Source organism: Ranitomeya imitator, chromosome 6 (genome assembly GCF_032444005.1).
Source record: "Ranitomeya imitator isolate aRanImi1 chromosome 6, aRanImi1.pri, whole genome shotgun sequence".
NCBI lineage: Eukaryota > Metazoa > Chordata > Amphibia > Anura > Dendrobatidae > Ranitomeya > Ranitomeya imitator.
Genome location: NC_091287.1, coordinates 223,019,588 through 223,091,676, shown reverse-complemented (window position 1 = coordinate 223,091,676; position 72,089 = coordinate 223,019,588).

The following is a 72,089-nucleotide window of genomic DNA, read 5'->3' as shown; positions in this document are numbered from 1 at the left end:
TCCAGCGACGAAATAAAGTTCTGGACTTTATTCAGCGACCAACGATCTCCCAGCAGGGGCTTGATCGTTGGTCGCTGTCACACATAACGATTTCATTAACGATATCGTTGCTATGTCACAAAAAGCAACGATATCGTTAACAATATCGTTATGTGTGAAGGTACCTTTAGTGTATTGCACATCCCCCCCCCAAAAAAAACTGTTGATAACAAAACCACACTGGCGCTGACCTGGCTACATTTGTGCAAAAGCCACTGGTATCCTGGCAGATGGAGTGTGCAAGTCTGCCTAGATTGCTAAGAACACATGAAAATGAAACTGGGCTGCCACGCTAATAACAAGTGTCAATAAACAAATCACAATATGACTGCTGACCTGCAGTCACTGAAAATTCCAAAGTTCTGGGAGCGGCACTTGTTTATGCCCAAGATTGTGATACTCCGGTGGTTCCAGGAGTGCAGTCTCTTGTAGTGGGTCTGAGATTGTGGAGCGTACTTCCGTTCTCAGAAATATCCCCTGTGCCCATGTCCGTATGCTCTGGCGGTCAGCCTCGGCCAAAGGTGCCGCCGTATAGTAGCTTAGCAAGCGGGGGCATGGTTAGTGGTGACGTCACCTGCCCGTGGAAGACGGACATGTACAAGGGCCAATCCCAAAGTGTTTCAAGGGAACCGTCCCTCTTTCTCAAGGTTATGGTATCTGTACTATCGCTATCCATTTATACCCACGTTCACCTCCCTGCTGTTACACCCAGATTGATTTGCGGATAGCAGTCTACTGGGCAAAGTACTTTCAAGAAACTTTCTCATACTAAATGCAGCCTTACCACTGCTCACCAGGCCCCCCTACAGGCGCTGCAGCAGTTTAACGTTCCCGCATGACAATAGTTAACCAGCCAACTGGAGGCTGGCAGCTAACTTCAGCCGCAGTGCGCCCTTTGCCATCATTTGACGTCACTGTCAGCCGCCGGCGAGTGCGCGCTTCAGCTGCATGGACTCGGGAGCTTCACCAGCCGCAGAAGCGTGGCCAGGTAAGAACACTTCGTGTTTTTTTTTTAACACGGCGATCCAGGGGGCCCGGGGCAGCTGGAGACACGGGGGAGAGGAAGAATTCTGGAAACACAGGGGATATGAGGAAGAATGCTGGAGACACGGGGGAAGGAAGAATGCTGGAGACGCTGGGGGCAGAATCCTGGAAACACTGGGGGGCAGAATCCTGGAGACATTGGGAGCAGAATGCTGGAGACACAGGAGGCAGAATGCTGGAGACACTGGGGACAGAATGCTGGAGACAATGGGGGCAGAATCCCGGAGACACTGGGAGCACAATGCTGGAGACACTGGGGGGCAGAATCCTGGAGACACTAGGAGCAGAATGCTGGAGACACTTGGGGCAGACTCCTGGAGACACTGGGGGCAGAATGCTGGAGACACTGGGGGTAGAATGCTGGAGACACTGGGGGCAGAATCCTGGAGACACTGGGGGCAGAATGCTGGAGACACTGGGGGCAGAATGCTGGAGACATTGGGGGCAGAATGCTGAAGACACTGGGGGCAGAAGGCTGGAGATGCAGGGGGTATGAGGAAGAATGCTGGAGTCACAGGGGGCATGAGGAAGAATGCTGCAGACACAGAGGGGGAGGAAGAATGCGGGAGACGCTGGGGGCTAAATCCTGGAGACACTGGGGGCAGAATACTGGAGACACTGGGGGCAGAATGCTGGAGACACAGGAGGCAGAATGCTGGAGACACATGAGGCAGAATGCTAGAGACACTGGGGGCAAAATCCTGGAGACACTCGAGGCAGAATACTGGGGGCAGAATCCTGGAGACGCTGGGGGCAGAATCCTGGAGACACTGGGGGCCTAATCCTGGAGACACTGGGGGCAGAATGCTGGAGACACTGGGGGCAGAATGCTGGAGACACTTGGGGCAGAATGCTGGGGGCAGAATGCTGGAGACACTGGGGGCAGAATGCTGGAGCCACTGGGGGCAGAATGTTGGGGGCAGAATGCTGGAGACACTGGGGCAGAATGCTGGAGACACTGGGGGTAGAATGGAGATACGGGCATGATTGGAAATATGGGGCAGAATGGAGATACGGGGCAGGATGAAAGACATGGGAGCAGGATTGGAGACAGATTATGCAGGATCATGGGGCAGGATGGATACGATGGAGACAGATGGTGCAGGATGGGGAGATCATATGGGGCAGAATGGATACTCATGAGGGCAGGATGTGAGAACATATGGCTGGAGCCAGAAATGAGACACACGGGGGCCAGTGTTGTGAATTCTGTTGTCGGGCTCCCTCCTGTGGTCATGAATGGTACTTCGGCTGGTTCTGTCCATGGACTTTCTCTGGTGGCTGTGGGTGTTTCTGAGTTTCCTTCCACAGGTGATGAGGTTAATTCGTTAGCTGGCTGCTCTATTTAACTCCACTTAGATCTTTGCTCCATGCCGCCTGTCAATGTTCCAGTATTGGTCTAGTTCACTCCTGGATCGTTCTTGTGACCTGTCTTCCCAGCAGAAGCTAAGTGACTGCTTGTTTTTCTCTGGTTTGCTATTTTTCTGTCCAGCTTGCAATTTTTGATTGTTGTCTTGCTTGCTGGAAGGGGACACAGAGGGAGCGCCTCCGCACCGTGAGTCGGTGCGGAGGGTCTTTTTTCGCCCTCTGCGTGGTCTATTTGTAGGTTTTTGTGCTGACCGCAAAGCTACCTTTCCTATCCTCAGTCTGTTCAGTAAGTCGGGCCTCACTTTGCTTAATCTATTTCATCTCTGTGTTTGTATTTTCATCTTTACTCACAGTCATTATATGTGGGGGGCTGCCTTTTCCTTTGGGGAATTTCTCTGAGGCAAGGTAGGCTTTATTTTTCTATCTTTTGGGCTAGCTAGTTTCTTAGGCTGTGCCGAGTTGCATAGGGAGCGTTAGGAGCAATCCACGGCTATTTCTAGTGTGGTTGATAGGATTAGGGATTGCGGTCAGCAGAGTTCCCACGTCCCAGAGCTCGTCCTATATTATCAGTAACTATCAGGTCATTCCGTGTGCTCTTAACCACCAGGTCCATTGTTGTCCTGACCACCAGGTCATAACAGTACAGGTGGCCCAAAGTACTAATGTATCTCAATAGAGGGATAAGAGAAGTTCTGAGACCATTTTTTTTTCTTTGCAGTTTGTTTTGTCTCTCTTTTCCTCTTTACATCTGGGTGGTTCAGAACACAGGTGTAGACATGGACATTCAAGGTCTGTCCTCTTTGATGGATAATCTCACTATAAGTGTACAAAACATTCAAGATTTTGTGGTTCAGAATCCGATGTCAGAGCCTAGGATTCCAATTCCTGATTTGTTTTTTGGTGATAGATCTAAGTTCTTGAATTTCAAAAATAATTGTAAATTGTTTCTTGCCTTGAAACCTCGCTCCTCAGGCGACCCTGTTCAACAAGTAAAGATCATTATTTCTTTGTTACGTGGTGACCCTCAAGACTGGGCATTTTCCCTTGCGCTAGGAGATCCGGCATTGCGTGATGTTGACGCGTTTTTCCTGGCGCTTGGATTGCTTTATGACGAACCTAATTCAGTGGATCAGGCAGAGAAAATCTTGCTGGCTCTGTGTCAGGGTCAGGATGAAGCGGAAATATATTGTCAGAAGTTTAGAAAGTGGTCTGTGCTCACTCAGTGGAATGAATGTGCCCTGGCAGCAATCTTCAGAAAGGGTCTCTCTGAAGCCCTTAAGAATGTCATGGTGGGATTTCCCATGCCTGCTGGTCTAAATGAGTCTATGTCTTTGGCCATTCAGATCGATCGACGCTTGCGTGAGCGTAAAACTGTGCAACATTTGGCGGTACTATCTGAGCATGGACATGAGCCTATGCAATGTGATAGGACTTTGACCAGAGCTGAACGGCAAGAACACAGACGTCGGAATGGGCTATGTTTTTACTGTGGTGATTCCACTCATGCTATCTCCGATTGTCCTAAGCGCACTAAGCGGGTCGCTAGGTCTGACACCATTGGTACGGTACAGTCTAAATTTCTTTTGTCCGTTACTCTGATTTGCTCTCTGTCGTCCTATTCTGTAATGGCATTTGTGGATTCAGGCGCTGCCCTGAATTTGATGGACTTGGAGTATGCTAGGCGCTGTGGTTTTTTCTTGGAGCCCTTGCAGTATCCTATTCCATTGAGAGGAATTGATGCTACGCCTTTGGCCAAGAATAAGCCTCAGTACTGGACCCAATTGACCATGTGCATGGCTCCTGCACATCAGGAGGATATCCGCTTTCTGGTGTTGCATAATCTGCATGATGTGGTCGTTTTGGGGTTGCCATGACTACAGGTTCATAATCCAGTATTGGACTGGAAATCTATGTCTGTGTCCAGCTGGGGTTGCCAGGGGGTACATGGTGATGTTCCATTTTTGTCTATTTCGTCTTCCACTCCTTCTGAAGTTCCAGAGTTTTTGTCGGATTATCGGGATGTATTTGATGAGCCCAAAGCCAGTGCCCTACCTCCTCATAGGGATTGCGATTGTGCAATTAATTTGATTCCTGGTAGTAAGTTTCCTAAGGGCCGACTGTTCAATTTATCTGTGCCAGAACACGCCGCTATGCAGAGTTATATAAAGGAATCTTTGGAGAAAGGCCATATTCACCCGTCGTCATCACCGTTAGGAGCAGGGTTCTTTTTTGTGGCCAAGAAGGATGGTTCTTTGAGACCTTGTATTGATTACCGCCTTCTCAATAAAATTACAGTCAAATTTCAGTATCCTTTGCCGTTGCTGTCTGATTTGTTTGCTCGTATTAAAGGGGCTAGTTGGTTCACCAAGATAGATCTTCGAGGGGCGTATAATCTTGTGCGTATTAAACAAGGCGATAAATGGAAAACAGCATTCAATACGCCCGAGGGCCATTTTGAGTACATGGTTATGCCATTCGGGCTTTCCAATGCTCCATCAGTATTTCAGTCCTTTATGCATGACATCTTCCGCGAGTACATGGATAAATTCCTGATTGTGTATTTGGATGATATTTTGGTCTTTTCGGATGATTGGGAGTCTCATGTGAAGCAGGTCAGAATGGTGTTCCAGGTCCTTCGTGCGAATTCCTTGTTTGTGAAGGGGTCAAAGTGTCTCTTTGGAGTTCAGAAGGTTTCATTTTTGGGGTTCATTTTTTCCCCTTCTACTATCGAGATGGACCCTGTTAAAGTCCAAGCCATTTACGATTGTCCTCAGCCGACATCTGTGAAGAGCCTGCAAAAGTTCCTGGGCTTTGCTAATTTTTATCGGCGCTTCATCGCTAATTTTTCTAGTGTTGCTAAACCGTTGACTGATTTGACCAATAAGCGTGCTGATGTGGTCAATTGGTCTTCTGCAGCTGTAGAGGCTTTTCAGGAGTTGAAGCGTTGTTTTTCTTCTGCCCCTGTGTTGTGCCAGCCAGATGTTTCGCTCCCGTTTCAGGTTGAGGTTGATGCTTCTGAGATTGGAGCTGGGGCTGTTTTGTCGCAAAGAAGTTCTGATGGCTCGGTGATGAAGCCATGTGCTTTCTTTTCTATAAAGTTTTCGCCTGCTGAGCGCAATTATGATGTTGGTAATCGAGAGTTGTTGGCCATGAAGTGGGCATTCGAGGAGTGGCGTCATTGGCTTGAAGGAGCCAAGCATCGCATGGTGGTCTTGACAGATCACAAGAATTTGACTTATCTTGAGTCTGCCAAACGGTTGAATCCGAGACAGGCTCGATGGTCGTTATTTTTCTCCCGTTTTGATTTTGTGATTTCGTACCTTCCGGGCTCTAAGAATGTGAAGGCTGATGCCCTGTCAAGGCGTTTTGTGCCTGACTCTCCGGGTGTTCCTGAGCCGGCGGGTATTCTCAAAAAGGGGGTAATTTTGGCTGCCATCTCCCCTGATTTGCGGCAGGTGCTGCAAAGATTTCAGGCTGATAGACCTGACCGTTGCCCAGCAGAGAAACTGTTTGTCCCTGATAGATGGACTAGTAGAGTTATCTCTGAGATTCATTGTTCAGTGTTGGCTGGGCATCCTGGAATCTTTGGTACCAGAGATTTGGTGGCTAGATCCTTTTGGTGGCCGTCTTTGTCACGGGATGTGCGTTCTTTTGTGCAGTCCTGTGGGACTTGTGCTCGGGCTAAGCCCTGCTTTTCTCGTGCCAGTGGGTTGCTTTTGCCCTTGCCGGTCCCGAAGAGGCCCTGGACGCATATTTCTATGGATTTTATTTCGGATCTCGCCGTCTCTCAAAAGATGTCGGTCATTTGTGGTGGTTTGTGATCGCTTTTCTAAGATGGTCCATTTGGTACCTTTGTCTAAATTGCCTTCCTCCTCTGATTTGGTGCCATTATTTTTCCAGCATGTGGTTCATTTACATGGTATCCCGGAGAACATCGTTTCTGACAGAGGTTCCCAGTTTGTTTCGAGGTTTTGTCGATCTTTTTGTGCTAGGATGGGCATTGATTTGTCTTTTTCCTCGGCTTTCCATCCTCAGACAAATGGCCAAACCGAACGAACTAATCAGACTTTGGAAACATATCTGAGATGCTTTGTTTCTGCTGATCAGGATGATTGGGTGTCCTTTTTGCCGTTGGCTGAGTTCGCCCTTAATAATCGGGCCAGCTCGACTACTTTGGTTTCGCCGTTTTTCTGCAATTCTGGTTTCCATCCGCGTTTCTCTTCAGGGCAGGTTGAGTCTTCGGACTGTCCTGGTGTAGATACTGTGGTGGATAGGTTGCAGCAGATTTGGACTCATGTGGTGGACAATTTGACATTGTCCCAGGAGAAGGCTCAACGTTTCGCTAACTGCCGGCGTTGTGTGGGTCCCCGACTTCGTGTTGGGGATTTGGTTTGGTTGTCGTCTCGTTATGTTCCTATGAAGGTTTCCTCTCCTAAGTTTAAGCCTCGTTTCATTGGTCCGTATAAGATTTCTGAGGTTATCAATCCTGTGTCATTTCGTTTGGCCCTTCCTGCTTCTTTTGCCATCCATATTGTGTTCCAACGGGTCGTTGTTGTGGAGATACGTGGCACCTGTGGTTCCATCCGTTGATCCTCCTGCCCCGGTGTTGGTTGAGGGGGAGTTGGAGTATGTGGTGGAGAAGATTTTGGATTCTCGTATTTCGAGACGGAAACTCCAGTACCTGATCAAGTGGAAGGGTTATGGTCAGGAAGATAATTCCTGGGTTTTTGCCTCTGATGTTCATGCTGCCGATCTGGTTCGTGCCTTTCATTTGGCTCGTCCTGGTCGGCCTGGGGGCTCTGGTGAGGGTTTGGTGACCCCTCCTCAAGGGGGGGTACTGTTGTGAATTCTGTTGTCGGGCTCCCTCCTGTGGTCATGAATGGTACTTCGGCTGGTTCTGTCCATGGACTTTCTCTGGTGGCTGTGGGTGTTTCTGAGTTTCCTTCCACAGGTGACGAAGTTAATTCGTTAGCTGGCTGCTCTATTTAACTCCACTTAGATCTTTGCTCCATGCCACCTGTCAATGTTCCAGTATTGGTCTAGTTCACTCCTGGATCGTTCTTGTGACCTGTCTACCCAGCAGAAGCTAAGTGACTGCTTGTTTTTCTCTGGTTTGCTTTTTTTCTGTCCAGCTTGCTATTTTTGATTGTTGTCTTGCTTGCTGGAAGCTCTGGGACGCAGAGGGAGCGCCTCCGCACCGTGAGTCGGTGCGGAGCGTCTCTTTGCGCCCTCTGCGTGGTCTTTTTTGTAGGTTTTTGTGCTGACCGCAAAGCTACCTTTCCTATCCTCAGTCTGTTCAGTAAGTCGGGCCTCACTTTGCTTAATCTATTTCATCTCTGTGTTTGTATTTTCATCTTTACTCACAGTCATTATATGTGGGGGGCTGCCTTTTCCTTTGGGGAATTTCTCTGAGGCAAGGTAGGCTTTATTTTTCTATCTTTAGGGCTAGCTAGTTTCTTAGGCTGTGCCGAGTTGCATAGGGAGCGTTAGGAGCAATCCACGGCTATTTCTAGTGTGGTTGATAGGATTAGGGATTGCGGTCAGCAGAGTTCCCATGTCCCAGAGCTCGTCCTATATTATCAGTAACTATCAGGTCATTCCGTGTGCTCTTAACCACCAGGTCCATTGTTGTCCTGACCACCAGGTCATAACAGGCCAGGATGGGGAATATTGTTACCATAGGGGCTAATTAAAGGGATATTATTTCTGCAGGGATATATTTCTTTTATTTTTTGAGGATACTGCTTTAAATGGGGGGGCGGTCCTGTTTCTGTGTACAGTGATACTATGTCGCCTTTTTTCTTCATGTGGTGTAATGTAGAAGTTGGGACAAATTAAGTAATGTGTTCTGCAAGCGGAGCTCGAGATAACTGTGTTATTTCCTGCAGAGACGAGCCCTGGCTGGAAGAAGTGACGGTGGTCTGTGCTGGATGAAAGTTGAAAGATGAAGGACTTCACCTAGAGACATCACTGGTGAGTCAGTGTGTTACCTATACACTGACACTATACACTGTATACTATATACAGAGGTCCTATGTATAATGTCACCAGTGATCACTGTATTACCTATACATTATATACAGAGCTCCTGTGTATAATACCACCAGTGATCACTATTACCTGTACACAGACACTGCATACTAAGTACAGATCTCCTGTGTATAATGGCACTTATGGTGATAGTATTGTGTTTTTTTTTATTACTGATCAGTATTGTATTATTCAGTCACTATGTGGTAGTAATATGTAGTCTGGACATGGTGTTGCGGTATTTGTCCCTTGTATGTGCTATTTTGTCACTTTTCTGGTGGTAATATGTGGTCTGGTCATGGTGTAGCGGTATTTGTTCTTTGTATGTGATATTATTCGGTCACTGGTGGTAATATGTGGTCTGGACATGGTGTAGTGGTATTTGTTCCTTGTATGTGAGATTATTGGTCATTTTAAAAATTGAAAAATAAATAAAAATATACCTAAATTGTATTGCATATTTTAACAAATATTTAATTACATTTAGGTTACAGCGGAGTAGGGCCCGGCCAAAAGTGTCTACCGTGTTTTGGTGGCGGCTTAAAAAAAATCTTTTGGCCAAAACAAAAGCTGCCGGCTATATGTGTGATCTGGTGATGGGAACTGTTAATGTGCGATAGATGAGAAGTGGAGTTTTTCCAAGAGAGAGCGGTGGGACTGTGGACAGTTCATGGGGTGGAGCCTGGGCAGAGTCTCAAGGGGGCCCCAAAAAAATTGCCAGTATGGGGCCCCGAAATTTCTAGTGGCAGCCCTGCACGACTTTATCACTAACTAAACAAGCAAACATCACATATCTTCAAGGGAGGTTGTGGACTACACTTCCACTTCCCTGGAGTGTGCTATTACCAGTCTGGAATAATAAAATAGGCATGTAAAAAGAAAAACGTGTGTAACTGAGATTTTAATCGTGTAACCTTAATTAAAATAGCTTTTCCTAAAATACTAGAGTGCTACATTAGTGTGTGCATATATATATATATATTATATATACAGTATATATCCAGAAGAGATCAAAAGTTTGGACACACCTTTTCATTTAAAGATTTTTCTGTATTTTCATGACTATGAAAATTGTAAATTCACACTGGAGTCATCAAAACTATAAATTAACACATGTGGAATTATATACTTAACAAAAAAGTGGGAAACAAATGAAAATATGTCTTATATTCTAGATTCTTCAAAGTAGCCACCTTCTGCTTTGATGACTGCTTTGCACACTCTTGGTGGATGCTTTCCTGAAACGGAAAGTACTTGCAAGCAGCATAATACAAAGAATAGCAGGTTTACCCAGAATCCCTTGCAGTAGGTGGAGCTATGCAAATCATCTCTTTCCACCCCAGTCTAATCCACAGCGCTTGGAACTGCCAAGCGTGCAATGCTGCGGATTAGTTTCTAAATTTACACAGCCAACCAATTCCTACCTGTGGACACGTGTTTCGGGCTTTAGGCCCTCATCAGCACAGGGCTGGAATTGGTTGGCTGTATGGAGTGGGGCTCGGTGAGCAAGCGATACATATATGCTAGCCACCTTAGGGAGAGACCCAAGTTGGGCTAAATGTAGCGGGACGAAAGAGACCGAAAAGCCCTCTACTTAAAGGAAATACATAGTGGATGCTTTCCTGAAACGGAAAGTACTTGCAAGCAGCATAATACAAAGAATAGCAGGTTTACCCAGAATCCCTTGCAGTAGGCGGAGCTATGCAAATCATCTCTTTCCACCCCAGTCTAATCCACAGCGCTTGGAACCGCCAAGCGTGCAATGCTGCGGATTAGTTTCTAAATTTAGTTCCAAGCGCTGTGGATTAGACTGGGGTGGAAAGAGATGATTTGCATAGCTCCGCCTACTGCAAGGGATTCTGGGTAAACCTGCTATTCTTTGTATTATGCTGCTTGCAAGTACTTTCCGTTTCAGGAAAGCATCCACTATGTATTTCCTTTAAGTAGAGGGCTTTTCGGTCTCTTTCGTCCCGCTACATTTAGCCCAACTTGCACACTCTTGGCATTCTCTTGATGAGCTTCAAGAGGTAGTCACCGGAAATAGTTTTCACTTCACAGGTGTGCCCTGTCAGGTTTAATTAGTGGGATTTCTTGACTTATAAATCGGGTTGGGACCATTAGTTGTGTTGAGCAGAAGTCTGGTGGATACACAGCTGATAGTATCAATGAATAAACTGTTAGAATTTGTATTTCGGCAAGAATAAAGCAGCTAAGTAAAGACAGACGAGTGGCCATCATTACTTTAAGAAATGAAGGTTGGTCAGTTCGAAAAATTGGGAAAACTTTGAAAGTGTTCCCAAGTGCAGTTGCAAAAACCATCATGCGATACAAAGAAACAGGCTCACATGAGGACCGCCCCAGGAAAGGAAAACCAAGAGTCACCTCTGAGTCGGAGGATAAGTTTATCCGAGTCACCAGCCTCAGAAATCGCAGGTTAACAGCAGCTCAGATTAGAGAACAGGTGAATGCCACACAGAGTTCTAGCAGCAGACAGATCTCTACAACAACTGTTAAGAGGAGACTTTGTGCAGCAGGCCTTCATGGTAAAATAGCTGCTAGGAAACCACTACTAAGGACAGGCAACAAGCAGAAGAAACTTGTTTGGGCTAAAGAACACAAGGAATGGATATCAGACCAGTGGAAATCTGTGCTTTGGTCTGATGAGTCCAAATTTGAGATCTTTGGTTCCAACCACCGAGTCTTTGTGCGACACAGAAAAGGTGAACGGATGGACTCTACATGCCTGGTTCCCACCGTGAAGCATGGAGGAGGAGGTGTGATGGTGTGGGGGTGCTATGCTGGTGACACTGTTGGGGATTTATTCAAAATTGAAGGCATACTGAACCGGCATGGCTACCACAGGATCTTTCAGAGGCATGCTATTCCATCCGGTTTACATTTAGTTGGACCATCTTTTATTTTTCTACAGGACAATGACCCCAAACACACCTCCAGGCTGTGTAAGGGCTATTTGACCAAGAAGGAGAGTGATAAGGTGCTATGCCATATGACCTGGCCTCCACAGTCACCAGACCTGAACCCAATCGAGATGGTTTGGAGTGAGTTGGACTGCAGAGTGAAGGAAAAAGGGCCAACAAGTGCTAAGCATCTCTGGGAACTCCTTCAAGATTGGTGGAAGATCATTTCCGGTGACTACCTCTTGAAGCTCATCAAGAGAATGCCAAGAGTGTGCAAAGCAGTCATCAAAACGAAAGGTGGCTCCTTTGAAGAAGAACGTAGAATATAAGACATATTTTCAGTTGTTTTACACTTTTTTTGTTAAGTATATAATTCCACATGTGTTAATTCATAGTTGTGATGCCTTCAGTGTGAATTTACAATTTTCATAATCATGAAAATACAGACAAATCTCTAAATGAGAAGGTGTGTCCAATCTTTTGTTCTGCACTGTATATTAAATATTTATATTAGATTGTGCTGGTATTAGATATGCAGGCTATATTACATGCTGGCATTAGATGCGCAGGCTGTATCATGCACTGTGATTAGACATACAGACTGGATAATTAATTGGGATTAGATATGCAAATACTGATGTAAAATACTGACCAAATACTGAGCTCAGATTTTCAATCTTCTACAGCTCTAGAGTAGTATCCAAGAATCAGATTAGTAATTTTTCTATCTTTATGTGGCATACCTTACAAGCAGAAAAAGGTGGTTTTTGTCTGGCTCCCATCTTATATACTGTCTGAAAGAGCCCACTATATTGGCTGCTTTTGAATTAGACTATATGATATGATAGTGTAAGGAGTGACAGAGACTGGTATATGCCCTCACCACTTTAAGCATGTCCCTGTTGAAGCTAGTACTAAATTATTTATGTTGTTGTAGTTAAATACCATATTTAGTGCTGTTATGTACATATATTTATATGTTTTCTTTATGAATATGATGTTTATGAAGATGATTACTTAGGGAACTAGTTATTATAGGAGCGGCCAGCTGTGGTTAAGACAGGAGTCAGAAAAAGCCAGGGAGCCGAAACAGCTCAGGAGGAGCCAGAGAGCCCATACAGTCCCGGAGGGCGTTAGGCCCAGGGCAACACAGACAGTTCCGCAATGTTAAGGTGCAAGACCCAGCCATCCAGGGCCCACAGGGCCAGAAGTATAGCTGAGCAGCCATCTTACAGCAGTGTAGGAAAGAAGGCTGAAAGCAGGGTCAGGATAGTACAGGTACACAGGTGGCTCCATAATGTGGCAACTTATTGCATGGGCTGATGCCCTCAGATCCGTTGTGAAATGGCTGAGGGAATCCCAAGCGAAGTGAGTTTGGACACGGAGGATGCAATAGGACCTGGGCACATACTGAAGGCTGTAAGATAAGAAGCAGGGAAAGTGGAGGTTGCGAACTGTACGGAACCCGATGCTGTAGATGTAACTGTGAAGGATGTGCTGGGAACAGAAACAAGTAAAGTTTGTGTTTGAAGTTAAAGCAAGACTGTGTCTTAATTTGTGTGTAATCATATGAAAAGGGCCTGCAGCAGCTCAGAAGAGACCTGGAGAGTACGGATAACAGAGAGGCAAGTACCCTCATAGAAGTACATTCTTTGCATGCAACGAGAGGCCAGGGTGCCCAAAGGCCTCTAACCTCAGCCACGATTATGACCCTAGCCCTCCCTCACAATAGTTGGAAGATATTATGAGTGTCATGCCTTCAGCATTGAGTTTTCTTCATTGAGTTTTATCAGCAGTACACATACTCCAATAAAAGTGGCTGAATTTATTTACTGGCTTTTGCTTTTTATCCCTCTGTTCTTTCTATCCCTTCCTCTGTAGTGGCACATTTTCGGAAGAGAAAGCTCATTACCTCAGACTGGTGTTCACAGGACATCCACCATTTTACTCACCTTCGTGAGAGCATCGCTGGTCAGAAGGATTATGTGGCCCTTGCTTGTAGCCTCCAGATATGCAAGACTCTGTCTTGCATTAGTCAGCTGCATGTATTAGACTGAATAGCAGGATGGTGTAACACAAGTTGTTTATACATTGTTCAGCCATGTGCCTTATGCATTTTGGTGTTGCATTAATACATGTACCAATACCTTATTTCATTGCTCCTTGTTTTACCGATTGTATTTACTAAGGTTCAATAACCTGCACAGACTTCAAGATACAGTCTTCTTATAGGACTATGGTAGATCGGTTTAGCTGCCTGTCAGACTACGCACACACCTCAGGGGAACGTGTAGCAAGGATAGAACAATGGGGAAGCCAAAGCAGCCACCACCCCTGACTTCAGCAGTGTGTATGAAATTGCACCAAATCAAAGGGTGTTCAAATTTGCAAAAACTTGGGAATTTCATCAAAATTGAAGGAAATTCTATCTTTTTGGGAAGATCCTCTTAACTCTAAGGCCATGTGACCATGAAGAGTTTTTGATGAGGTTTCTAAGATGCATATTTTATCATCCTCAAAAATGCAGCATCTTACAGTTCCAGAAAAGTAGATGGGACTTATAGAAATCTCCTGTCCACTATGCTTCTTAACCTTACTCATCGTAAACTGACCTGCAGTGTGTGTTTCAAATCTGCTGCATTGCAATTTCTCTTGCTGATACGCTGAATTTTTTGCATGGGTTTTCCCATAGACTGGCATTAGATCCAGAAAATCCACAGGTTAAAAACAAACCTGCTTCTTTAGTGAATTATAAGAGGAAAATGAGTCAGTGCTAGTTGTCAAACATATGAAAACCTTTATTTTAAGTCAATTAATTACACATAAAATTTACTTAAAAGAAAGCAATTTACAGAGCAGCCGATGTATGGCCATGTAAACTATGGGTTAGGCTACTTTCACACTAGCGTTATCTGCAATCCGTCACAATGCGTCGTTTTGCAGAAAAAATGCATCCTGCAAAAGTGCTTGCAGGATGCGTTTTTTCCCCATAGACTTGTATTGATGACGCATTACGACGGATTGCCACACGTCGCATCCGTTGTGCGACGGATGCGTCGTGCTTTGGCGGACCGTCGGGAGCAAAAAACGCTACATGTAACGTTTTTTGCTCCTGACGGACCGCTTTTTCCGACCGCGCATGCATGGCCGGAACTCCGCCCCCACCTCCCCGCACCTCACAATGGGGCAGCGGATGCGCCGGAGAAATGCATCCGCTGCCTCCGTTGTGCAGTGCGTTAAACGCTAGCGTCGGAAACTCTGCCCAACGCATTGCGACGGGGAGATTCCGACGCTAGTGTGAAAGTAGCCTAAGTGACAAATAATCCAAATGAATAAGTGCCGGTCACAATACCAAGGCATAAAGGGCAAACATTAAGTCAGAATTGCTGTAGCAGACAAAGTGTCATCTTAGAGCAGTTAATAGTTAATTAAGTCAAGGGATGTTTGTGAATCCATCAGGGTCACAAACAAGTGAATACCTATATAGATGCTAATAACCACTGACATGTATACCAAAAGCAGTGATTCTAGTGAGGTGACTCTAAAAAACCATTACACTGCAGTGGTAAAAAGACAGCAATTTTACAAGCGTTAAAAGTAATTACCCGTCATGGTGCCAGGCATATGTCCCGGGACTCACTCCCCAACACATGTTTCGGTTCAAATTTTCCTTCTTCAGGGGGGAAGGCTTATGGGGTGAGGTGTCCCTCGATATATATCCAGCCTCTCTGATCACCTGATCAGAAGAGACCAGTTTTAATGCACAGGCACACAGCGAATAAGCCGCTGCACACCAATGCCACCCACCCAGACCAGATCACGTGGGATGGCCGTCACCTAGCCGTCGCCACGCAACCAGGTATATGGGAAAGCAGCAATTAGCATATAAATGCAAATAAATGCAATGCAATATATTTTGATAAATATGTTTTGAGGAATATATATACAATTCATGCTTCCTTAGTGCGTTTCTGTGGCGGAAACCCTTCAAAAGTTCATGTAATCCGCAAATGACTGTATCAATAAAGTTTTGTTAAAGGCAAGCCAATGCCAGTAAGTATCAGAAACAAAAAAGCCTTATTTTAAACAGAGGCAAAAACACAAGCATGAAAAACACAAAGCAAATGCATGTTAAACGACGCACTCAAAACTCAATGAAATAAACACAAGTAACCTAATTTACTCAATAGGTGCAGAAATGCTACACAAAATCTGCAACATCAAAAAAAAATCACAAAAAGCTCATGGTGGGAATGTAGTCTAAGGGACATTTACATGAGTGGAGCAGTGACGCTAAACAATTGGTTTTGGCTAGTGACGAGCACAAGTACCATTTAATCGAGTTTGCCTAGGGTGCTCACGTATACACTGAGTATGGGTGCACTGGGTGCTTGTATTACGCATTTGAGCCCTGCAGCCTCATGTTTTGCAGCTCTTAGACAGCCACAAAACATGTTGAGATTGCCAAACAAACATGGGCAATCCCTGTATGCTTTGTGACTGCCTAACATCCGCAAAACATGTGGCCATGGGGACTCAAACCTGTCACACGATACTTGGTGCATACCCGAGCACTTTAGGCAAACTTGAGTAATGAGCACTTGCAATCATCACAAGTTTTGGCATTATTCTTTTACCAATCGGCGGCTCCTAATTATCAATACCATATTATGTTTTGCTCAACATACTTGAAATACATTATGTGTTTGTAAATGAAGGAATTTGGGCTTCTGACATCATTCTTGGCTATCATAGTTTAGACCTTAGCCATCTACAATGCTAATATACAGTGGATACGGAAAGTATTCAGACCCCTTTAAATTTTTCACTCTTTGTTTATTGCAGCCATTTGGTTAATTAAAAAAAAAGTTCATTTTTTTCTCATTAATGTACACTCTGCACCCCATCTTGACTGAAAAAAAATTGAAATGTAGAAAGTTTCACAAATTTATTAAAAAAGAAAAACTGATATATCACATGGTCATAAGTATTCGACCCTTTACTCAGTATTGAGTAGAAGCACCCTTTTGAGCTAGTACAGCCATGAGTCTTCTTGGGAATGATGCAACAAGTTTTTCACACCTGGATTTGGGGATCCTCTGGCACTCTTCCTGGTATATCCTCACCAGTTCTGTCAGGTTGATGGTGAACGTTGGTGGACAGCCATTTTCAGGTCTCTCCAGAGATGCTCAATTGGGTTTAGATCAGGGCTCTGGCTGGGCAGTGAAGAATGGTCACACTGTTGTTCTGAAGCCACTCCTCGGTTCTTTTAGTTGTGGGCTTAGGGTCATTGTCTTGTTGGAAGGTGAACCTTAGGCCAAGTCTGAGATCCAGAGAACTCTGGAAGAGGTTTTCATCCAGGATATCTCTGTACTTGGCCTATATCATGTTTACTTCAATGGCAACCAGTCATCCTGTCTCAGCAGCTGAAAAACACCCCATAGCATGATGCTGCCACCACCATGTTTCACTGTTGGGATTGTATTGGGCAGGTGATTAGCAGTGCCTGGTTTTATCCACACATACCGCTTAGAATTGTCACCAAAAAGGTCTTTTTTCATCTCATTAGACCAGAGAATCTTATTTCTCATAGTATGAGAGTCCATGTGTTTTTTAGCGAACTCTATGTGGGCTTTCATATGTCTTGCACTGAGGAGAGGCTTCCATTAGGCCACTCTACCATAAAGGCCCGACTGGTGAAGAGCGGCAGTGATAGTTGACTTTGAGGAACTTTTTCCCATCTCCCTACTGCGTCTGAGTCGCCCACCAGGTCCGTGGGGTACTCGGTGCCAGGGTCGGTCATCATTAAAGGGGTGGTCACGGTGGCGGCGACCCTGTCCATGACTCTGGGCGCCCAAGTAAAATGGATAGTTTTTAAAGGGAGTAATAAAGCAATAAAAGTTTGTGACGCTGTTATAACCTGGTGGTCAGGACAATAATGGACCTGGTGGTTAAGAGCACACGGAATGACCTGATAGTTACTGATAATATAGGACGAGCTCTGGGACGTGGGAACTCTGCTGACCGCAATCCCTAATCCTATCAACCACACTAGAAATAGCCGTGGATTGCTCCTAACGCTCCCTATGCAACTCGGCACAGCCTAAGGAACTAGCTAGCCCTAAAGATAGAAAAATAAAGCCTACCTTGCCTCAGAGAAATTCCCCAAAGGAAAAGGCAGCCCCCCACATATAATGACTGTGAGTAAAGATGAAAATACAAACACAGAGATGAAATAGATTAAGCAAAGTGAGGCCCGACTTACTGAACAGACTGAGGATAGGAAAGGTAGCTTTGCGGTCAGCACAAAAACCTACAAAAAGACCACGCAGAGGGCGCAAAAAGACCCTCCGCACCGACTCACGGTGCGGAGGTGCTCCCTCTGCGTCCCAGAGCTTCCAGCAAGCAAGACAACAATCAAAATAGCAAGCTGGACAGAAAAATAGCAAACCAGAGAAAAACAAGCAGTCACTTAGCTTCTGCTGGAAAGACAGGTCACAAGAACAATCCAGGAGTGAACTTGACCAATACTGGAACATTGACAGGTGGCATGGAGCAAAGATCTAAGTGGAGTTAAATAGAGCAGCCAGCTAACGAATTAACCTCGTCACCTGTGGAAGGAAACTCAGAAACACCCACAGCCACCAGAGAAAGTCCATGGACAGAACTAGCCGAAGTACCATTCATGACCACAGGAGGGAGCCCGACAACAGAATTCACAACAGTACCCCCCCTTGAGGAGGGGTCACCGAACCCTCACCAGAGCCCCCAGGCCGACCAGGACGAGCCAAATGAAAGGCACGAACCAGATCGGGAGCATGAACATCAGAGGCAAAAACCCAGAAATTATCTTCCTGACCATAACCCTTCCACTTGACCAGGTACTGGAGTTTCCGTCTCGAAATACGAGAATCCAAAATCTTCTCCACCACATACTCCAACTCCCCCTCAACCAACACCGGGGCAGGAGGATCAACGGATGGAACCACAGGCGCCACGTATCTCCGCAACAACGACCTATGGAACACATTATGGATGGCAAAAGAAGCAGGAAGGGCCAAACGAAATGACACAGGATTGATAACCTCAGAAATCTTATACGGACCAATGAAACGAGGCTTAAACTTAGGAGAGGAAACCTTCATAGGAACATAACGAGACGACAACCAAACCAAATCCCCAACACGAAGTCGGGGACCCACACAACGCCGGCGGTTAGCGAAACGTTGAGCCTTCTCCTGGGACAATGTCAAATTGTCCACCACATGAGTCCAAATCTGCTGCAACCTATCCACCACAGTATCTACACCAGGACAGTCCGAAGACTCAACCTGCCCTGAATAGAAACGCGGATGGAAACCAGAATTGCAGAAATATGGCGAAACCAAAGTAGCCGAGCTGGCCCGATTATTAAGGGCGAACTCAGCCAACGGCAAAAAGGACACCCAATCATCCTGATCAGCATAAACAAAGCATCTCAGATATGTTTCCAAAGTCTGATTAGTTCGTTCGGTTTGGCCATTTGTCTGAGGATGGAAAGCCGAGGAAAAAGACAAATCAATGCCCATCCTAGCACAAAAAGATCGCCAAAACCTGGAAACAAACGAGGAACCTCTGTCAGAAACGATGTTCTCTGGAATTACGTTCAAGGTGAAAAGAGAGTGGACCCTCTGGACCGTGGAAGAGACCTACCCCTGGGCGAGCAGACCTAATGGTAACCAACCCCTATACAGGAACTGTCAGGAGCAGGCCCAGAGGTTGCTAATCCACGGTAGCAAATACCAAGAGGGACGGCTCCGGAGGACAAAGAAAAAGACACAAACTGGAGTACCGGAGCGGAGGCGGAGGGACAAATGGCAACGGAGAATGGAAGAGGACGACTGACTAGAGCTGAAGAAAGACTGGAAGAGGAGCGGAACAGAGGAAGAGAAAGCACCAAAAGAAACGGGAAAAGTGGCGAGCAAAAGGGCGAGAGCAAAGGAGTAACACTCGGAGCTGACTGAAGCACAGTAGCACAAAGCAGAAGGGCCAGAGACAGAAGCAAAATAGCAAATGATACTCAGGCACCTCCTAACAGAGGAGGTGGCCTGAAATACCCCGAGCCTACCCGGGATTGGCCGAGACAGAAGGTATCCGGAAACAGAGGATCAGCGTCAGCTGCGAATCCCTGCGCACCTGCACAGAAGCTAGACAAGGTGCCGGGAACGAGCGCGCCGCCCACCAGCAGTAGGACAGCGGGAGCGCGCACTGAAGGCGGGAGTTCGCGATGCCGAGGAGGAAGCGCGCCGGAACCCGGAAGCCGCAGCACCGGCGGAAGGAGTGGCGCGACGAGAGCCAGGGACGGAGCCGCAAAGGTGAGTAGCGGCCGTAACAGTACCCCCCTCCTTAAAATCCCCCCTTCCAAAACTGGAGAGAAATTTGTTTAGAAGGCGAGGTGCATTGATATTCTCCAGAGGCTCCCACGATCTCTCCTCAGGACCAAACCCCTTCCAATTCACCAAGAAAAATTTTCTCCCATGAACCCTCTTCGTAGCTAAAATATCCCTCACCTCAAAGATATTATCAGCACAGGCAGGCGGAGGAGAGGCGCAGGAAGAAGGGTGAAAGCGATTAAACGTAACCGGTTTGAGTAGGGACACATGGAAGGTATTGGGAACACGGAGCGAAGCAGGCAACTTCAGCTTGTAAGCGACATCGTTGACTCGACTCAGAACCTGAAAGGGACCGATGTAGCGAGGACCAAGCTTGCAGGAAGGTATCTTGAGTCTAATGTAACGTGAGGAGAGCCAGACTTTGTCGCCGGGTAGAAACGGAGAAATATCCAATCGCCTCTTGTCGGCAAATCTCTCTTCAGACGAAAAGTCCGAAGTCAAAGTATCTGCTGCCGGTACTCCAGATGTAGAGGAGATCGGGAGAGGCATATTAGGATGTTGTCCGAACACGATAAAAAATGGAGACTTAGCAGAAGACTCATTGGAATGGTTATTATAGGCAAACTCAGCCCATGGCAGAAGGTTAACCCAATCATCCTGATGGGCGTTAGAGAAATGACGAAGATAAGTAGCCACGATCTGATTTGTTCGTTCAGCTTGACCATTAGTCTGAGGGTGATAGGCAGATGAAAAATCTAAAGAAATCTTCAGGAGTTTGCATAGTGCCCTCCAAAAATGCGAAGTAAACTGAACCCCTCTGTCGGACACAATGTTTTGAGGAAAACCATGAAGTTTGAAGATATTAGAAATGAAGATCTTCGCCAATTCTGGAGCCGAAGGTAGACCAGGCAGGGGTACAAAATGAGCCATCTTGGAAAACCGATCCACTACCGTAAGGATGACTGTACAACCAGAGGAATTTGGTAAGTCGGTAATGAAGTCCATGGCGATGTGCTGCCACGGACTAGAAGGTACTGGAAGAGGAAGCAGACCTCCATGAGGTAACTGTCTTGGAACTTTGTATTTAGCACAGGAAGGACAGGAGGCGACAAAGTCTTTAATATCAAGACGCAACGAAGGCCACCAATAGTAGCGAGAGATGAGAAGGAAGGTCTTCTTGATCCCTGCATGGCCTGCTAATTTACAGTTGTGTCCCCAACGAAGAACTCTCTCTCTGTCGTTTTCAGCCACCAGTGTCTTACCAGGAGGGGGACAGGTCATCCTCAAAGGTGCCACCGTGATGATCTTGCAGGGATCCAAAATATGTGCTGGTTCTTTGTCCAAGTCTTCCGGCTGCGAAAGCCTGGACAGAGCGCCTGCTTTGACATTTTTGTCGCCGGGCCGAAAACGAAGCTCGAAATCGAAGCGAGCAAAGAACAGAGACCAACGAGCCTGCCGTGGATTTAGTCTTTACGCGGTTTGAAGGTAGGCCGAATTCTTGTGGTCAGAGAAAATTACGAATGGATGAACTGCTCCTTCGAGAAGATGCCTCCATTCCTCTAGGGCTAATTTAATAGCCAAGAGTTCTCGGTCTCCAATGGTATAACTACGTTCAGATGCAGAAAACGTCTTGGAAAAGAATCCGCAAGGAACCAGATGACCCACTGAGGACCTTTGGGAGAGAACTGCTCCAGCCCCCGTGGAGGAGGCGTCCACCTCAAGAACGAATGGCTTGTTAATCTCAGGATGGTGTAACACTGGAGCGGAGGAAAAGGACTGTTTCAAGAGCAAAAAAGCATTCTCGGCCTCCAGAGTCCAAGTCTTCGGGTTGGAACCTTTGTGGGTGAGAGCAGAAAGAGGCCGAATAGTTGAGGAGAAATGAGAAATGAACTGCCTGTAGTAGTTGGCAAATCCCACAAACCGCTGGATGGCTTTTATTCCATGGGGACGCGGCCAATTGAGAATGGCATTCACTTTCTCAGGGTCCATCTTGAGGCCGGAATCCGAAACAATATATCCAAGAAAGGGCAAAGAAGTTTGTTCAAATAGACATTTCTCATATTTAGCGTAAAGACGGTTCTCTCTTAGCCGCTGCAGGACCAGGCGAACACTTCTTCTGTGGGATGGCAAATCTGCTGAGAACACCAGGATGTCGTCTAAATATACCACAACACAGGAATAGAGAAGGTCTCTAAAAATGTCATTAACGAATTCTTGGAAGACTGCGGGAGCATTACAGAGGTCGAATGGCATGACCAAGTATTCATAATGGCCGTCTCGAGTATTAAAAGCGGTTTTCCATTCATCACCGGCGCGGATTCGGGCAAGATTATAAGCTCCACGAAGGTCTAACTTGGTGAAAATTCGCGCCCCTCTGAGACGATCAAAGAGCTCAGGGATGAGAGGTAGAGGGTACTTGTTCTTGACCGTGATGTTGTTCAACCCTCTGTAGTCGATGCAAGGTCTAAGTGAACCGTCCTTCTTTTTGACGAAGAAGAATCCCGCACCTGCGGGAGACGAAGACTTACGAATGAAACCCTTAGACAAGTTCTCTTGGATGTATTCAGACATGGCTTTGGTCTCAGCCGGAGAAAGTGAGTAAATTCTCCCCCTAGGTGGGGTGGAACCGGGGAGAAGTTCGATAGGGCAATCATAGGCACGATGTGGAGGAAGGCTCTCGGCCTCCTTTTTATCGAAAACATCTAAGAACGACCAGTATGGAGAAGGTAGATCAGAGGGAACGGAAACTGCCGGAGGTGGAGAAACAGGACGAACTGATTGCAGGCATTGTCTATGACAAGAAGAACCCCAATGAAGCACGTCATCCGAACGCCAGTCAAGAGTAGGTTCATGAGTTCGGAGCCATGGTAATCCAAGCAGAAGAGCATGGGCGAGGTTAGGGAGAACGTAGAAAGAGATCTTCTCATGATGTAGGGCTCCGATCTGAAGTTCAATTTCTTCCGTTACCAGGGTGATGGCGTCTTGCAAAGGTCTTCCATCTACGGAGGCGATCAAACGAGGAGAATCCAAAGAGAGCACTGGAACGCAAAGCCTTCGAACCGCCTCAAGGCTGATAAAGTTGCCTGCCGCACCCGAATCCACATACGCTACCTCGGAAAAACGCTTCAGTTTAAAAATAAGCAAGACGGACAGAAACAGGGGTTGAGAGGGATCAGAATCACCTAGGGATGCCTCTCTTACCTGTCCTAGGCGGAGGAGTTTTCCGGTCTCTCAGGGCAAGATCGTAGTAAATGCGAAGCACTACTGCAGTAGAAACAGAGTCCCTGGGAACGTCTCTCCTGACGACGTTGCTCAGCCAATTTGACGCGATCTACTTGCATAGGCTCTGGTACGGATGCAGTAGAAGACAACAGGGGCCGTGGGCTCCCTGACCTGCGAACGGAGGGTAAAGAGCGAACGGACCTACTCTCTCTTATGGACTCACGAGTTCGCTCTTGGAAGCGCAGGTCTATGCGTGTAGACAAGGCTATAAGATCCTCTAAAGAGGTTGGGGTATCTCTTCCTGCCAACTCATCTTTTATCCGAGAGGACAGGCCTCGCCAGAACGCACCTACCAAAGCCTCATTGTTCCACCCAAGCTCAGAGGCTAGGGTGCGAAAGCGGATGGCATACTGACCTACTGTTTGAGAGCCCTGTTGTAGGTTGAAAAGCGACTCGGTTGTGGAAGCTAAGCGTCCGGGCTCGTCAAAAACTCGGCGGAAAGTCTCAAGAAAAATAACTAACTGAGAAACTATGGGATCATCCCGCTCCCACAAGGGATTGACCCAAGCCAGAGCCTCTCCCTCTAAATGAGACACAATAAAAGCCACCTTGGCTCTATCGGTAGGATATCGGGGAGGGAGGAGTTCGAAGTGGAGACGGCACTGGTTTAGGAATCCCCTACAGAGTTTAGGATCCCCGTTATACCTGGGAGGTTTGCCTAAGCGAGGTGGCGGATGGGGTGAAACCGTGGAATTAGGATCCTGAGGGGCTACCTGAGCGGAGAGCGACTGCAAGTTAAATAAACGGTCATCAATAGAGGCCATATAAGAAAGCATGCGTGTCTGCGTATCGCGCTGCTGGGAGAGCTCTTGCTGCAGACCCGCAATTTGAGAAGCATTAGCTGGGTCGGAGGTTTGTAGAGCGGTCAGACGAGTCTCCAAGGTTTTTAAGAAAGACATGATGCGCTGCTGATTATCGCGCACATGCGCCAATTCTTTCTGAGCCGAAAACGCAGCACCTGCGGGGTCCATGGCCTGAGTATTCTATTACGTTCAAGGTGAAAAGAGAGTGGACCCTCTGGACCGTGGAAGAGACCTACCCCTGGGCGAACAGACCTAATGGTAACCAACCCCTATACAGGGACTGTCAGGAGCAGGCCCAGAGGTCGCTAATCCACGGTAGCAGATACCAAGAGGGACGGCTCCGGAGGACAAAGAAAAAGACACAAACTGGAGTACTGGAGCGGAGGCGGAGGGACAAATGGCAACGGAGAATGGAAGAGGACGACAAGATAGAGCTGAAGAAAGACTGGAACAGGAGCGGAACAGAGGAAGAGAAAGCACCAAAAGAAACGGGAAAAGTGGCGAGCAAAAGGGCGAGAGCAAAGGAGTAACACTCGGAGCTGACTGAAGCACAGTAGCACAAAGCAGAAGGGCCAGAGACAGAAGCAAAATAGCAAATGATACTCAGGCACCTCCTAACAGAGGAGGTGGCCTGAAATACCCCGAACCTACCCAGGGTTGGCCGACACAGAAGGTATCCGGAAACAGAGGATCAGCGTCAGCTGCGAATCCCTGCGCTGCTGCACAGAAGCTAGACAAGGTGCCGGGAACGAGCGCGCCGCCCACCAGCAGTAGGACAGCGGGAGCGCGCACTGAAGGCGGGAGTTCACGACGCCGAGGAGGAAGCACGCCGGAACCCGGAAGCCGCAGCACCGGCGGAAGGAGCGGCGTGACGAGAGCCAGGGACGGAGCCGCAAAGGTAAGTAGCGGCCGTAACATCCGGGATACCATGTAAACGAACCACATGCTGGAAAAATAATGGCACCAAATCAGAGGAGGAAGGCAATTTAGACAAAGGTACCAAATGGACCATCTTAGAAAAGCGATCACAAACCACCCAAATGACCGACATCTTTTGAGAGACGGGGAGATCCGAAATAAAATCCATAGAAATATGCGTCCAGGGCCTCTTCGGGACCGGCAAGGACAAAAGCAACCCACTGGCACGAGAACAGCAGGGCTTAGCCCGAGCACAAGTCCCACAGGACTGCACAAAAGAACGCACATCCCGTGACAAAGACGGCCACCAAAAGGATCTAGCCACCAAATCTCTGGTACCAAAGATTCCAGGATGCCCAGCCAACACTGAACAATGAATCTCAGAGATAACTATCAGGGACAAACAGTTTCTCTGCTGGGCAACGGTCAGGTCTATCAGCCTGAAATTTTTGCAGCACCCGCCGCAAATCAGGGGAGATGGCAGACAAAATTACCCCCTCTTTGAGAATACCCGCCGGCTCAGGAACACCCAGAGAGTCAGGCACAAAACTCCTTGACAGGGCATCAGCCTTCACATTCTTAGAGCCCGGAAGGTACGAAACCACAAAATCAAAACGGGAGAAAAATAACGACCATCGAGCCTGTCTCGGATTCAACCGTTTGGCAGACTCAAGATAAGTCAAATTCTTGTGATCTGTCAAGACCACCATGCGATGCTTGGCTCCTTCAAGCCAATGACGCCACTCCTCGAATGCCCACTTCATGGCCAACAACTCTCGATTACCAACATCATAATTGCGCTCAGCAGGCGAAAACTTTCTAGAAAAGAAAGCACATGGCTTCATCACCGAGCCATCAGAACTTCTTTGCGACAAAACAGCCCCAGCTCCAATCTCAGAAGCATCAACCTCAACCTGAAATGGGAGCGAAACATCTGGCTGGCACAACACAGGGGCAGAAGAAAAACGACGCTTCAACTCCTGAAAAGCCTCTACAGCTGCAGAAGACCTATTGACCACATCAGCACCCTTCTTGGTCAAATCAGTCAACGGTTTAACAACACTAGAAAAATTAGCGATGAAGCGCCGATAAAAATTAGCAAAGCCCAGGAACTTTTGCAGGCTCTTCACAGATGTCGGCTGAGTCCAATCGTAAATGGCTTGGACTTTAATTGGGTCCATCTCGATAGTAGAAGGGGAAAAAAATGAACCCCAAAAATGAAACCTTCTGAACTCCAAAGCGACACTTTGACCCCTTCACAAACAAGGAATTCGCACGAAGGACCTGGAACACCATTCTGACCTGCCTCACATGAGACTCCCAATCATCCGAAAAGACCAAAATATCATCCAAATACAAAATCAGGAATTTATCCAGGTACTCTCGGAAGATGTCATGCATAAAGGACTGAAATACTGATGGAGCATTGGAAAGCCCGAATGGCATAACCAGGTACTCAAAATGGCCCTCGGGCGTATTAAATGCTGTTTTCCATTCATCGCCTTGTTTAATACGCACAAGATTATACGCCCCTCGAAGATCTATCTTGGTGAACCAACTAGTCCCTTTAATACGAGCAAACAAATCAGACAGCAACGGCAAAGGATACTGAAATTTGACTGTAATTTTATTGAGAAGGCGGTAATCAATACAAGGTCTCAAAGAACCATCCTTCTTGGCCACAAAAAAGAACCCTGCTCCTAACGGTGATGACGACGGGCGAATATGGCCTTTCTCCAAGGATTCCTTTATATAACTCCGCATAGTGGCGTGTTCTGGCATAGATAAATTGAACAATCGGCCCTTAGGAAACTTACTACCAGGAATCAAATTAATTGCACAATCGCAATCCCTATGAGGAGGTAGGGCACTGGCTTTGGGCTCATCAAATACATCCCGATAATCCGACAAAAACTCTGGAACTTCAGAAGGAGTGGAAGACGAAATAGACAAAAATGGAACATCACCATGTACCCCCTGGCAACCCCAGCTGGACACAGACATAGATTTCCAGTCCAATACTGGATTATGATCCTGTAGCCATGGCAACCCCAAAACGACCACATCATGCAGATTATGCAACACCAGAAAGCGGATATCCTCCTGATGTGCAGGAGCCATGCACATGGTCAATTGGGTCCAGTACTGAGGCTTATTCTTCGCCAAAGGCGTAGCATCAATTCCTCTCAATGGAATAGGATACTGCAAAGGCTCCAAGAAAAAACCACAGCGCCTAGCATACTCCAAGTCCATCAAATTCAGGGCAGCGCCTGAATCCACAAATGCCATAACAGAATAGGACGACAGAGAGCAAATCAGAGTAACGGACAATAGAAATTTAGACTGTACCGTACCAACGGTGTCAGACCTAGCGAACCGCTTAGTGCGCTTAGGACAATCGGAGATAGCATGAGTGGAATCACCACAGTAAAAACATAGCCCATTCCGACGTCTGTGTTCTTGCCGTTCAGCTCTGGTCAAAGTCCTATCACATTGCATAGGCTCAGGCCCATGCTCAGATAGTACCGCCATATGGTGCACAGCTTTGTGCTCACGCAAGCGTCGATCGATCTGAATGGCCAAAGACATAGACTCATTCAGACCAGCAGGCATGGGAAATCCCACCATGACATCCTTAAGGGCTTTCTGAAGATTGCTGCCAGGGCACATTCATTCCACTGAGTGAGCACAGACCACTTTCTAAACTCCTGACAATATATCTCCGCTTCATCCTCACCCTGACACAGAGCCAGCAAGATTTTCTCTGCCTGATCCACTGAATTAGGTTCGTCATAAAGCAATCCAAGCGCCAGGAAAAACGCATCAACATCACGCAATGCCGGATCTCCTGGCGCAAGGGAAAATGCCCAGTCTTGAGGGTCACCACGTAACAAAGAAATAATGATCTTTACTTGTTGAACAGGGTCACCTGAGGAGCGAGGTTTCAAGGCAAGAAACAATTTACAATTATTTTTGAAATTCAAGAACTTAGATCTATCACCAAAAAACAAATCAGGAATTGGAATCCTAGGCTCTGACATCGGATTCTGAACCACAAAATCTTGAATGTTTTGTACACTTATAGTGAGATTATCCATCAAAGAGGACAGACCTTGAATGTCCATGTCTACACCTGTGTTCTGAACCACCCAGATGTAAAGGGGAAAAGATAGACAAAACACACTGCAAAGAAAAAAAATGGTCTCAGAACTTCTCTTATCCCTCTATTGAGATGCATTAGTACTTTGGGCCACCTGTACTGTTATAACCTGGTGGTCAGGACAATAATAGACATGGTGGTTAAGAGCACACGGAATGACCTGATAGTTAATGATAATATAGGACGAGCTCTGGGACGTGGGATGTTGTGAATTCTGTTGTTGGGCTCCCTCCTGTGGTCATGAATGGTACTTCGGCTGGTTCTGTCCATGGACTTCTCTGGTGGCTGTGGGTGTTTCTGAGTTTCCTTCCACAGGTGACGAGGTTAATTCGTTAGCTGGCTCCTCTATTTAATTCCACTTAGATCTTTGCTCCATGCCACCTGTCAATGTTCCAGTATTGGTCTAGTTCACTCCTGGATCGTTCTTGTGACCTGTCTTCCCAGCAGAAGCTAAGTGACAGCTTGTTTATCTCTGGTTTGCTATTTTTCTGTCCAGCTTGCTATTTGGATTGTTGTCTTGCTTTCTGGAAGCTCTGGGATGCAGAGGGAGCGCCTCCGCACCGTGAGTCGGTGCGGAGGGTCTTTTTGCGCCCTCTGCGTGGTCTTTTTGTAGGTTTTTGTGCTGACCGCAAAGTTACCTTTCCTATCCTCTGTCTGTTCAGTAAGTCGGGCCTCACTTTGCTAAATCTATTTCATCTCTGTGTTTGTATTTTCATCTTTACTCACAGTCATTATATGTGGGGGGTTGCCTATTCCTTTGGGGAATTTCTCTGAGGCAAGGTAGGCTTTATTTTTCTATCTTTAGGGCTAGCTAGTTCCTTAGGCTGTGCCGAATTGCATAGGGAGCGTTAGGAGCAATCCACGTCTATTTCTAGTGTGGTTGATAGGATTAGGGATTGCGGTCAGCAGAGTTCCCACGTCCCAGAGCTCGTCCTACAGTGGGGCAAAAAAGTATTTAGTCAGTCAGTAATAGTGCAAGTTCCACCACTTAAAAAGATGAGAGGCGTCTGTAATTTACATCATAGGTAGACCTCAACTATGGGAGACAAACTGAGAAAAAAAAATCCAGAAAATCACATTGTCTGTTTTTTTAACATTTTATTTGCATATTATGGTGGAAAATAAGTATTTGGTCAGAAACAAACAATCAAGATTTCTGGCTCTCACAGACTTGTAACTTCTTCTTTAAGAGTCTCCTCTTTCCTCCACTCATTACCTGTAGTAATGGCACCTGTTTAAACTTGTTATCAGTATAAAAAGACACCTGTGCACACCCTCAAACAGTCTGACTCCAAACTCCACTATGGTGAAGACCAAAGAGCTGTCAAAGGACACCAGAAACAAAATTGTAGCCCTGCACCAGGCTGGGAAGCCTGAATCTGCAATAGCCAACAAGCTTGGAGTGAAGAAATCAACAGTGGGAGCAATAATTAGAAAATGAAAGACATACAAGACCATTGATAATCTCCCTCGATCTGGGGCTCCACGCAAAATCCCACCCCGTGGGGTCAGAATGATCACAAGAACGGTGAGCAAAAATCCCAGAACCACGCGGGGGGACCTAGTGAATGAACTGCAGAGAGCTGGGACCAATGTAACAAGGCCTACCATAAGTAACACACTACGCCACCATGGACTCAGATCCTGCAGTGCCAGACGTGTCCCACTGCTTAAGCTGTTGTGAATTCTGTGGCTGAGTTCACTTCTGTGGTCACAAGTGGTATTGCAGTCTCTGGGCTTCTTCCCTCAGGTATTTTGGTGAGCTCGTTGGCTGCCTTGCTATTTAGCTCCACCTGAGTCTGTCTTCCTTGCTCCTTGTCAATGTTCCAGTGTTGGATCTGAGCTACTGCATCTTTCCTTGGGCCTGCTGCTCTGCTAGATAAGTGCTTCTAGTTTGTTTTCTGTTTTTTCTGTCCAGCTTGCTATTAACTTTTGCTGGAAGCTCTGAGAAGCAAAGGGGTGCACCGCCGTGCTGTTAGTTCGGCACGGTGGGTCTTTTTGCCCCTTTGCGTGGTTTTCGTTTAGGGTTTTTTGTAGACTGCATAGTTCTCTTTGCTATCCTCGCTCTGTCTAGAATATCGGGCCTCACTTTGCTGAATCTATTTCATTCCTACGTTTGTCTTTTCATCTTGCTAACAGTCATTATATGTGGGGGGCTGCCTATTCCTTTGGGGTATTTCTCTGAGGTAAGTCAGGCTTGTATTTCTATCTTCAGGCTAGTCAGCTCCTCAGGCAGTGCCGAGTTGCATAGGTAGTGATTGGCGCAATCCACTGCTGCTTATAGTTGTGTGAGGATAGATCAGGTACTGCAGTCTACAGAGATTCCACGTCTCAGAGCTCGTCCTATTGTTTTTGGTTATTGCCAGATCTCTGTATGTGCGCTGATTACTGCACGCTGTGTTGCCTGATTGCCGGCCATAACAGTACAAGGAGCCACACCAATGATTTCCAATAGAGGGAAAAAAGAAATCCTGACATCATTTTTTTTTCTTAGCTCTGTCTTCAGTCTTTTTTTTCCCCTAGACATTAGAGTGCTTCAGGACACAGCTGTGGACATGGATATTCAGGCTCTGTGCTCCTCAATGGATAATCTCGTTGTAAATGTACAAAAGATTCAAGATACTATTGATCAGAAATCGATGCTAGAACCAAGAATTCCGATTCCTGATTTGTTTTTTGGTGACAGAACTAAGTTCCTGAGCTTCAGAAATAATTGTAAGCTATTTTTGGCCTTGAAACCTCATTCTTCTGGTAATCCTATTCAACAGGTTTTGATTATTATTTCTTTTTTGCGCGGCGACCCACAGGACTGGGCGTTTTCTCTTGCACCAGGAGATTCTGCATTGAGTAATGTTGATGCATTTTTCCAGGCGCTGGGATTGCTTTACGATGAGCCTAATTCAGTGGATCAGGCTGAGAAAAATCTGCTGGCTTTATGCCAGGGTCAGGATGATGTAGAAGTATATTGTCAGAAATTTAGGAAGTGGTCAGTACTCACTCTGTGGAATGAATCTGCACTAGCGGCTTTGTTCAGAAAGGGTCTCTCTGAAGCTCTTAAGGATGTAATGGTGGGATTTCCTATGCCTGCTGGTTTGGATGAGTCTATGTCCTTGGCCATTCAGATCGGTCGTTGCTTGCGCGAGCGTAAATCTGTGCACCATCTGGCGGTATTGTCTGAGAGTAAACCTGAGCCTATGCAGTGCGACAGGACTATGACTAAAGTAGAACGGCAAGAACACAGACGTCTGAACAGACTGTGTTTCTATTGTGGTGATTCTACTCATGCTATTTCTAATTGTCCTAAACGCACTAGGCGGTTCGATAGCTCTGCCGTTATTGGTACTGTACAGTCCAAATTCCTTTTGTCCATTACCTTAATGTGCTCTTTGTCATCGTATTCTGTCATGGCGTTTGTGGATTCAGGCGCTGCCCTGAATCTGATGGATTTGGATTATGCTAAACGTTGTGGATTTTTCTTGGAGCCTTTGCGGTGTCCTATTCCGTTGAGAGGAATTGATGCTACACCTTTGGCCAAGAATAAGCCTCAGTACTGGGCCCAGCTGACCATGTGCATGGCTCCTGCACATCAGGAAGTTATTCGCTTTCTGGTACTGCATAATTTGCATGATGTGGTCGTGTTGGGGTTGCCATGGCTACAAACCCATAATCCAGTATTGGATTGGAACTCTATGTCGGTAACCAGCTGGGGTTGTCAGGGAGTACATGGTGATGTTCCATTTTTGTCTATTTCGTCATCCATTCCTTCTGACATCCCAGAGTTCTTGTCGGACTTTCAGGATGTATTTGAAGAGTCCAAGTCTGATGCCCTACCTCCGCATAGGAATTGTGATTGTGCTATCGATTTGATTCCTGGTAGTAAATTCCCTAAGGGTCGTTTATTTAATTTGTCCGTACCTGAACACACCGCTATGCGCAGTTATGTGAAGGAGTCCCTGGAGAAGGGACATATTCGCCCATCGTCGTCACCATTGGGAGCAGGGTTCTTTTTTGTAGCCAAGAAGGATGGTTCGCTAAGACCGTGTATTGATTACCGCCTTCTTAATAAGATCACTGTTAAGTTTCAGTATCCCTTGCCATTGATTTCTGACTTGTTTGCTCGGATTAAGGGGGCTAGTTGGTTTACTAAGATTGATCTTCGTGGTGCGTATAATCTGGTGAGAATCAGGCAGGGAGATGAATGGAAAACGGCATTTAATACGCCCGAGGGTCATTTTGAGTATCTGGTGATGCCGTTCGGACTTGCCAATGCTCCATCTGTTTTTCAGTCTTTTATGCATGACATTTTCCGTGAGTATCTGGATAAATTCTTGATTGTTTACTTGGATGACATTTTGATCTTCTCAGATGATTGGGAGTCTCATGTGAAGCAAGTCAGAATGGTTTTCCAGGTACTGCGTGCTAATTCCTTGTTCGTGAAGGGATCAAAGTGTCTCTTCGGTGTGCAGAAAGTTTCATTTTTGGGGTTCATCTTTTCCCCTTCTACTATCGAGATGGATCCGGTTAAGGTTCAGGCCATCCAGGATTGGACTCAGCCGACATCTCTAAAAAGTCTGCAGAAATTCCTGGGCTTTGCTAATTTTTATCGTCGCTTCATCTGTAATTTTTCTAGCATTGCCAGACCATTGACCGATTTGACCAAGAAGGGTGCTGATTTGGTTAATTGGTCTTCTGCTGCCGTGGAAGCTTTTCAGGAGTTGAAGCATCGTTTTTGCTGTGCCCCTGTGTTGTGTCAACCTGATGTTTCTCTTCCGTTCCAGGTCGAGGTTGATGCTTCTGAGATTGGTGCAGGGGCGGTTTTGTCACAGAGAGGTTCTGGTTGCTCAGTGTTCAAACCATGTGCTTTCTTTTCCAGGAAATTTTCTGCTGCTGAGCGTAATTATGATGTGGGCAACCGAGAGTTGCTGGCCATGAAGTGGGCATTCGAGGAGTGGCGTCATTGGCTTGAGGGTGCTAAGCATCGCGTGGTGGTTTTGACTGATCATAAGAACCTTACTTATCTTGAGTCTGCCAAGCGCTTGAATCCTAGACAGGCCCGTTGGTCGTTATTTTTTGCTCGTTTTGATTTTGTGATTTCATACCTTCCGGGCTCTAAAAATGTGAAGGCGGATGCTCTGTCTAGGAGTTTTGTGCCCGACTCTCCGGGGTTATCTGAGCCGGCGAGTATCCTCAAGGAAGGAGTCATTGTGTCTGCCATCTCCCCTGATTTGCGGAGAGTGTTGCAGAAATTTCAGGCTAATAAACCTGATCGTTGTCCGGCCGAGAAACTGTTCGTCCCTGATAGGTGGACTAGTAAAGTTATCTCTGAACTTCATTGTTCGGTGCTGGCCGGTCATCCAGGAATCTTTGGTACCAGGGAGTTGGTTGCTAGATCCTTCTGGTGGCCATCTCTGTCACGGGATGTGCGTGCTTTTGTGCAGTCCTGTGGAATTTGTGCTAGGGCTAAGCCCTGCTGTTCACGTGCCAGTGGGTTGCTTTTGCCCTTGCCGGTCCCGAAGAGGCCTTGGACACATATTTCGATGGATTTCATTTCTGACCTTCCCGTTTCTCAAAAAATGTCGGTCATTTGGGTGGTCTGTGATCGCTTTTCTAAAATGGTCCATCTGGTGCCCTTGGTTAAATTGCCTTCCTCCTCTGATTTGGTGCCTTTGTTCTTCCAGCATGTGGTTCGTTTACATGGCATTCCTGAGAATATTGTTTCTGACAGAGGTTCCCAGTTTGTCTCGAGGTTCTGGCGAGCCTTTTGTGGTAGGATGGGCATTGACCTATCTTTCTCCTCGGCCTTCCATCCTCAGACTAATGGCCAGACCGAACGAACCAATCAGACCTTGGAAACATATCTGAGATGTTTTGTTTCCGCTGACCAGGATGATTGGGTGTCATTTTTGCCGTTGGCTGAGTTCGCCCTTAATAATCGGGCCAGCTCGGCTACCTTGGTCTCTCCATTTTTCTGCAATTCTGGGTTCCATCCTCGTTTCTCTTCAGGACAGGTTGAGTCTTCGGACTGTCCTGGTGTGGATTCTGTGGTGGACAGGTTGCAGCAGATCTGGACTCAGGTAGTGGACAATTTGACCTTGTCCCAGGAGAAGGCTCAGCTTTTCGCTAATCGCAGACGCCGTGTGGGACCCCGACTTCGTGTTGGGGATCTGGTTTGGTTATCTTCTCGTCATATTCCTATGAAGGTTTCCTCTCCTAAATTTAAACCTCGTTTTATTGGTCCGTATAGGATTTCTGAGATTCTCAATCCGGTGTCTTTTCGTCTGACCCTCCCAGACACCTTTTCCATACATAATGTATTCCATAGGTCGTTGTTGAGGAGATACGTGGCACCTATGGTTCCATCTGTGGAGCCTCCTGCCCCTGTTTTGGTGGAGGGGGAATTGGAGTATATTGTGGAGAAGATTTTGGATTCTCGTGTCTCTAGACGGAAACTCCAGTATCTGGTCAAATGGAAGGGTTATGCTCAGGAAGATAATTCCTGGGTTTTTGCCTCTGATGTCCATGCCCCAGATCTTGTTCGTGCCTTTCATGTGGCTCATCCTGGTCGGCCTGGGGGTTCTGGTGAGGGTTCGGTGACCCCTCCTCAAGGGGGGGGTACTGTTGTGAATTCTGTGGCTGAGTTCACTTCTGTGGTCACAAGTGGTATTGCAGTCTCTGGGCTTCCTCCCTCAGGTGTTTTGGTGAGCTCGTTGGCTGCCTTGCTATTTAGCTCCACCTGAGTCTGTCTTCCTTGCTCCTTGTCAATGTTCCAGTGTTGGATCTGAGCTACTGCATCTTTCCTTGGGCCTGCTGCTCTGCTAGATAAGTGCTTCTAGTTTGTTTTCTGTTTTTTCTGTCCAGCTTGCTATTAACTTTTGCTGGAAGCTCTGAGAAGCAAAGGGGTGCACCGCCGTGCTGTTAGTTCGGCACGGTGGGTCTTTTTGCCCCTTTGCGTGGTTTTCGTTTTAGGGTTTTTTGTAGACTGCATAGTTCTCTTTGCTATCCTCGCTCTGTCTAGAATATCGGGCCTCACTTTGCTGAATCTATTTCATTCCTACGTTTGTCTTTTCATCTTGCTAACAGTCATTATATGTGGGGGGCTGCCTATTCCTTTGGGGTATTTCTCTGAGGTAAGTCAGGCTTGTATTTCTATCTTCAGGCTAGTCAGCTCCTCAGGCAGTGCCGAGTTGCATAGGTAGTGATAGGCGCAATCCACTGCTGCTTATAGTTGTGTGAGGATAGATCAGGTACTGCAGTCTACAGAGATTCCACGTCTCAGAGCTCGTCCTATTGTTTTTGGTTATTGCCAGATCTCTGTATGTGCGCTGATTACTGCTCGCTGTGTTGCCTGATTGCCGGCCATAACATTAAGCCAGTACATGTCCGGGCCCGTCTGAAGTTTGCTAGAGAGCATTTGGATGATCCAGAGGAGTTTTGGGAGAATGTCCTATGGTCTGATGAAACCAAACTGGAACTGTTTGGTAGAAACACAACTTGTCGTGTTTGGAGGAAAAAGAATACTGAGTTGCATCCATCAAACACCATACCTACTGTAAAGCATGGTGGTGGAAACATCATGCTTTGGGGCTGTTTCTCTGCAAAGGGGCCAGGACGACTGATCCGGGTACATGAAAGAATGAATGGGACCATGTATCGTGAGATTTTGAGTGCAAACCTCCTTCCATCAGCAAGGGCATTGAAGATGAAACGTGGCTGGGTCTTTCAACATGACAATGATCCAAAGCACACCACCAGGACAACGAATGAGTGGCTTCGTAAGAAGCATTTCAAGGTCCTGGAGTGGCCTAGCCAGTCTCCAGATCTCAACTCTATAGAAAACCTTTGGAGGGAGTTGAAAGTCCGTGTTGCCAAGCGAAAAGCCAAAAACATCACTGCTCTAGAGGAGATCTGCATGGAGGAATGGGCCAACATACCAACAACAGTGTGTGGCAACCTTGTGAAGACTTACAGAAAACGTTTGACCTCTGTCATTGCCAACAAAGGATATATTACAAAGTATTGAGATGAAATTTTGCTTCTGACCAAATACTTATTTTCCACCATAATATGCAAATAAAATGATAAAAAAACAGACAATGTGATTTTCTGGATTTTTTTTTCTCAGTTTGTCTCACATAGTTGAGGTCTACCTATGATGTAAATTACAGACGCCTCATCTTTTTAAGTGGTGGAACTTGCACTATTGCTGACTGACTAAATACTTTTTTGCCCCACTGTATATTATCAGTAACTATCAGGTCATTCCGTGTGCTCTTAACCTCCAGGTCCATTATTGTCCTGACCACCAGGTCATAACAGTACAGGTGGCCCAAAGTACTAATGCATCTCAATAGAGGGATAAGAGAAGTTCTGAGACCATTTTTTTTTTCTTTGCAGTGTGTTTTGTCTCTCTTTTCCCCTTTACATTTGAGTGGTTCAGAACACAGGTGTAGACATGGACATTCAAGGTCTGTCCTCTTTGATGGATAATCTCACTATAAGTGTACAAAACATTCAAGATTTTGTGGTTCAGAATCCGATGTCAGAGCCTAGGATTCCAATTCCTGATTTGTTTTTTGGTGATAGATCTAAGTTCTTGAATTTCAAAAATAATTGTAAATTGTTTCTTGCCTTGAAACCTCGCTCCTCAGGTGACCCTGTTCAACAAGTAAAGATCATTATTTCTTTGTTACGTGGTGACCCTCAAGACTGGGCATTTTCCCTTGCGCCAGGAGATCCGGCATTGCGTGATGTTGATGCGTTTTTCCTGGCGCTTGGATTGCTTTATGACGAACTTAATTCAGTGGATCAGGCAGAGAAAATCTTGCTGGCTCTGTATCAGTGTCAGGATGAAGCGGAGATATATTGTCAGAAGTTTAGAAAGTGGTCTGTGCTCACTCAGTGGAATGAATGTGCCCTGGCAGCAATCTTCAGAAAGGGTCTCTCTGAAGCCCTTAAGGATGTCATGGTGGGATTTCCCATGCCTGCTGGTCTGTCCTTGGCCATTCAGATCGATCGACGCTTGCGTGAGCGTAAAGCTGTGCACCATTTGGCGGTACTATCTGAGCATGGGCCTGAGCCTATGCAATGTGATAGGACTTTGACCAGAGCTGAACGGCAAGAACACAGACGTCGGAATGGGCTATGTCTTTACTGTGGTGGTTCCACTCATGCTATCTCCGATTGTCCTAAGCGCACTAAGCGGTTCGCTAGGTCTGACACCATTGGTACGGTACAGTCTAAATTTCTATTGTCCGTTACTCTGATTTGCTCTCTGTCGTCCTATTCTGTTATGGCATTTGTGGATTCAGGCGCTGCCCTGAATTTGATGGACTTGGAGTATGCTAGGCGCTGTGGTTTTTTCTTGGAGCCCTTGCAGTATCCTATTCCATTGAGAGGAATTGATGCTACGCCTTTGGCCAAGAATAAGCCTCAGTACTGGACCCAATTGACCATGTGCATGGCTCCTGCACATCAGGAGGATATCCGCTTTCTGGTGTTGCATAATCTGCATGATGTGGTCGTTTTGGGGTTGCCATGGCTACAGGTTCATAATCCAGTATTGGACTGGAAATCTAAGTCTGTGTCCAGCTGGGGTTGCCAGGGGGTACATGGTGATGTTCCATTTTTATCTATTTCGTCTTCCACTCCTTCTGAAGTTCCAGAGTTTTTGTCGGATTATCGGGATGTATTTGATGAGCCCAAAGCCAGTGCCCTACCTCCTCATAGGGATTGCGATTGTGCAATTAATTTGATTCCTGGTAGTAAGTTTCCTAAGGGCCGATTGTTCAATTTATCTGCGCCAGAACACGCCGCTATGCGGAGTTATATAAAGGAATCCTTGGAGAAAGTCCATATTCGCCCATCGTCATCACCATTAGGAGCAGGGTTCTTTTTTGTGGCCAAGATGGATGGTTCTTTGAGACCTTGTATTGATTACCGCCTTCTCAATAAAATTACAGTCAAATTTCAGTATCCTTTGCCGTTGCTGTCTGATTTGTTTGCTCGTATCAAAGGGGCTAGTTGGTTCACCAAGATAGATCTTCGAGGGGCGTATAATCTTGTGCGTATTAAACAAGGCGATGAATGGAAAACAGCATTTAATACGCCCGAGGGCCATTTTGAGTACCTGGTTATGCCATTCGGGCTTTCCAATGCTCCATCAGTATTTCAGTCCTTTATGCATGACATCTTCCGAGAGTACCTGGATAAATTCCTGATTGTGTATTTGGATGATATTTTGGTCTTTTCGGATGATTGGGAGTCTCATGTGAAGCAGGTCAGAATGGTGTTCCAGGTCCTTCGTGCGAATTCCTTGTTTGTGAAGGGGTCAAAGTGTCACTTTGGAGTTCAGAAGGTTTCATTTTTGGGGTTCATTTTTTCCCCTTCTACTATCGAGATGGACCCTGTTAAAGTCCAAGCCATTTACGATTGGACTCAGCCGACATCTGTGAAGAGCCTGCAAAAGTTCCTGGGCTTTGCTAATTTTTATCGGTGCTTCATCGCTAATTTTTCTAGTGTTGCTAAACCGTTGACTGATTTGACCAAGAAGGGTGCTGATGTGGTCAATTGGTCTTCTGCAGCTGTAGAGGCTTTTCAGGAGTTGAAGCGTCGTTTTTCTTCTGCCCCTGTGTTGTGCCAGCCAGATGTTTCGCTCCCGTTTCAGGTTGAGGTTGATGCTTCTGAGATTGGAGCTGGGGCTGTTTTGTCGCAAAGAAGTTCTGATGGCTCAGTGATGAAGCCATGTGCTTTCTTTTCTAGAAAGTTTTCGCCTGCTGAGCACAATTATGATGTTGGTAATTGAGAGTTGTTGGCCATGAAGTGGGCATTCGAGGAGTGGCGTCATTGGCTTGAAGGAGCCAAGCATCGCGTGGTGGTCTTGACAGATCACAAGAATTTGACTTATCTTGAGTCTGCCAAACGGTTGAATCCGAGACAGGCTCGATGGTCGTTATTTTTTTCCCATTTTGATTTTGTGGTTTCGTACCTTCCGGGCTCTAAGAATGTGAAGGCTGATGCCCTGTCAAGGAGTTTTGTGCCTGACTCTCCGGGTGTTCCTGAGCCGGCGGGTATTCTCAAAGAGGGGGTAATTTTGTCTGCCATCTCCCCTGATTTGCGGTGGGTGCTGCAAAAATTTCAGGCTGATAGAACTGACCGTTGCCCAGCAGAGAAACTGTTTGTCCCCGATAGATGGACTAGTAGAGTTATCTCTGAGATTCATTGTTCAGTGTTGGCTGGGCATCCTGGAATCTTTGGTACCAGAGATTTGGTGGCTAGATCCTTTTGGTGGCCGTCTTTGTCACGGGATGTGCATTCTTTTGTGCAGTCCTGTGGGACTTGTTCTCGGGCTAAGCCCTGCTGTTCTCATGCCAGTGGGTTGCTTTTGCCCTTGCCGGTCCCGAAGAGGCCCTGGACGCATATTTCTATGGATTTTATTTCGGATCTCCCCATCTCTCAAAAGATGTCGGTCATTTGGGTGGTTTGTGATCGCTTTTCTAAGATGGTCCATTTGGTACCTTTGTCTAAATTGCCTTCCTCCTCTGATTTGGTGCCATTATTTTTCCAGCATGTGGTTCGTTTACATGGTATCCCGGAGAACATCGTTTCTGACAGAGGTTCCCAGTTTGTTTCGAGGTTTTGGCGATCTTTTTGTGCTAGGATGGGCATTGATTTGTCTTTTTCCTCAGCTTTCCATCCTCAGACAAATGGCCAAACCGAACGAACTAATCAGACTTTGGAAGCATATCTGAGATGCTTTGTTTCTGCTGATCAGGATGATTGGGTGTCCTTTTTGCCGTTGGCTGAGTTCACCCATAATAATCGGGCCAGCTCGGCTACTTTGGTTTCGCCGTTTTTCTGCAATTCTGGTTTACATCCGCGTTTCTCTTCAGGGCAGGTTGAGTCTTCGGACTGTCCTGGTGTAGATACTGTGGTGGATAGGTTGCAGCAGATTTGGACTCATGTGGTAGACAATTTGACATTGTCCCAGGAGAAGGCTCAACGTTTCGCTAACCGCCGGCGTTGTGTGGGTCCCCGACTTCATGTTGGGGATTTGGTTTGGTTGTCGTCTCATTATGTTCCTATGAAGGTTTCCTCTCCTAAGTTTAAGCCTCGTTTCATTGGTCCGTATAAGATTTCTGAGGTTATCAATCCTGTGTCGTTTCGATTGGCCCTTCCTGCTTCTTTTGCCATCCATAATGTGTTCCATAGGTCGTTGTTGCGGAGATGTGGTTCCATCCGTTGATCCTCCTGCCCCGGTGTTGGTTGAGGGGGAGTTGGAGTATGTGGTGGAGAAGATTTTGGATTCTCGTATTTCGAGACGGAAACTCCAGTACCTGGTCAAGTGGAAGGGTTATGGTCAGGAAGATAATTCCTGGGTTTTTGCCTCTGATGTTCATGCTGCCGATCTGGTTCGTGCCTTTCATTTGGCTCGTCCTGGTCGGCCTGGGGGCTCTGGTGAGGGTTCGGTGACCCCTCCTCAACGGGGGGGTACTGTTGTGAATTCTGTTGTCGGGCTCCCTCCTGTGGTCATGAATGGTACTTCGGCTGGTTCTGTCCATGGACTTTCTCTGGTGGCTGTGGGTGTTTCTGAGTTTCCTTCCACAGGTGACGAGGTTAATTCGTTAGCTGGCTCCTCTATTTAATTCCACTTAGATCTTTGCTCCATGCCACCTGTCAATGTTCCAGTATTGGTCTAGTTCACTCCTGGATCGTTCTTGTGACCTGCGGTCAGCAGAGTTCCCACGTCCCAGAGCTCGTCCTATATTATCAGTAACTATCAGGTCATTCCGTGTGCTCTTAACCTCCAGGTCCATTATTGTCCTGACCACCAGGTCATAACAGTGGGAACTCTGCTGACCGCAATCCCTAATCCTATCAACCACACTAGAAATAGCCGTGGATTGCTCCTAACGCTCCCTATGCAACTTGGCACAGCCTAAGGAACTAGCTAGCCCTAAAGATAGAAAAATAAAGCCTACCTTGCCTCAGAGAAATTCCCCAAAGGAAAAGGCAGCCCCCCACATATAATGACTGTGAGTAAAGATGAAAATACAAACACAGAGATTAAATAGATTAAGCAAAGTGAGGCCCGACTTACTGAACAGACTGAGGATAGGAAAGGTAGCTTTGCGGTCAGCACAAAAACCTACAAAAAGACAACGCAGAGGGCGAAAAAGACCCTCCGCACCGACTCACGGTGCGGAGGCGCTCCCTCTGCGTCCCAGAGCTTCCAGCAAGCAAGACAACAATCAAAATAGCAAGCTGGACAGAAAAATAGCAAACCAGAGAAAAACAAGCAGTCACTTAGCTTCTGCTGGGAAGACAGGTCACAAGAACGATCCAGGAGTGAACTTGACCAATACTGGAACATTGACAGGTGGCATGGAGCAAAGATCTAAGTAGAGTTAAATAGAGCAGCCAGCTAACGAATTAACCTCGTCACCTGTGGAAGGAAACTCAGAAACACCCACAGCCACCAGAGAAAGTCCATGGACAGAACCAGCCGAAGTACCATTCATGACCACAGGAGGGAGCCCGACAACAGAATTCACAACAGTACCTGTGGTACTCGGTCAGGAGTGACTGATGCTGCTTAAAGGGGTCCTCTTTGGGAGATGGATGGGCAGCAAGATGGTATCGCTGCCCACAGGTGAAGCTGGGTCCCCAGGGCTCCCAGTGTGCTGGGCAGGGATGGTGTGGTGCCGGTAATAAACAGAGGACATGGGGTTGCAGTTTCTTTACCTGGTTTACTGCTATAGACAGCCTCAGTCTAGAGTAAGGGCAACAGGTGTCGATGAAGTCCAGGCATCCTGAAAACAATGGTAATCCCTCTGCCAGGTCAGTTTGGGAGCCTTCCACTATGCGATGATTACTATTCTCTTGCTGCCTTTAGCTTCCTGGTAAGGTCTTTGTTTACTCTCTGTCCTAGGACAGTCCCTGCATGGTAGGCAATGTGAGCTGTTCCCTTGGCATCTCTATACACGGCGACTCTGGGCTCTGGTTGTTGCTCTACCTCAAATTTAGTGTGAGCAAGTCACTTTCAGCTTCCTGCCCTCCGGTTCTGCAGTGGGACTTGAAGTTCCACACGGCCTCAGGCTCTGGTGGCCTGATTTCTGCGCATCTGCCTGGAAGGAGCCCAGTCACGGCTCCCTTCCAGCTCTGTAGTTCCCCTGTGCTCCTTCACTGTTCCTTTTCTGCACCAGACTGACTAACTCCTCCTCCAGGCCAGAATGTTTAAAGGGAATTTCCCCTAAAACTGGGTTCAGAGCTCCCCCTTCTGGCCTGGATTCAGAATGTGCTGAATGTACAGCTTACCTGCCAAAGGGATTCTCCTTTTTTCCTGGCATGGCATCACTCTCCCCGAGAGGAAGGCAATACCACTGTGGTACCTGAACTCCTGGGGTGCCACACATCTCTGGAGCTCAGCCACAGTGATCTTGGGGTTCTTCTTTACCTTTCTCACCAATGCTCTTCTCCCACGATTGCTCAGTTTGGCTGGACGGCCAGGTCTAGGAAGACTTCTGGTGGTCCCAAACTTCCTCCATTTAAGGATTATGGAGGCCACTGTGATCATAGGAACCTTGAATACTGCAGAAATTCTTTTATAACCTTGGCCAGATCTGTGCCTTGCCACAATTCTGTCTCTGAGCTCCCTGGCCAGTTCCTTTGACCTCATGATTCTCATTTGGTCTGACATGCACTGTGAGCTGTGAGGTCTCATAGACAGGTGTGTGCCTTTCTAAATCAAGTTCTATCAATTTATTTAAACATAGCTGGACTCCAATGAAGGACTAGAACCATCTCTAGGAGGATCACAATGAAATGGACAGCATGTGACTTAAATATGTGTGTCTGAGCAAATTGTCTGAATACTTATGACCATGTGATATTTCAGTTTTTCTTTTTTAATAAATTTGCAAAAAATTTTACATTTCTGTTTTTTCTCAGTCAAGATGGGGTGCAGAGTGTACGTTAATGAGAAGAAAAATAACTTTTTTGAATTTGCCAAATGGCAATGAAATAAAGAGTGAAAAATGTAAAGGGGTCTGAATACTTTACGTACCTACTGTATGTCTAATTGTGTTCACTACAGCTTGAGAAATACATTGTTTCTAAGTGTCGGAAGATTGTAACTAAGAACATTACATAATACTGATACAATTTCTGTAAGCATTTTTGCAGAAAAAACTAAATCCTTAGTGAAATACATCAAAGAACCCATCAACAAAGTGAATAAAAAGAGAACAAATGAAAATGCTTGTTAAAGAACTAATGACTTTTCCAAGCATATCCCTTGAAATGCATTTTGAAAATGCAGACTTTTAGTGTTCAGGCAAAGTTATTGATTCAAGTAACACAAGTTTTATTACTTTTCTACAGTAAAACCTGCTAATGAGAAATTTTTATTTTAGCAGTAGAAAATCTATTGGATGCAGATCTTATTGAAGAAAAGCTTTTGTAGTTTAATCAGCTTGAATATAATTTGACACCAAAGACGTTTCCTACAGTGCTACATTACTTCTCCAAAATACCACCCCTTGCTTTCTCATCTTTGAACAAAGTATTAATTTTTATATGCACATAGAAGCTGTTCACTGCTCCACAGATGTATTTTTATAATTAATTCCATAAACTATGAATATTAACAACTCAGTTTTCTTCTAACTATTGTAGGTTGTATGTCATTATTTCTGCACTTTACATAAACAGGACAGCAGAACAACTGTAATTAAAGGTATATGCACACATTCAATATTTGCATCAGAAAATGTTGCTGCTGATATTGATGTGTTAGCAGGAAAAGTGATGCATAAAATATGCATGTTTTTATAAAAAATTTTACTTGATTTTTCGCTTTCAATTTTCACTTGCTTTTTTCCCGTGCATTGAAATTGGAGAAAAACGCAGCAAAATACTGAAAGAATTGAAATTCTGCAAACTTTAGCTTACTACAAATTTGCAAGGAATTTATATAACTAATATGTGTGTTACTTATAGATAACTGTGGGGGTCCCATCACTGTTACCCATTTTGTCACAGATAACTTCGGAGAGATCACACAAAATGCACCGCTGCCACAAGTATGTCAAGGAATTGCAAATTTACTGCCTACAATCATCAGGAAAATTGGAAAATTATGCAACTAGCTGAGGAGTGATGGGCGAGACATTGACTGCTTTCACTACTAGGCTGGTTACTGGAGAACTAACAGTGAGCGTATGACAGGTAAACCTACAATTCCTATACATGGAATATATTTACAAGTGCTTCTCACTAAATTAGAATATCATCAAAAAGTTTCAGTAGGCTCCACAATCAGGCGGAAGGCTGCTGACTTGACAGATGTCCAGAAGGCAGTCATTGACACACTTCACAAGGAGGGTAAGCCACAAAAGGTCATTGCTAAAGAAGCTGGCTGTTCTCAGTGCTGTATCCAAGTATATCAATTGAAACTTGAGTCAAAGGAAAAAGTGTGGTAAAAAGAGGTGCACAAGCAATCGGGGTAGCCGCAGCCTTGAAAGGATTGTTCCGAAAATGCCATTCTAAAATTTGGTGGAGATTCACAAGGAGTGGACTGCTGCTGGTGTAACTGCTTCAAGAGCCACCACACAAAGATGTATTCAGGACATGGGCCATAAGTGTTGCATTCCTCGTGTCAAGCCACTCATAACCAATAGACACTGCCAATGAGAAAAAGATTTGGACTGTTGCACAGTGTTGCAAGGTGTTGTTTTCAGATGAAAGTACATTTTACATTTAATTTGGAAATCAAGGTTCCAGAGTCTGGAGGAAGAGTGGAGAGGCACACAGTCCACTTCATGCTCCCCTCTGCCGACAAACCTTTTGGAGACGCTAATTTAATTCTCCTGTAGGACTTGGCACCTGTCCACACTGCCAAAAGTACCAATATCTGGCTTAAAAACAACAGTATCACTATGCTTGATTGGCCAGCAAACACGCCTGACCTTAACCCCATCGAAAATCTATGGGGATATTATCAAGAGGAAGATGAGAGACACCAGATCCAAAAATGCAGATGAGCTGAAGGTTGCTATCAAAGCAACTTGGGCTTCCATAAAGGTACCGTCACACTTAGCGACGCTGCAGCGATACCGACAACGATCCGGATCGCTGCAGCGTCGCTGTTTGGTCGCTGGAGAGCTGTCACACAGACAGCTCTCCAGCGACCAACGATCCCGAGGTCCCCGGTAACCAGGGTAAACATCGGGTAACTAAGCGCAGGGCCGCGCTTAGTAACCCGATGTTTACCCTGGTTACCAGCGTAAAAAAACAAACAGTACATACTTACATTCAGCTGTCTGTCCCTTGCCGTCTGGTTCCTGCACTGACTGCTGGCCGCAAAGTGAAAGTGAAAGCACAGCACAGCGGTGAGTCACACAGCGGTGACTCACCGCTGTGGCTGTGCTCTGCTTTCACTTTATGGCCAGCAGTCAAGGCAGGAACCAGACGGCAAGGGACAGACAGCTGAATGTAAGTATGTACTGTTTGTTTTTTTACGCTGGTAACCAGGGTAAACAGCGGGTTACTAAGCGCGGCCCTGCGCTTAGTTACCCGATGTTTACCCTGGTTACCAGTGAAGACATCGCTGAATCGGTGTCACACACGCCGATTCAGCGATGTCTGCGGGGAGTCCAGCGACGAAATAAAGTTCTGGACTTTCTTCCCCGACCAGCGATCTCCCAGCAGGGGCCTGATCGCTGCTGCCTGTCACACTGGACGATATCGCTAGCGAGGACGCTGCAACGTCACGGATCGCTAGCGATATCGTCTAGTGTGACAGTACCTTAACACCTCAGCAGTGCCGAAGGCTGATTTCCTTCCATGCCATACCCCATTAATGCACTAATTGATGCACAAGTATCCCCGTCTAAGTATGGAGAGCATTTACTGAATTTACAATTCAGTAGGCCAACATTTTGGATTTTAAAATCATTTTTCAAGCTAATGTTATAACTAGTGATAGGCGAGCACTAAAATGCTTGGGTGCTCGTTGCTCAGGTCGAGCATATTGGAATGCTAGGGTACTCGACCCGAGCAACGAGCTCAGCATAAGTCTATGGGAAACCCGAGCATTTTTGCCGCGATCCCCCTGGGGGTCCTTTTAAGGTCTAAAAACATCTGAAATCGATGGGAACAGTGCCCAAATGACATGTGAACATAATGGGGAAGACCATTACTCCTAGGTCACAGCTGTGACCAATGTTATCAGAGTGTACGCCACTTTTACAGGCGCAAACTAAAACATACAAAAAAGAAACCAAAATGTATTTGCCGGGAAATATGTTAGGGAACATCCTTTCCAGTTTAATAATTTGTATGTAAGGCAAAATAAAGATCCCCCCCCCCCCCCCCGCCCAAAAAAAAACGTACCTCCACCACTTGGGCTATGTTCACACATTGCGTGTTTGATGCTTTTTCAACTTTAGCATTGCTTTCAACCAATACAAATGCATTCACTGGGAAATGTCATTTTAAGATTTAACAACCTTAGCTGGCCATGTGATGTGTGACACATCAGACACATCTTGTATCCTTTATGAAGGAGGGACATCACTTATCATCACAAAGCCTACTTTTATAGGGGCATCAGGCGGCATTAATATTCTTAAATGGTCATTACTAAACAATGGGTCTCCTATACTGTTATTGCCTATACAGTGAGTGGCTGGGCTGCCAAAAATTATGACGCACCCCAATACCCCTTTGACGAGACATACAGGAGGGCCTCCTGGAAAAATGTTCTTATTACAAGAAAGTGGGTCTCCCATAGTGTTTGCTTATGCATTGAATGCAAGGCCTACCCTGCCCTAAAGTTACACACACCCCAATAAGCCTTTGAACCCACAAACTGGATGGCCACATGAAAACCATGTTCACATTATTTATTTGGTACTCTCATACTGTTTGCTAATTCATTGAATGCAAGGCCTGCCCTGCACCAAAGTTAAACCCACCCCAATAAGCCTTTGAAACCACATACTGGATGGCCACATGAAAACCAAGTTCAAATTATTCATTTGGTACTGCCATACTGTTTGTCTATGCATTGAATGAAATGCCTGCCCTGCCTCAAAGTTACACACACCCCAATAAGCCTTTGAACCCACGTACTGGATGGCCACATGAAAACCAAGTTTACGATATTCTTTTGATACTCCCATACTGTTTGCTTTTGCATTTAATGCAAGGCCTGGCCTGCACCAAAGTAACATGCACACCAATAAGCCTTTGAACTGACGTCCTGGATGTCTACATTAAACCAAAGGTCCCATTATTATTCATTTTTTACTCCCAGACAGTTTGCCCATGAAGTGAATGCAGGGCCTGCTCCAAATACAGATGCACCACAATAACCTTTAACACAGACGTCCTGGATGGCCACAAGAAACCAAAGTTCCCTTATTTTTCATTTGGTACTGCCATACTGTTAGCCTATGCATTGAATGCAAGGCCTGCCCTGCCACAAAGTTAGACGACCCCCAATAACCATTGGAAGAGATGTAGAGGTGGGCCTCCTGAAAACAATGTTCCCAGTATTAGAAAGTCGGTCTCCCATAATGTTTGCCTATGCAGTGAATGCAAGGCCTGCAAAAAAGTAGTAGGCACTCCAATGCCCATTGAAAGAGATGTGGAGGATGGCCTCAAAAAAAGTTCCCATTATAACAGAGCGGGTCTCCTATACTTGGAATGCCCATTGTTATGATCTGGTGGTTTAGGAGCAACATGGGACGAGCTCTGAAGGAAGTGGTACCTGTACTGACCGCAGTCCCTAAGCTCAACACAACACTAGAAGTAGCCGTGGGATGCTCCTGACACTCCCTAGGCACCTCGTCACAGCCTGAGAACTAACTACCCCTAAAGATAGAAACAGGAAAACTATCTTGCCTCAGAGAAAATCCCCAAAGGATAGATAGCCCCCCACAAGTAATGAGTGGAGAGGGAAAAGACATACACAGAATGAAACCAGGATGAGCACAGGAGGCCAGTCTAGCTAGATAGATAGGACAGGATGGAATACTGTGTGGTCAGTATAAAACACTACAAAAAATACACACAGAGTTTACAAAAATCTCCACACCTGACTAAAGGTGTGGAGGGCAAATCTGCCTCCCAGAGCTTCCAGCTACACAGAATCAATTCATACTGACAAGCTGGACAAACATAGAAAGCACAGAACGGATAAGTCCACAACTTGTGGACAGAAAAGAGCAAGCAAGGACTTAGCTTTGCTGAACTGGTCAGGATAACAGGGAAATCCAAAGAGATGTGAATCCAACCAGGAACCATTGACAAGTGGCATTGGCTGAAGAGAGAGCCAGACATAAATAGCCGAGCAGAAAGATAATCAGTGGAAGCAGCTGCAGACTGCTAAATCCAAGGAGCAGCCATACCACTTAAAACCACCGGAGGGAGCCCAAGAGCAGAACTCACAAAAATGCCACTTACAACCACCGGAGGGAGCCCAAGAGCGGAATTCACAACAGTACCCCCCCCTTGAGGAGGGGTCACCGAACCCTCACCAGAGCCCCCAGGCCGATCAGGACGAGCCAAGTGAAAAGCACGAACCAAATCGGCGGCATGGACATCGGAGGCAACAACCCAAGAATTATCCTCCTGGCCATAACCCTTCCACTTGACAAGATACTGAAGCCTCCGCCTCGAAAAACGAGAATCCAAAATTTTCTCAACCTCATATTCCAACTCTCCCTCAACCAACACCGGGGTAGGAGGATCAACTGAGGGAACAACGGGCACCACATATCTCCGCAACAAAGATCTATGGAAAACATTATGAATGGCAAAAGAGGCTGGAAGAGCCAAACGAAAAGACACCGGATTGATAATTTCAGAAATCTTATAAGGACCAATAAACCGAGGCTTAAACTTAGGGGAAGAAACCTTCATAGGAACATGACGAGAAGACAACCAAACCAAACGAAGCCGGGGACCAACACACCGACAGCGGTTAGCAAAACGTTGAGCCCTTTCCTGAGACAACGTCAAATTGTCCACCACATGAGTCCAAATCTGCTGCAGCCTGTCCACCACAGAATCCACACCAGGACAATCAGAAGGCTCAACCTGCCCAGAAGAAAAACGAGGATGAAAACCAAAATTACAAAAGAAAGGTGAAACCAAAGTAGCCGAACTAGCCCGATTATTAAGGGCAAACTCGGCCAACGGCAAGAAAGACACCCAATCATCCTGATCAGCAGACACAAAGCATCTCAAATAAGTCTCAAAAGTCTGATTAGTTCTCTCGGTCTTGCCATTAGTCTGAGGATGAAACGCCGAAGAAAAAGACAAATCAATGCCCATCCTAGCACAAAAGGCCCGCCAAAATCTAGAGACAAACTGAGAACCTCTGTCAGACACAATATTCTCCGGAATGCCATGCAAACGAACAACATGCTGAAGAAACAATGGAACCAGATCTGAGGAGGAAGGCAACTTAGGCAAAGGTACCAAATGGACCATTTTAGAGAACCGGTCACAAACAACCCAGATAACAGACATCTTCTGGGAAACAGGAAGATCCGAAATAAAATCCATGGAAATATGCGTCCAGGGCCTCTCAGGGACCGGCAAAGGCAAAAGCAACCCACTAGCGCGGGAACAGCAAGGCTTGGCCCGGGCGCAAGTCCCACAGGACTGCACAAATGCACGCAGATCGCGCGACAAGGAAGGCCACCAAAAGGACCTAGCAACCAAATCTCTGGTACCAAAAATCCCAGGATGACCAGCCAACACTTAACAATGAACCTCAGAAATCTCCTTACTTGTCCATTCATCAGGAACAAACAGCTTCCCCACTGGACTGCGGTCAGGCCTATCAGCCTGAAATTCCCGAAGCACCCGCCGCAAATCAGGGGAAATGGCAGAAAGAATCACCCCTTCCTTAAGAATGCCAACCGGCTCAAGGACTCCAGGAGAATCAGGCGAAAAACTCCTAGAGAGGGCATCAGCCTTAACATTCTTAGATCCTGGAAGATACTAGACCACAAAATCAAAACGGGAGAAAAACAGGGACCATCGAGCCTGTCTAGGATTCAGCCGCTTGGCCGACTCGAGGTAAATCAGATTCTTATGACCAGTCAAGACCACAACGCGGTGCTTAGCTCCCTCAAGCCAATGTCGCCACTCCTCAAATGCCCACTTCATAGCCAACAATTCCCGATTGCCGACATCATAATTGCATTCCGCAGGCGAAAACTTTCTGGAAAAAAAAGCACACGGTTTCATCAAAGAACCATCAGAATCCCTCTGAGACAAAACGGCCCCTGCCCCAATCTCAGAAGTGTCAACCTCAACCTGAAAAGGAAGAGAAACATCCGGCTGACGCAACACAGGGGCAGAAGTAAATCGGCGTTTAAGCTCCTGAAAGGCCTCAACAGCTGCAGAGGACCAATTCGTAACATCAGCGCCTTTCTTCGTCAAATCAGTAAGGGGCTTAACCACACTGGAAAAGTTGGCAATGAAACGGCGATAGAAATTAGCAAAGCCCAAAAATTTTTGAAGGCTCTTCACAGATGTGGGTTGAATCCAGTCATGAATAGCTTGGACCTTAACAGGATCCATTTCCATAGACGAGGGAGAAAAAATAAAACCCAAAAAAGAGACCTTCTGAACTCCGAATAGGCACTTAGACCCCTTCACAAATAAAGCATTATCATGAAGGATCTGGAACACCATCCTGACCTGCTTCACATGAGACTCCCAATCATCGGAAAAAATCAAAATATCATCCAAATATACAACCATGAATTTTTCAAGATAATTGCGGAAAATATCATGCATGAAGGATTGGAACACAGATGGAGCATTAGAGAGCCCGAATGGCATCACAAGGTATTCAAAATGGCCTTCGGGCGTATTAAATGCAGTTTTCCATTTGTCACCCTGTTTAATACGAACAAGATTATATGCCCCTCGGAGGTCAATCTTAGTAAACCAACTAGCCCCCTTAATCTGAGCAAACAAATCAGAAAGCAAAGGCAAGGGGTATTGGAATTTGACTGTGATCTTATTAAGAAGACGATAATCTATACAGGGTCTCAAAGAGCCATCCTTCTTAGCAACAAAAAAGAAACCAGCTCCCAATGGTGACGAAGACGGCCGAATATGCCCTTTCTCCAAAGATTCCTTAACCCCTTCATGACCCAGCCTATTTTGACCTTAAAGACCTTGCCGTTTTTTGCAATTCTGACCAGTGTCCCTTTATGAGGTAATAGCTCGGGAACGCTTCAACGGATCCTAGTGGTTCTGAGACTGTTTTTTCATGACATATTGGGCTTCATGTTAGTGGTAAATTTAGGCCGATAATTTTTGAGTTTATTTCTAAAAAAATCGGAAATTTGGCGAAAATTTTGAAAATTTCGCAATTTTCTAATTTTTAATTTTTATTCTGTAAAACCAGAGATATATGTGACACAAAATAGTTAATAAATAACATTTCCCACATGTCTACTTTACATCAGCACAATTTTGGAACCAAAATTTTTTTTTGCTAGGAAGTTATAAGGGTTAAAATTTGACCAACGATTTCTCATTTTTACAACAAAATTTACAAAAACCATTTTTTTTAGGGACCACCTCACATTTGAAGTCACTTTGAGGGGTCTATATGAGAGAAAATACCCAAAAGTGACACCATTCTAAAAACTGCACCCCTCAAGGTACTCAAAACCACATTCAAGTAGTTTATTAACCCTTCAGGTGTTTCACAGCAGCAGAAGCAACATGGAAGGAAAAAAATGAACATTTAACTTTTTAGTCACAAAAATGTTCTTTTAGCAACATTTTTTTTATTTTCCCAAGGGTAAAAGGAGAAACTCAACCCTAAAAGTTGTTGTCCAATTTGTCCTGAGTACGCTGAAACCTCATATGTGGGGGGGGGGGACCACTGTTTGGGCGCACGGCAGGGCTCGGAAGGGAAGGAGCACCATTTGACTTTTTGAATGAAAAATTAGCTCCCATCTTTAGCGGACACCATGTCGCATTTGGAGAGCCCCTGTGTGCCTAAACATTGGAGCTCCCCCACATGTGACCCCATTTTGGAAACTAGACCACCCAAGGAACTTATCTAGATGCATATTGAGCACTTTGAACCCCCAGGTGCTTCACAAATTGATCCATAAATATGAAAAAGTACTTTTTTTTCACAAAAATTTTATTTTAGCTTCAATTTTTTCCATTTTCACATGGGCATCAAGATAAAATGGATGCTAAAATTTGTTGGGCAATTTCTCCTGAGTACACTGATATCTCACATGTGGGGGTAAACCACTGTTTGGGCGCACGGCAAGGATCGGAAGGGAAGGAGCGCCATTTGCCTTTTTGAATGGAAATTTAGCTCCAATCTTTAGCGGACACCATGTCGCGTTTGGAGAGCCCCTGTGTGCCTAAACATTTGAGCTCCCCCACATGTGACCACATTTTGGAAACTAGACCACGCAAGGAACATATCTAGATGCATATTGACCACTTTGAACCCCCAGGTGCTTCACAAATTGATCCATAAAAATGAAAACGTACTTTTTTTTCACAAAAATTTTATTTTAGCTTCAATTTTTTCCATTTTCACATGGGCATCAGGATAAAATGGATGCTTAAATTTGTTGGGCAATTTCTCCTGAGTACACCGATATCTCACATGTGGGGGTAAACCACTGTTTGGGCGCACGGCATGGCTCGGAAGGGAAGGAGCGCCATTTGACTTTTTGAATGAAAAATTAGCTCCAATCTTTAGCCGACACCATGTCGCGTTGGAGAGCCCCTGTGTGCCTAAACATTGGAACTCCCCCACATGTGACCCCATTTTGGAAACTAGACCACCCAAGGAACTTATCTAGATGCATATTGAGCACTTTGAACCCCCAGGTGCTTCACAAATTGATCCATAAAAATTAAAATGTCCTTTTTTTTCACAAAAATTTTATTTTAGCCTCATTTTTTTCCATTTTCACATGGGCATCAGGATAAAATGGATGCTAAAATTTGTTGAGCAATTTCTCCTGAGTACACCGATATCTCACATGTGGGGGTAAACCACTGTTTGGGCGCACGGCAAGGCTCAGAAGGGAAGGAGCGCCATTTGACTTTTTGAATGGAAAATTAGCTCCAATCTTTAGTGGACACCATGTCGCGTTTGGAGAGCCCCTGTGTGCCTAAACATTTGAGCTCCCCCACATGTGACCCCATTTTGGAAACTAGACCACCCAAGGAACTTATCTAGATGCATATTGACCACTTTGAACCCCCAGGTGCTTCACAAATTGATCCATAAATATGAAAATGTACTTTTTTTTCACAAAAATTTTATTTTAGCCTCAATTTTTTCCATTTTCACATGGGCATCAGGATAAAATGGATGCTAAAATTTGTTGGGCAATTTCTCCTGAGTACACCGATATCTCACATGTGGGGGTAAACCACTGTTTGGGCGCACGGCAAGGCTCAGAAGGGAAGGAGCGCCATTTCACTTTTTGAATGGAAAATTAGCTCCATTCATTAGCGGACACCATGTTGCGTATGGAAGGTATGTAGTGTATGTCAGGTTGGTGTGTGTGGTATAGTATTCACCACACACCACACACCAACCTGACATACACTATACCAAACTACACACCAACCTGACGTACACTACGCCATACACACCAACCTGACACTACGTCAGGTTGGAGTGTGTCGTGTAGTGTACGTCAGGTTGGGGTGTGGTGTAGTGTACGTCAGGTTGGAGTGTGTGGTGTAGTGTACGTCAGGTTGGTGTGTGTGGTGTAGTGTACACCATACACATACACCAACCTGACGTACACTATACCACACCACACACCAACCTCACGTACACTACGCCATACACACCAACCAACACTGATGAGGGGCAAAAACCCCGAAACAGCTGTCTGTAGATGGATACCATGCTTGGCATAGGTGGCTTTCCTTCATAGGATGCTGCCCTTCCCGTGGTTGTTCCTTCCCGGGGAAAGGCCGGGCTATTCACTGCTTGCGTCGAGAAACACGTGATGGTGTCTCCGCAGCTTCTTTACATGCATCTGCATATTTCCCATAAGGGATGGGGGCAGTGTTCTGGAATCACTGCGTTGAGAAACACGTGATGGTGTCTCCGCGGTGTTGGATGTTTTGGTCTCCCCGAGGCCAATCATCTGTGCCTTTATAGCCTTTTTACTAGGCACTGCTCCTAATAGCCAGATTCCTACTCCACACTGATGAGGGGCAAAACCCCGAAACAGCGGTCTGTGGATGGATACCATGCTTGGCATAGGTGGCTTTCCTTCATAGGATGCTGCCCTTCCCGTGGTTGTTCCTTCCCGGTGAAAGGCCTGGCTATTCACTGCTTGCGTCGAGAAACACGTGATGGTGTCTCCGCAGCTTCTTTACATGCATCTGCATATTTCCCATAAGGGATGGGGGCAGTGTTCTGGAATCACTCCGTTGAGAAACACGTGATGGTGTCTCCGCGGTGTTGGATGTTTTGGTCTCCCCGAGGCCAATCATCTGTGCCTTTATAGCCTTTTTACTAGGCACTGCTCCTAATAGCCAGATTCCTACTCCACACTGATGAGGGGCAAAAACCCCGAAACAGCTGTCTGTGGATGGATACCATGCTTGGCATAGGTGGCTTTCCTTCATAGGATGCTGCCCTTCCCGTGGTTGTTCCTTCCCGGGGAAAGGCCTGGCTATTCACTTCTTGCATCGAGAAACCGGTTTTTACGTACCGGTAATAGGATTTTACAGAGTCCACGACAGCACCCACAACGAGAGAGGGGATCCGCCCACCTTCCGGACAGGAACCTACAGGTTAAAAAGGGGCGGTCCCCCTCGCCCTCCAGTTTGTGTTCCAGAGTACAAGGGATACCGCCAATGAATCAGTACATGACAATATTATCTTAAACACTACTAAATACCACCACCTCTAAAGAGTGATCTTTAAGGCACACCTTCCAACAGAGTGCAGGAATAAGAACTAAATACGGGGGGGAATGTATGGGTGCTGTCGTGGACTCTGTAAAATCCTATTACCGGTACGTAAAAACCGGTTTTCCTATCGCCACGACAGCACCCACAACGAGAGACTTTCAAAGACTATTTAACTGGGAGGGACCACAGCACTAAGTACTGAACGGCCAAATTGTAAGCTGGAATTAGCCGATAGATCAAGGCGATAGTGCTTATAAAAGGTGGAACGTGATGACCAAGTTGCCGCCTTACATATCATTTCAATGGGGACATCTGCCTTCTCCGCCCAGGATGATGCCATGGCCCGAGTGGAGTGCGCCCTGATGCCTTCTGGTGGTGTTACTCCCCTGGCAGAATAGGCAAGACATATCGCTTCTCTAATCCATCTAGCGATAGAGTTCTTTGTGACCCCAGAACCTTTTTTCTGATTCTGGAAAGAGACAAACAGAGCCCTACTCTGTCTCCAGCTTTGTGTCCTATCCAGGTATTCTAATATCGCCCTCTTTACATCTAGGGTATGATATTTTTTCTCCTCTTCTGAACCTGGATTTTCATAGAAAGATGGTAAATAAATCTCCTGACTTCTATGAAATTTGGTTGCTACTTTCGGCAAGTATGCGGGATCAGGTTTTAAGACAATTTTATCCTGGAGAATTATTAGATAGGGAGGATCTACTGATAACGCATGTATATCACTGACCCTCCTGGCAGATGTTAATGCTAAAAGTAGAGCTGTCTTTAAAGTTAAAGTTTTTATCGAAATAGAGTCTAATGGCTCAAAAGGAGGTTCAGTCAACGCCTCAAGCACCAAATTTAGATCCCAAGGGGGGATTCTTACAATATGGATTGGGTTAGAACGCTGACATGCCTTAATAAACCTAGCAACCCATCTATTACCAGCTATATCACTGTTATATAGAGCTCCTAAGGCTGAAACATGAACTCTCAGAGTGTTGACTGCTAAACCCAATTCCCAGTCTTTCTGAAGGAATTCTAGAATAGCTGAAATCGGAGCCCTATCCCCTAATGGTTGCTGATGAAACATAAGGAATTTTTTCCAAATTTTTGTATAGATCTTTGTAGTAATCTCCTTTCTGCTTTTCAATAAGGTAGTAATTAAAGCATTGGAGAACCCCCTCTCCTTCAGAAGCTCCCTCTCAAGTTCCAAGCCGTTAAGTGAAGAGTCTCCAAATTTGGATGACGAAACGGACCTTGAGAAAGGAGCTCCGGAACCACTGGCAACACCCAGGGATCCGTCACTGACATTGTTCTGAGGAGAGAGAACCAAGGCCTCCTGGGCCAGAAGGGGGTGATTAGGATCACTCTGGCTCCTTCTTCCCGGATCTTCCTGAGAACTATCGGAATCAGACACATAGGAGGAAAGGCATATGCCAGCTGGAAGTCCCAACGGACACGAAGGGAATCCACTATGAATGGTTGGTCTGCCATGTGTAAGGATGCGAACCTCCTGACCTTCCTGTTCTTTCTCGTAGCAAATAGGTCTATTATCGGCAAACCCCACAGATTGACTATTTGATCGAATACCTGTTGGTCTAGGGACCACTCTCCCTGACGAAGGGAATGGCGACTGAGATAGTCCGCCTCTATATTGAGTTCTCCTTTTATATGAACTGCCGACAGGGACTGTAAGTGATTCTCGGCCAGAGACAATATCTGTGCTGTAGTGGTCATTAGGGATCGAGATCTTGTCCCCCCCTGATGATTGATGTAGGCTACCACAGTCATATTGTCTGTTTGTATCTGTACATGTGCATTCCTCAGGGAAGGTAGTAAGCAAAGAAGAGCCTGTTTGACTGCCACAAGCTCTCTTAGATTTGAGGAATACTGGGATTCTTGAATCGACCATTGCCCTTGGGTCAGAATGTCCTCCATATGGGCTCCCCAACCAAACGGACTGGCATCTGTTGTAATTACATTGTTCAGAGTGATGGTCCAGAGAACCCCTTTTGACAGATGTGCCAGATCGAGCCACCATTTTAGATCGTGAAGAGTGGCGGGTGATAGATCGAATTTTCTGCTCAGAGCACCATGAAGGTCTTTCTCCGCTTGAAGAACCTCGTATTGAAGCATTCGAGTGTGAACCTGAGCCCATCTCACTGCCGATATACACGCAGTTAAAGATCCTAGTAGAGACATTGCGTCTCTTAAACTTAAGTTTGGAGTTTTCCTTACAGCCCTGATTCTTTGAATAATCTTCTGCTTCTTCTCTTCTGGTAGGAAGGATGACTGGTCTTCTGAGTCTAGCAGAACTCCTAGAAAGATCTGACGTCTTGTGGGTTCTAGTTTTGATTTTTCCCAGTTGACTATCCACCCGAGTTCCTGTAGGGATGATATTATGGCATTTACCCTACATGTACACTAATCAATTGAATTTCCAATTATCAAAAAATCATCTAAATAGGGCACTACAAGGGTTTCCTTTTCCCTAATATGGGCCATTACTTCCGAGATAACTTTAGTAAAAATTCTAGGTGCCATGGATAGGCCAAAGGGCATTGCCAAATATTGGAAATGTTTAATCTGATGGTTTACCCATACTGCCATCCTGAGGAATTGCTGGTGATTTCTGTGAAATGGAAGATGGTAGTACGCATCTTTTAGATCCAAGACCGACATGTAGCACCTAGGAAACAAAAGCTTAGTTGTTGACTTAATGGATTCCATCTTAAAAGCGTGGTACTGAAGATATCTATTCAATTTACGTAAATTTATGATAGTCCTAAAGGACCCATCAGGTTTAGAGATTAAGAATAGCGGAGAATAAAAGCCCGTCTTCTCCTGATGTTTTGGTACTTCTTCAATAACTCGCTTTGTAAGCAATTGTTGAATCTCTAATTCTAAGGCCTGTTGTTGGGCCGGAGTGTCCAGTGATGTTATCACAAAATGATTTGGTGGAGTTCTCAAAAATTCTAATTTTAATCCTGACTCAACCACCCCCATTATCCAGGCACTAGAAGTAATCTTTTCCCATTTTTCTGAGAAGAACTTTAGTCTTCCCCCTACTGGTAGATCAGTTTTATCTGTAGTTACGTCTACGTCTTGAGAAAGATGGAGGGTTCTTATAGTATCCACCTTTCTTCTTTTGATCCGATGTTTCCCAGTCGCGATTAATTCCCTGCTGGTCTGACTGGAATCTTCTGAAGGGCATGCGTCTCCGGAAGGCATTCCTAAAAGTGGGATTAAATGTTTTAGGAAATCCCTTCTTTCTGTCTTCTGCCTTTGCCAGGATGTCATCCAGCACCGGGCCGAATAGGTACTCACCCCTACATGGAATGGAGCACAATTTGGCTTTTGCCTGAGCATCCCCCTTCCAGGTCTTCAGCCAAAGTTCCCGTCGGGCTGCGTTTGAGAGACCCGCCGATCTTGCAGCCAATTTCAGGGAATCAATCGATGCATCCGCTAGATAAGCCGCTCCTTCCCTGACCTGAGACAGGGAGTTTAACAATTTATCCCTGGGTACTTTTGCTTTAAGCTGCTCCTCCAGCTGAGTCACCCAGACCATAACTGATCTTGCCGTACAGGTGCCTGCGATTGCGGGCTTAAAGGCTCCAGATGACGCTTCCCACACCTTCTTAAGGAGCATGTCAGCCTTTCTGTCTGAAGGATCTTTAAGGAGTCCTACATCATCTAATGGTAGCGATCCTGTTTTCGAGGTAGAGGCTACTGCCGCATCTATTTTTGGGATCTTCATCCATTGGGATAAGGTGTCATCCTCAAAGGGGTACCTTCTTTTTGCGTCCGAAGGTAAGAACCCTTTATCCAGCTTGTCCCACTCCCGTTTGACCAGATCTTTAATGGTCTCTACTACCGGGAAAGCTTTGCGACTTCTCTGGCTCAGCCCTGCGAACATGATTTCCTGGGTTGTCTTAGGCTCTTTACTCTCAGCTACACCCATCGTCGCACGGACTGCCTTAATTAAAGCCTCCATATTATCTGTGGCAAAGCAAGGCCTTCCTTCCTCATCTGAGGAGGATGGTGATGAACTCTCCGAGCACTCGCCCTCTTGTAATGAAGGGCTAGAATCGGATACCATTTCCATACTATTCTTCTCATGCCGCTTAGATTTAAGGGAAGATTTTATTTCTTCCCTAATTACTTCCCTCAAATCCGATACACGAAGGGGGGCCTCTTCCTCTAACGTGCGGCATATACACGTCTGACATAATCTCTTTACATAGGTGTCAGGTAGTGGTTCCATACATAATGCACACTGCTTATGTTTGGATTTTGAGACCTTCTTCCCCTATAATAAAACATAGTATAGATGACAATTGTATCAGCCAGTGGCTCAGATATAACACTCACCACTGCTGATGAATTTAGAGTACCGGTTTCTGAGGGGGTGAGGTGCGATGTGGCGTGCCAAGATCCTGCTGCCCGCGTGCCACATCTCCACTCTGAGATCTGCTGCTGCTCCTTTGCTGCTCTCCTTTTCGGTGTTCGGCGTCTCCTGTGGAAGACATATCGCCGCACACCACTCACCAAGCGCTGCCTTCTTTTCAAAGGTCCCGCGCTCCTCCTCCCGGCCTCCTCCGGAAGTCGTTAGCTCACTTCCGGGTCATAAGCGCCGACCTGCTCCCGCAGTGTCGCGCGCGTGTGGACGACCCAGGGCGGCGTGCCTTCCCCTGGGAACGCCACTTCAGCGTTCAACCGCTCCTTGCCAGACGAGGGGGGAAGCTGGACACAGAACTTCCCCCGACGCTGCTTCCGGGCCCCCGACTCTGCCGTTCCCACCTGGACACCGCACAGAGGCTTGGCGGACCCGGGTAGGTGAAACGACCTGTAGGCTCCCGCCGTCCGGACAGGAACCCAAACTGGAGGGCGAGGGAGACCGCCCCTTTTTAACCTGTAGGTTCCTGTCCGGAAGGTGGGCGGATCCCCTCTCTCGTTGTGGGTGCTGTCGTGGCGATAGGAAAACACGTGATGGTGTCTCCGCAGCTTCTTTACATGCATCTGCATATTTCCCATAAGGGATGGGGGCAGTGTTCTGGAATCACTGCGTTGAGAAACACGTGATGGTGTCTCCGCGGTGTTGGATGTTTTGGTCTCCCCGAGGCCAATCATCTGTGCCTTTATAGCCTTTTTACTAGGCACTACTCCTAATAGCCAGATTCCTACTCCACACTGATGAGGGGCAAAAACCCCGAAACAGCTGTCTGTGGATGGATACCATGCTTGGCATAGGTGGCTTTCCTTCATAGGATGCTGCCCTTCCCGTGGTTGTTCCTTCCCGGGGAAAGGCCTGGCTATTCACTGCTTGCGTCGAGAAACACGTGATGGTGTCTCCGCAGCTTCTTCACATGCATCTGCATATTTCCCGGGGATGGGGGCAGTGTTCTGGAATCACTGCGTTGAGAAACACGTGATGGTGTCTCCGCGGTGATGGATGTTTTGGTCTCCCCGAGGCCAATCATCTGTGCCTTTATAGCCTTTTTACTAGGCACTGCTCCTAATAGCCAGATTCCTACTCCACACTGATGAGGGGCAAAAACCCCGAAACAGCTGTCTGTGGATGGATACCATGCTTGGCATAGGTGGCTTTCCTTCATAGGATGCTGCCCTTCCCGTGGTTGTTCCTTCCCGGGGAAAGGCCTGGCTATTCACTGCTTGCGTCGAGAAACACGTGATGGTGTCTCCGCAGCTTCTTTACATGCATCTGCATATTTCCCATAAGGGATGGGGGCAGTGTTCTGGAATCACTGCGTTGAGAAACACGTGATGGTGTCTCCGCGGTGTTGGATGTTTTGGTCTCCCCGAGGCCAATCATCTGTGCCTTTATAGCCTTTTTACTAGGCACTGCTCCTAATAGCCAGATTCCTACTCCACACTGATGAGGGGCAAAAACCCCGAAACAGCTGTCTGGAGTGAGGTTTTCTGGAGCAATCCAGACCCTTTTGCAGAGAATTCTGTTTTTTTCTGTGGTCGTTTGTACCGACAGCTTTGAAGATGAGTTATGTGAAGAACACCATCCGAGTGACGTTGGAGCCATCTATCCGGGCAAGGAACAGCGTGGTCTTTATTGTACGTGACCTTATTGAGGAAAAGGCTGGAGGAAAGCGGGAGAACATCTATAGCATCAATGAGTTCCCTAATCAAGGTAACTACGATGTTACTTTTATGTCGGAGCATTATTGCCTGAATGTCTATGAGTGGTTTCGGAATCATGCCGGAGATCCCTGTTTGAAGGGAGTCAAATGTGAACCACTGTTTGGTCTTCAGGAAAGGCAGGTGACTATCACTGTCTATAACCCCTTTACTGAACCTGCATTGTTGGAGAGCTTCCTCTCACAGTATTGTGACTTTGTTTCAAAGGGAGAGAAGCAAGTGAACTGTTTAGGAATCTTCAATTGTCGATACAAATATCGTGTAAGGTTCAGAAGAGATCCTGGCAGTGTGGGTGGGTTCAGACACCCTCCGGCGAACTTCTCTGTGGCAGGGCATAGGGGTTTCCTCACGTACCCTGGGCAGCCTCTGTTTTGCAGGAGATGTTTCTCTTTTGGACATGTCCAGGCAGACTGCCAGAAGGGGCAGTGTTGCCGAAACTGCAAGAAGGAGGGGCATATGGCTGGTGATTGCCCGATGGCTAAGACCTGTGACGTGTGTGGTAGTAGTGACCACATGTATAAGGATTGTCCGTGGAGGGCGCCTAGACGCTCAGAGAGTGAATGGAGAGAGGAGGAGGAGAGAAGGAGGAGGTTGGCGACTATCAGGAAGGAAACTGAAAGAATGGAGAGAGAGGAAAGGAGGGAGAGGGAGAGGGAAAGACGCTCTGTGACTCCAGATGACATTGTGCTAGCACCCCGTGGTGCTATGAGTGATGCACAGAAGGAAGATAAGGAGTTTTGGTTGGCGGCAAAAAAAGTAGAGAAGGGGTTTAATAAGGAAGATCAGGAAGAAGATGAGGAAGAAGATGATGACTCTACTGTGCCTGAAATGTTTTCTCTTGAGGAAGCAATGGATGCAACGGAGGAAAACGTGCGCATTTCTGAAGCTGAGAGCCCTGTGCACCCCTCAGATCCTCAGAATATTAGAGGGCTTTCTTCAGATCAGGACAGGGGTGAGAATAAGTGTCAGAGGGAGGAGGATGGGGAAAGTGATGAGGCATGCAGTAGTATGCCTAAGAGGAAAATTGGGCCAGCTAAAAAAAAATGGAGTGAGCACAAAGGGGTTAGTGGTTCAGAGACTTGCTGTTCAGTCCAAATGGCAGAGGAGGACAATGGTGATACTGGGTAAAATGAAAGCTCAGTGGATCTGTTGTTTTTTTTTTCTCTCCTTCTGTGAGTCTTGACCTTTGTCAAGGGCTTTTTGTGTAATGTGTGTAGTTTTGTGGTAATTTTTGCATTGTTTTTTGTTTTTATAGTATGGGTTTTTCTATAGTTTCTCAAAATGTGAGAGTTTTTAAGAAAGCGAGGAGGAGAGCAGCAATTTTGGATTTTTTAGCTATGCAGAGTGCATCTATTTTTTGTTTGCAAGAATGTGGGATTGTGGATGGTGTGAAAGGGGATGAGTGGTCTTATGGTGCGTCTGTGTGGTCTGGTAGTGCAAATAATAGAAATGATGGTGTGGGTATTTTAGTTAAGGGGCAGGAGGTTGTTTTGAACAATTATTTGGTGGTGGAGGTGGGGAGGTGTATCTTAGCAAATTTTGAATATAAAAATGCTAAGTTTTGTGTTATCAATATTTATGCGCCAGTAGAAAAAAATGAGCGTAAGTTATTATTTGAAAAAGTGAAGCTTTTTGTTCCAGGAAGAGTGCCTGTGGTGATTGTGGGTGATATGAATTGTGATGTGGGGGGAGTGAATGTGGATGTGTCTGGAAAAGTTTTGCTGGAGTTAGTTACTGACTTTGATTTGAGTGATATGCAGCGTGTGTGTAAGGTTAACCCTTTGTTAGATACCTTTTTTTCTGATAGTGGAAGAGCACAGTCCAGGTTGGATTATTGTTTTATTTCTAAAAATATTATTCCTGTTGGATATAAGCAGGATAGGGTTGTTTTTTCGGACCATGTTTGTGTGTTGTGCGAGTTAGATATTAATGTTAGTGGTGTGTTTGGAAAGGGTTTGTGGAAATTAAATGTGAAATTGTTGGAAAATGAAGCTGTGAGGAAGGAGTATGTGAGAAAGTATGAACAGTGGTGTAAAAGTAAGGAAAGTTTTGGGAATGTTTGTGAGTGGTGGGATTGGGTTAAGAGGCAGACAAAAAAGTTTTTTAAAAGTGTGGGTTATGAATTTGCGGCAATTAAGAGGGAAAAGTTTGTTAAGTTGAATGCCCGTTTATGTTTATTGTATAAATTGAGGGAAGGAGGAATGGAGGTGGAGGAGGGGATAAAAAAGGTTAAAAAAGAAATTAAAGAGTTTTTGGAAGAGAAAGGGAAGAGTATTATTTTTAGGGCAAAAATTGATAGAATGGAGCAAGATGAAAGGTGTTCGAGGTTTTTCTTTAAAAAGGTTTTTGGGAAAAAGCAGAGTATGGGTGTTTTGAATGCAGAGGATGGAAGAGAGGTAAGTGGGGAGGATATGTGTGAACATGTGGCTAAGTTTTATGAGGAGCTGTATGCAGTGAAGTGGAGGGATGAGGCTTTGGAGGAGGATGTACTAAGTGTATTAGAAAATAAATTGAGTGAGATGGAGAGAGAGAGAGTGATGGGTGAGGTGACAGGTGATGAGGTATGGAAGGTAATGAATAGCATGGCGTTAAATAAGACTCCAGGAGAGGATGGACTTCCTATAGAGTTTTATAGGGTGATGTGGCATGTGATTGGTAAGGATTTTGTGGATATGTGTAAGTATATGTGGTCTAGTATGGAGGTGGCTGAGAGTATGCGTGCAGGGATGGTTGTGTTAATACCTAAAAAAGGAGATTTGAAGAGTTTAAAAAATTGGAGACCGATAACGTTGTTGAATTGCGATTATAAGATCTATGCGAAAGTAATGGCGAATAGGATGTGTGATGTGATAGAGAGTGTGATTGGGGATGAACAGTGTTGTGCGGTGCCTGGGAGACGTATACATGAGTGTGTGTGTATGTTGAGAGATTGTTTGTGGGACTGTATGAGTCGGAAGAAGAGTGTATTTGTTTTGAGTTTGGACTTTGAAAAGGCGTATGATCGGTTATCACATAGTTTTTTGTTCCGGGTATTATTGAGAATGGGGTTTCCGCCTGATTTTGTTTGGAGGGTGAGGAGCTTATATAAAGACATTTATAGTTGTGTTTTGATGAATGGTTCTGTGGGTAGAAGAGTGAATGTTTTTTCAGGTGTGCGACAAGGTTGTCCTTTGTCTCCTGTGGTTTTTATTTGTGCAATTGAACCGTTGCTTTGTATGTTGAGGAAAGATAAAGTGATTAGAGGAGTACAAGTGCCAGGAGGTGGAGGGAGGGAATGGAAGGTTAGTGCTTATATGGATGACGTGTGTGTGTTGTGTGATTCAGAGTATTCTGTGAGGCGGGTGAAGTTATTAGCGTCTATTTTTTGTGGTGCGTCAGCATTTAAGGTGAATTGGGAGAAGAGTGAGTGTAAGGTTTTTGGGGGAGGGGTTTTAAGTAAGGATGTAGGAGTGAATGAGGTGACTGGGTCTATTAAGGTTTTGGGTGTGAAATTTTCAGAGAGTTTGGATGGGAAAGAAAGTTGGGATGATGCAAAAGGAAAGGTTGAGCGGAAGTTATGTTTTTGGAAGATAAGAAGTCTTTCGTTTTTTGGAAAAATCTTAGTTATTAAAAGTGTGATTTTGCCTATTTTCTTATATATTGCAGTGGTCTTTCCGCCGGGGTATATGTGTATGAGAGGGTTAAATAGGATTCTGTTTGTGTTTTTGTGGAATTCTAGAATGGAGAGGGCTAGGAGGGAGGTTTTGGTGAAACGTTTAGAAAAAGGTGGGTTGGGTTTTCCAAACCTTGAGGTGTTTTTTGGTGTAAATATTGTGGTTTTTGTGTTGAGGGTGATTAGGATGGATGGCAAGTTTTCTTGTCTGTGTAGGTTTTTGTTTGGGGCGTATTTATTTCGTTTGAAGTGGCGAGAGAGGGATCTGAGGTATCCGGTTGCTTTTGACGTGCCTAGATGGTATGTGTGGGTTTATAAATTTTTGGTGAAGTATGAGTTATGTGATGTGGATGTTAGGTTGTTGAGTAATAAGAAGGCTGTATATAGGATGATTGAATGTAGAGAGACAGAGTGTGGAATAAACATGGTAAGAGGGAATGATATAGAAAAAGTATGGAAGAAAGTGCGGTTAGACGGTATGACGAATAGGCAGAGTGAGATTGTGTGGCAGTCTTTGCATGGAGTGTTACCAGTTAGAGAATTTCAGAAGAATCGTGGGTTGGGGAGAAATGATATGTGTCCGAGAGGTGGGTGTGGTGGAAGGGAAAGTGTAATACATGTGTTTTGGAATTGTCATTATGCTAGGGAGGTGATTGGAAGAATGGGACCGTTGTGTAAAGAATTGTGTGGTGTGAGCTTGTTATCATTCGAGTTGTTCATGTTTGGCTTGGGAATGTGTGATGGAGTGAAGGAGAGAGTGTTGTGGTTAATAGTTGCATGTATAAAAGAAGTATTATGGGATGTGAGGAATGTGTATGTTTTTAAGAGAAAGGAAATTGTAGTAAAGAATAGTCTAAAAGTGATTTTGGGGAAGATGTATGTGTGTTTTCTATGGGATAAAAGAAGGGGGGAGGTGGATGCCAAAGGGATTTGGAAGGTGAAGAAGTGGAGATACCTTGTAAATATGTCTTGACTTGCTTTTTCTGATGTTGTATTAAACTGAAATTTTCCGATGATGATGGGAACAGCTTTTGTGTTTTGGATTTGACGCAGCTGTTTGGGATTTTTCTTTGGTCTTGGATTTCTGGACCGTGGATTTTCCCATCTGAGGGAAAAAAAAAAAAAAAAAGAAACAGCTGTCTGTGGATGGATACCATGCTTGGCATAGGTGGCTTTCCTTCATAGGATGCTGCCCTTCCCGTGGTTGTTCCTTCCCGGGGAAAGGCCTGGCTATTCACTGCTTGCGTCGAGAAACACGTGATGGTGTCTCCGCAGCTTCTTTACATGCATCTGCATATTTCCCATAAGGGATGGGGGCAGTGTTCTGGAATCACTGCGTTGAGAAACACGTGATGGTGTCTCCGCGGTGTTGGATGTTTTGGTCTCCCCGAGGCCAATCATCTGTGCCTTTATAGCCTTTTTACTAGGCACTGCTCCTAATAGCCAGATTCCTACTCCACACTGATGAGGGGCAAAAACCCCGAAACAGCTGTCTGTGGATGGATACCATGCTTGGCATAGGTGGCTTTCCTTCATAGGATGCTGCCCTTCCCGTGGTTGTTCCTTCCCGGGGAAAGGCCTGGCTATTCACTGCTTGCGTCGAGAAACACGTGATGGTGTCTCCGCAGCTTCTTTACATGCATCTGCATATTTCCCGTAAGGGATGGGGGCAGTGTTCTGGAATCACTGTGTTGAGAAACACGTGATGGTGTCTCCGCGGTGATGGATGTTTTGGTCTCCCCGAGGCCAATCATCTGTGCCTTTATAGCCTTTTTACTAGGCACTGCTCCTAATAGCCAGATTCCTACTCCACACTGATGAGGGGCAAAACCCCCGAAACAGCTGTCTGTGGATGGATACCATGCTTGGCATAGGTGGCTTTCCTTCATAGGATGCTGCCCTTCCCGTGGTTGTTCCTTCCCGGGGAAAGGCCTGGCTATTCACTGCTTGCGTCGAGAAACACGTGATGGTGTCTCCGCAGCTTCTTTACATGCATCTGCATATTTCCCATAAGGGATGGGGGCAGTGTTCTGGAATCACTGCGTTGAGAAACACGTGATGGTGTCTCCGCGGTGTTGGATGTTTTGGTCTCCCCGAGGCCAATCATCTGTGCCTTTATAGCCTTTTTACTAGGCACTGCTCCTAATAGCCAGATTCCTACTCCACACTGATGAGGGGCAAAAACCCCGAAACAGCTGTCTGTGGATGGATACCATGCTTGGCATAGGTGGCTTTCCTTCATAGGATGCTGCCCTTCCCGTGGTTGTTCCTTCCCGGGGAAAGGCCTGGCTATTCACTGCTTGCGTCGAGAAACACGTGATTGTGTCTCCGCAGCTTCTTTACATGCATCTGCATATTTCCCATAAGGGATGGGGGCAGTGTTCTGGAATCACTGCGTTGAGAAACACGTGATGGTGTCTCCGCGGTGTTGGATGTTTTGGTCTCCCCGAGGCCAATCATCTGTGCCTTTATACACACCAACCTGACACACTACGTCAGGTTGGAGTGTGTGGTGTAGTGTACGTCAGGTTGGGGTGTGGTGTAGTGTACGTCAGGTTGGGGTGTGTGGTGTAGTGTACACCATACACACACACCAACCTGACGTACACTATACCACACCACACACCAACCTGACGTACACTACGCCATACACACCAACCTGACACACTACGTCAGGTTGGAGTGTGTGGTGTAGTGTACGTCAGGTTGGGGTGTGGTGTAGTGTATGTCAGGTTGGGGTGTGTGGTGTAGTGTACACCATACACACACACCAACCTGATGTACACTATACCACACCACACACCAAACTGACGTACACTATGCCATACACACCAACCTGACACACTACGTCAGGTTGGAGTGTGTGGTGTAGTGGACGTCAGGTTGGGGTGTGGTGTATTGTACGTCAGGTTGGGGTGTGTGGTGTAGTGTACACCATACACACACACCAACCTGACGTACACTATACCACACCACACACCAACCTCACGTACACTACGCCATACACACCAACCTGACACACTACGTCAGGTTGGAGTGTGTGGTATAGTGTACATCAGGTTGGGGTGTGGTGTAGTGTACGTCAGGTTGGGGTGTGTGTGTGGTGTTGTGTATATCAGCCTGGTGTGGGTGAGTTCTGTAGGGGAATGTCAGGATGTGTTTAGTCCACGGACGTGTGATGAATTCTGAAGCATTCATTCAAACACAGTCCAGGTTTGTCGGGACACGTTTCACATTGGAAACGAGTTTCCCTTCTTATCCCCCTTTTATAGCACACCCGGCACCTTTTTTTTGCTCTTCCCCTCACAAGGAAAATGTTGCCCTGGTACCATACGGGAGACTTGAGTTCCAGGGGTGCTGGGGCCCGCTCCTTCCTCGCCTCCAAACATTAGGGCCTTTATCACCGCCTCCTGGAACTGAAGGAAGGTGTTGTTGGTCTGGCCTGCACATCGTGATAGCACGTATGCGTTATACAGTGCCATTTGCACGATGTGCACAGCCAGTTTTTTATACCACACCTTCGTCTTCCGCATGGCACTATAGGGCTGGAGGACTTGATCAGAAAGATCAACTCCCCCCATGTGTTTGTTGTACCCCAGGGCACAGTCCGGTTTGTGGACCTGTGCTGGGGTACCTCGAACGGTGGTGGCCGTGGTGCCGGGACCATGGATTGTGGTCAAGAAAAAGACGTCCCTTTTGTCTTTGAACTTGACCACAAGCATGTTGCCGCTACATTGGGCCCGGCTCTCACCCTTTGGGAGAGGCTGCTCAATTAGCGGCAAAGGGAGACCCCTCTTGTTTCTGCGCACGGTACCGCAAGCGACGGTAGCTCTGGCAGAGAGGGATTGAAAGAGTGGGATGCTTGTATAAAAGTTATCCACGTACAGATGGTAACCTTTATCAAGCAGTGGGTGGACCAAATCCCACACTATTTTCCCACTCACCCCCAGAGCAGGTGGACAATCTGGGGGCTGGATACTGCTGTCCTTTCCTTGATAAACTCTAAAGCTGAGAGTGTACCCTGAGGTACTCTCACAGATCTTGTAGAGTTTTATCCCGTACTTCGCCCTTTTGCTGGGCAGGTACTGACGGAACTGAAGCCTCCCTTTAAAGTGGATGAGGGATTCATCCACACAAATTTCCCTTTGGGGAATGTACACTTCAGCAAACTTGTTGCTGAAGTGTTCGATGACTGGCCGAATTTTGAACAGTCTATCAAAATTCGGGTCATCGCGAGGAAGGATGTCCGTGTTGTCCCTAAAGTGGAGAAATTTATGAATCGCCTCAAAACGTTTGCAAATCATAACCATGCCATATATTGGAGTTTGATATAAAATATCAGTACTCCAGTATTGGCGAATTTCTGGTTTCTTCACAATCCCCATGTGAAGTACCAGTCCCCAATATTTCATCATTTCTACGGAGTCAACGGGATTCCAAGTAGTAAATGATGAACTTGGGTTTTCGGCAAAAAATTGCAGGGCGTACAAATTTGTTTGCTCCACCATAAGACTGACAATTGACTCCGAGAAAAAGACTTTGAAAAAGTCTATTTCCCTGAGGTTGGCAGTCTCAAATTGGATTCCTGATTGGGGAATGAAATCAGGAATCCGTGGAGTAAAATTTTCAGGGACGGGGGTCCAGACGGGGGCACTAGTGCTAACTTGGGCGTGACTAGCACTAGGTTGGGGGTTACTTCCACTTGGCTCCGGCTCTCCTCCCCTGGGCTCCGGCTCTCCTCCCCTGGGCTCCGGACAATTTCTCGACCTGCGACATCTTGGGGGTGGCGAGTCGGTGTCACTAGAGGAGGAAGAGTGGGAGGAATACAGAAAAGTGGGGTCCTCTCCCTCACTATCAGCTTCGGAGGCAAGAAAGGAATATGCCTCCTCAGCTATGTACAGCCTTTGTGACTGGGATGACTGGGAGGAGCGGGACATTGTGTGTGTGGTGTGTGTAAAAAACGAAACTTTATTATAGTGTGCGTCTGTGTATGTGCGAGTGTTTGGTGAAACTTTCTACTGCAGGAGGGGGCTGCCAGGTGCGGGGGCGGCTGCCAGGCGCGGGGGTGGCTGCCAGGCACGGGGGCGTTTGTCAGGAGCGGGGGCGTTTGTCAGGCGCGGGGACGGATGTCAGGCGCGGGGGCGGATGTCAGGCGCGGGGGCGGATGTCAGGCACGGGGGCGTTTGTCAGGAGCGGGGGCGGCTGTCAGGAGCGGGGGCGGATGTCAGGCGCGGGGGCGGATGTCAGGCGCGGGGGCGGATGTCAGGAGCGGGGGCGGCTGTCAGGAGCGGGGGCGGATGTCAGGCGCGGGGGCGGATGTCAGGCGCGGGGGCGGCTGCCAGGCGCGGGGGCGTTTGTCAGGAGCGGGGGCGGATGTCAGGAGCGGAGGCGGCTGTCAGGAGCGGAGGCGGCTGTCAGGAGCAGGGGTGACTGTCAGGCGCGGGGGCGGCTGCCAGGCGCGGGGGCGGATGTCAGGAGCGGGGGCGGATGTCAGGAGCGGGGGCGGATGTCAGGAGCGGAGGCGGCTGTCAGGAGCGGGGGCGGATGTCAGGCGCGGGGGCGGTTGTCAGGCGCGGAGGCGGCTGCCAGGCGCAGGGGCGGATGTCAGGAGCGGGGGCGGATGTCAGGAGCGGGGGCGGCTGTCAGGCGCGGGGGGGGCAGAGGCAGCAGCAGCAGGGGGTGATCAGGGGGACGGGGGGTGATCAGGGGGACGGGGGGTGATCAGGGGGATGGGGGGTGATCAGGGGGGCAGTGGGTGATCACCAGGGGACAGGAGGGAGCTGTCAGGCGTGGCGGGCAGAGGTGATGCAGTAGCAGGTGGAATCGGCAGCAGCCGCAGGGGGTGATCAGGGGGACGGGGGGTGATCAGGGGGACAGGGGGTGATCAGGGGGGCAGGGGGTGATCAGGGGGGAAGTGGGTGATTACTGGGGACAGGAGGGGGCTGTCAGGCGCAGGGGGGCAGAGGCGATGCAGTAGCAGCAGCAGATGGAATCGGCGGCAGCAGCAGGGGGTGATCAGGGGGACGGGGGTGATCAGGGGGACGGGGGGTGATCAGGGGGACAGGGGGTGATCAGGGGGGCAGGGGGTCATCAGGGGGGCAGTGGGTGATCACTGGGGACAGGAGGGGGCTGTCAGGCGCAGGGGGGCAGAGGCGATGCAGTAGCAGCAGCAGATGGAATCGGCAGCAGCAGCAGGGGGTGATCAGGGGGACGGGGGTGATCAGGGGGGGCAGGGGTGATCACCGGGGGACAGGAGGGGGCTGTCAGGCGCGGGGGGGCAGTGGCGATGCGACAGCAGCAGATGGAATTAGCAACAGCAGCAGGGGGGTGATGAGGGGGGCGATCAGGGGGGCAGGGGGTGATCAGGGGGCAGGGGGTGATCAGGGGGGCAGGGGGTGGTCACCTAGGAGCAGGGGGGGCTGTCAGGCGCGGGGGGGCTGAGGCAATGCAGCAGGAGCAGATGAAATCTGCTGCAGCAGCAGGGGGGTGATCAGGAGGGCAGGGGGTGATCAGGGGGGCAGGGGGGGCAGGGGGTGATCAGGGGGGCAGGGGGTGATCAGGGGGGCAGGGGGTGATCAGGGGGGCAGAGGGTGATCAGGGGGGGCAGGGGTGATCACCGGGGGACAGGAGGGGGCTGTCAGGCGCGGGGGGGCAGTGGCGATGCGACAGCAGCAGATGGAATTAGCAACAGCAGCAGGGGGGTGATGAGGGGGGCGATCAGGGGGGCAGGGGGTGATCAGGGGGGCAGGGGGTGATCAGGGGGGCAGGGGGTGGTCACCTAGGGGCAGGGGGGGCTGTCAGGCACGGGGGGGCTGAGGCAATGCAGCAGGAGCAGATGAAATCTGCTGCAGCAGCAGGGGGGTGATCAGGAGGGCAGGGGGTGATCAGGGGGGCAGGGGGGGCAGGGGGTGATCAGGGGGGCAGGGGGTGCTCAAGTGGGCAGGGGGTGATCACCAGGGGGCAGGCAGGGGCTGTCAGGAGCTGGGAGAGCTGAGGTGATTGAGCTGGCAGCAGCAGCAGCAGCAGGGGGGGTGAAAAGGGGGGCAGGGGGTAAGATCGGGGGGGAGGGTGATCAGGGGGGCAGAGCGCAGAGGTGGATGGCAGAGAGGGGAGTACCTGGCGGCGGCGGCAGGAGCACAGGCGGCGGCAGGAGCAGCGGCAGAGGCGGCAGGAGCCGCGGCAGAGCATCAGCAGCGGCGGCGATCGGCGGCGATCAGGGGCAGGTATAAATGCAGGGTCCTCGTTCTCCAGCTTCCAGCAACGGGATGAGTCTGGAGAACGAGGACAGACATATTTTACTCCGCCCCTACAGATCTGATTGGAGAGCTAGCGTCACATGGACGCTAGCTCCAATCAGAGCTGGAGGGGGTTAAATAAAGG